The 72089-nt window shown below is 41.3% G+C and overlaps 1 protein-coding gene and 1 pseudogene across 1 annotated transcript; both read left to right on the top strand.

The window, feature by feature from the left end:
* The first annotated feature begins 22014 nt into the window (after nt 1-22014).
* On the top strand, nt 22015-25694 carry LOC146621886 (phospholipase A and acyltransferase 3-like). Its single transcript, XM_085367619.1, has 6 exons — nt 22015-22033; nt 22936-23006; nt 23401-23417; nt 23532-23640; nt 23813-24066; nt 24633-25694. Exons 2-6 carry the CDS (start codon nt 22985-22987, stop codon nt 24714-24716), a joined length of 486 nt encoding a protein of 161 aa, XP_085223745.1. The 5' UTR covers nt 22015-22033; nt 22936-22984; the 3' UTR covers nt 24717-25694.
* Nucleotides 25695-35145: 9451 nt separating this feature from the next.
* LOC146621885 (uncharacterized) lies at nt 35146-53534 on the top strand (annotated as a pseudogene).
* The last annotated feature ends 18555 nt before the right edge of the window (nt 53535-72089 follow it).

The raw sequence follows: 72089 nt of genomic DNA, 5'->3' as shown, positions 1-72089 counted from the left end.
CAGGGTTGATGCGATCATTTTATTTAAAAATCGGGATTTCGGAATGTTGAACTAAGAGTGAGACAAAGCCAGCCAGCTAGTTTTTAACACAGTAAATGTTACAAATAGCATTCAGTCCTTTAGAAAATAAATGCTATAAGCAGCCAGTATCGCTCTTTTCAAACTAATCGTCTTTTAAATACACTCATTTTGTGATTCCGGTGTCACACCTTGCAGCGATGCAAGCATTTTATTTATTTAAAAACAGATCAAACGGGCCATTTCTTCTGTAAGGGGTTTCATGGTTTCAGAGTAGTTTTTAACACAACAGATAGTCACAAATAACATTCAGCCCTTTAGAAAATAAACGCTACAGTGATACTTCTAAAACCAGTCGCCCAGACCCGCTCCAACTTTTCAACAGCTGGCTAATTGTTTGAATTTGTTCAGGATTGTAAAAGCCCACCGCGGGTATCACATAGTTGTTGAGAGTACCATGCGAACAAGGGCCCAGCCTATTGTTTAAAGTGGCCGGTATTGGCTCTTTTTGTAATTCCTCGACAAGGTAAATGGGGCAGGTGTACCAGTCGGGTGGCGACCCCGCCTATTGTCTGAAGTATCGGTTCCTTTGTAATTCCTTGAGAAGACAAAAGCCCTGAAGGGTCTCATTTAAATTGATTGGCGACATACATCAACAGCTCTGAAAATCACTTTTAAAGTAATGTAGAACATGATCTCTCTCACTCTCTAAAAAACCCAGCAAACTGACAATCACCTCTAAACAAGGGGTCAGTTTATAGGCTTTTTGTTTGTTTGTTTGTTTTGTTTTTTATCAGCTGCAACACCATGTAATGCATGGATGTTAGACTCTTTCACCAGACCATGTTGCTAGCCCAACCACCAGGCTCAGGGTCTCTGAACTCTAACCCTGGCTCTGGCTGCCAAATGTGCCTCTGACCCTCTTGTGCCTGTTCACCACCAGACTAAGTTTGTACTCTCACCTACTAACATTATTTTATTACAGGGCAATATTCAGCTAGGTTACTACTTTGACTTTCTTACTTTGAGCACATTTCCGAGCCCATACATTATCAAACTTTTACTTGAGTATTTCTGACACCAGCTATACTTTTACTTAAGTAAAAAAAAAAAATGCCTGCACTATCGGTGTAAAGCTGTCTTTAATTCTTTAACAGTTCATGCAACAATTATAAATTAAACCTGCACCACAGCTAACTCTTTTTCATAACCAATAACAGGTGTATTTCTTAGATCTACAGAAACAGCCAAAACACTCTGCTTGTATAATGCCATATTCTCTCCCAGCGTACCCTTGTCTCACAACAGGGTGATTCCCAAAGTACGACTCAATAAACAGAGACTCTAAAACCAGAACAGAAAGATAAAATTGGAAGATCAAAGATTAAGGTTTGTGTTTTTATAGCACAAAGTAAACTGTCCCCTTGTCTTCTAGGCCTTGGCGTGCGTACCTTAGAAGTCAGATTATACGTTAGTCATACTTCCAAAAACATTTTGAATTCCATTTATAACTGTGATGTCAAGCTGATATCAGACATCTTGTGCTCACCAGGAGCATGTATCCCCAACTTCAAAACCTTAAGGTGTCAAATTCACAAACCCAACATGGGCTCATTCAACACAGGGGCCAGAAGTGCATGTCACCCTTTACTGACAAACTGTAAATAAGTTCAATACAGGGCAACGCGGCTAACAGCCTTGGAAACGCTTTACATGAAATAAAACTTTTTAGAAAACCCTTTACAAGAATAAATGTGATGATCTGTTTTACCTGAATCAAATGTATTAGTTTGTTTACTTGAAATAAAATTTATTTTTGAAACCCCGTACATGAAGTAAAAAGTATCATGTTGCAAGTTCTGGCTTTAATATTTCCAGCTGATAAGGAGACGTTTTGCATTTCAAACGCTACATATCCTACCCGCCCTTTAAGATCATCCCACTTCAGGATCACGCCCCACCTTCTGTTATTTTAAAACAAGACCGCCGTCTCATTCCTCCAAAACCTTTTTTTTTTTAATCTCAAAACAGCGAGAAGGATGGACTCTGCACCCCTGCGTCACACTGAGGAGGAGGACAGTTCCTCGGACGAGGGCTCATTAGTACCTGACACGCCCGGTTACTATAGCCTAGTGATGGCCCGCTTGAAGCTGACGCTCCGGAGCGTGTGTCGAAAAAAACAACACACTGGTTCAGAAGCTTTCTTTGTTAAGGCGCACTGTGAACCAAAACAGCTTCCACTCCGCCAAGAATGAAACAAGAAACAAAGAATTGCTTTTAAGAACACATGCATAACTGAATGTTGCGATACACCTAAGTGATAAAAATAGTTTAATTAAAAACCCTATGGTTTGATTAAATTAAAACCCCGTTAAAAACACATAAACTCATATAACCCCTCTGATCCCCTGTGGTATTTCCACACCTGAACACGCATGCGCACACACACACGAAACTGGTCAAATCGGTTTGGTTGGCCGCCATCTTGGACTAGTGCCATCGAATTACTGAACGCGCATGCGCACACGCACGAAACCGGTCAAACCGGTTTGACAACCGGTTTGGTTGGCCGCCATCTTGGACAGGTGCCATCGTATTACTACTAATCTGCCGTAAGCTCATCTCCATCTCTGCATGTCACTCCAGCTTCATCAGCTACTCTTCTTCTTATTTTGCTCTCAGTGGTTCTTGAGTGAGAAAACTTTGTTCTGTGGGAGGGGAAAACTTTCTTTCCCTGCTTTTAAACTTTAGAATGATTAACTTCCTGTTTCATTCTTGAATGCATCAGTTTTGACTTCAGGATTTCAGCTGGTGAACAAATGAAGCCCACACTGAATTATTTGTCCTTAAATCACAGTGTGATGAAGCAGACGTTTGAGATGTTTCCACTGCCAGGGAGGCTAATGAAGTGTGTGTAATGTAATGTACACGTCATTAATCCCTGTAGGGGAATTAGTCCTCTGCATTAGACCCATTCAGTCAGTGCAGCAGTGGGCAGCCACCGAGGTCGCACCCGGGGAGCAGTGAGTAGGGACGGTGCCTTGCTCAGAGGTACCTCAGAGTAGCCTTTCAGTGGATTTAAGCCCCCAACCTTCCCATCATGGTGCGACCACTCTACGTACTGAGCTATGAAATTGTGTTTTTGTGTGCGAATGTGTGTAAAAGTGTTCCAGTTAAACTCAAAATGTTCTTTGTTTCACCAGGTCCATCAAACAGTTCAGTCCATCGTTTGTTTCTAAGTTCGGAGACATCATGGGATCATCATCGTCGTCTTGTGAGTCTGTAACTGTTTCTTAGTTTTCTCAGGATGTTGTCATTTCTCATTTGCCACAATTTACTTTGGGCTGGCTGTGGCTCAGGTGGCAGAGCAGGTCAGCCACAAATCAGAAGGTCGGTGGTTCGATCCCAGGCTACCTCCTGGCTGCATGCCGAATATCCTTGGGCAAGATACTAACCCCATGTTTGCCTACTGGTGGTGGTCAGAGGGCCCGGTGGCGCTTGTGTCCGGCAGCCTCGCCTCTGTCAGTGCGCCTGTTGAGAGAGTTTCAGTTATGTTTATTTGTAGCTTCATTTAAAGGAAGGAGAGTTTGTGAATTAGACAATTGCAGGAAAAGGGAGTGAGCTGTGACAGCCAAAAAGCTAACGGTCTCTGCTTTTAAGGAGATGTTATCGAGCTCTGTACATGCCACACCTATTGCTGTGAAAGCCTGTTTGAGTATAAATAAAGGATGTACTGAGAGCCCGGCGCGATTCCTCTGTGACACACACACAGTGCACATGTTGGTGCAGTGTCGGGGCATCGCCCATGTACATGTAAAATCTTTGAGTCTGTGTTTGTTTGCCTCCTAATAGTTTCTCCTCACAGCGCCCCAGGGTGGCTGTGGCTACAATGTAGCTGCCATCACCAGTGTGTGAATGCGTGGGTGAATGACTGAATGTAGTGTAAAGCGCTTTGGGGTCCTTAGGGACTAGAAAAGCGCTATACAAATACAGGCCATTTACCATTTTACTTTCATCATTTCTGAAAAAGACAGAGGAAACTACTTATGGCCAAAATATGGTTCAATTAATCCAATAAAATAAAAAGCAAAGCTTTTCTCTCTTTCTGATGATCTGTACGAAAATGGTTTTTGTTTTTTTGTTTTTGCAGCTGCTAGAGGGGATCAGGTAAGTAGACCAGTCAGACATGAAGGCTGTGACATTTTACTGAGACTGGTTTTAAGAATAATTTAATTATTTAATTGAGGAATTTAATTTGTTTTCTTTTTTTCCAATCCCAGGTTGACAGGGAGCCAGAGCTCGGGGACTTGATTGAGATCTCCCGTGACATCTATGCGCACTGGGCTGTATACGTCGGTGCGGGCTTTGTTGTTCACTTTGTAAATCACTGTGAGTTTCAGTCTAACAGCCCACATTCATTCAGTGTAGTTTTCAGACCACAAACAATATGTTTGTAGACTTGACTGTTACAATGATCCACTTACCAGAAAGGAATAGGTTTGCATTCAGTGTAGAAACTCTTTATGAGCCGTTTTTATTTTCCTCTGTTTCGCCCTGAAAGCTGGAGTCTCCAGCGGCGCTTCTGTCCAAGCTGCAAACGGCATTGTGCGGAAGGAGAAGATGAGGGATGTGGTGGGAAAAGACAAGTGGAAAATCAACAACAGCATGGACAGGCAATACAAGCCACGCCCAGCTAATGCTATTGTGGAGGATGCTAAAGCGTTGGTGGGCAAAGAACTGCGATACGACCTTGTCTCATTTAACTGTGAGCACTTTGTCACAAAGCTGCGGTACGGTGTGGCCGAATCACGGCAGGTGGGTTAAACCGTGTTGCTGCTTTCAGGAAACAGTCTTTATGGAGCTGCTGTGAAAACAATGAAATAAAAAGGCACCGATGTTAGTCTGCTGCTCATGGAAGAAGCAGCTTTACATTATTATTTCATTATTAGGACAAGTAACAAAACCAATAACAATCGTTGCGGTGTGTGATATTCTGTCAACTAAAACCAGATCATACATGACACTGACAGCAATCAGTTATAATATTTAGACACACGAGGGTGAAGCACACAGAGAAATGGATTTACTGCAGTTAGAAGCTGATAACCAGCAGAGCTGTGAGGGGCTGCTGCTCAGATTTCAGCTGAGATTTTGAATTAAAACGTTTCTGACTGCTGACCAGAATTATTGATGCCATAATAATTTAAAGAAATAAAAATGCCCATAATCATAGTATGACCAACAGCTGACAATGCTCGTGTACGTGTTCATGTGTTTTTACTGATATCTTAGAGTTGTTGAAACTTTCAGTGGTGACTGACGACAATAATCTGCTCATAATGTTCCTGCAGAAAAACTAAACGACGTTTTTCCTCCTGCAGGTGCAAGAAGCAGCACTCGGAGTCATGGTTGGTGCAGACGCCATCGCTACGATTGCCAACTCCCTGTAAAATAAATAAGGGACACCTCGTGGCCAGGGCCGGGCGACCCAGTTGTCTTCACCCTTCCCAGTGTGGTGAATTTTCTAGCTCTTTTTTTGTGTGTGAAATTATTTTTTTAACCCTTTGACTTGAATTTGATTTAAGTAGATGTGTATTCTTTGTGATATGAACACATGTGAAACAAATGATCATTTAGCCATTTATTTTTAGCTCAAAATGACAACATTAACACAGTAAAACAGGTCTCTTTCTTAAACAGAAGCCTGTCATGCTTAACTTTTGAGAATATAAGTAAATCTTTCTTTAAAAGAACTCTGTCCTGCTTAACTTAAAATAATAGAAAACAATAGAAAGAAAAATATTCTTGTAACAGTGCACATTTAGTGCATTTAGTACAATCGGCTTCAGTTGAAATATTATTTCAGCTTTTCTAATGCTAATCAGCTGCTCCTGTTTGTAAACCCGCTTGTTCCCATGATTACGCATCATAACTCATCATCATTATTCATCTATGTATTACTTTTATGTATTAGTCATCAATTTGTTGTAATCATCTATCCTTGCAGTTGTTTATTACACAAAATAAATTATATTATCACACTTCTGGCCACATAGCGCTGATATTCACTGCACATGCCCATATTAACTTTTTCCAGCCAGGTGTTTTCCTTTTCCCATTCTTCCCTTTCTCTGAGGGGGAACAAACATTGCTGCTCTAATGCTGGGCTCACACTGTGCGGTTTTAGGCCCATTTTGAGCCGATTTTTGAGTGATCGGCCCGATTTTGGCCTTCATCGTGCGTCGTGTAGTATACGTGGGGTAACGAGAAGTGATTAACACCTCACGACCAGCTCCCGATCATCAATCGCTCGTGAGGGTGTCACCACAGCCGCTCACACTGCTCGCGCGCAAACACGTAAACGTTGGTGTAAAAGATGGAGCAGCACGGCTGTGCAGCGTGTGATCTGGACACAAGTGATGGAGGCACTTGTAGAACTTTGGAAAGCTCATCCGAGCCTTTTCGATGTGGCATCACAAAATTATCACGACCACAACAACCGTGAAAATAGTTGGATTTACATTGCTGCTCATTCACAGCTGCCTGATCAATGTTTTTCATTAGCAATTTAGCAAAGTTGATGGTGGTGGTGTGTCTGTGTGAGTGAAAGACAGAGAGCGACAGATTTTCTGTTATAACCTTCATTTTATGGAGGCACAGTGTGAGCACTCAGGTCGCATCAGAGCATCGGGCCGTATAGTGTGAGACCTGCATCGTGACCTACCAACTTCTAACCCCTGCGAGTCAATCGTGCAGTTTGAGCAGGAGCTGAATAACGCGACTGAAAAAATCGCACAGTGTCTGCCCAGCTTTAGGTGTACTGTCGTCCGAGACTTGCACCGCAGTGTCGGCGTTTGTTTCCCTGTTGGCCATGCTTCTTGTTGTGGTCATCTGTTGTCTTCCGGTATTTTCTCCGTAAGCGACCTTTCCTCGACCAATGAGATGAGCGGTAATCTGAATTGTCATACTCGAATTGTCATAAGTGTGCTGTCAGCTCATTGGTCACAAAGCAGGAGAGGGGCTGGGAATTATGTTTTCAAACAAAGTGTTAATTCCATTAAAAGTTATAGACTACTTTTGATTCTCACTGTATTACGGGACAAAGTGCGTCCCTTATTAGCTCAATACGGGACGTGTGCTTTTGTTTCGAAATACGGGACGATTCCGTATTTTAAGGGACGGTTGGCAACCCTACCGGCAAAGCACGCGCGCCTCGACCACAGAACGCAGTACAAGTTCCGGCCACTAGGCGTCAGCAGAGCTCTTCCAGTCAAGGTAACTGGCAAGCTCAGTTTTCCAGCAGCTACAGACACCCGGAGCAAAAATGAATTTGTGTATTTAATTTAACACAAAGTGTGAAATGTTTGCTGACACTGATAACAGCTATGTTTTCTCTGCTCTTTGCATCGACATGATGGAGAAGGAACATCCTCTGTGTCAGCTGGACGCCTCAGCAGAGAATGAACTCAACATCGTTTTTTCTGGTATTCCACGTCACACACTGTGCCAAAAAAAAAAAAAAACGTGTACAAATACAACAAGCCACACTTTTGTTTCTCTCACACTGTTCAACAACATGATAACTGCTCACACAAGTGAAGGTCAAACAGTGATTTTGTCACATAACTCAGACATAGGTTACGATAACTAAACCATGTCGACACATAGATCTACCTTATACCTTATATTGGCTTTATACCTAATCACGCACAGCTCATGAAAAACAACAAGCCAGTATATGTCAAGCAATGTCCCATTTCCACCGAAAAAGCCGCAGCTCTAGATGTCATCATAGGAGATTTATTGACTACAGGAGTAGTGCCTGTGCATGAAGACACACAGCCGTCATTTGCATTTACACATAGAGATAAGCAGTACACTTGGACCCGTTTGCCCCAAGGCATGATAGACAGCTCTGCTGCTTTCTCAATGGTGGTCCGTGCTACCCTGGACAGCTTCACTCCTCCAGGGCTGTACCCTGATCCACACGTGGATGACCTCCTCCTCTGTGCTCCAGTGAGGAACTATGTCAAACTGCCACACACATGCTTCTCCAGCACCTCCAACAGACTGGCCACAAAGCATCGGCAAAGAAAATGCAGTACTGTCAGACTTCTGTTCAATATTTGGGATTCACATTGTCTCACGGAAAACGTTCCATGACTGCAGACAGGGTCAAAGCTGTGACCTCCGTCCCTCGTCCCACTACACAGAAGGAAATGTTGTCCTTCTTAGGCATGGTGAACTATTGCAGACAGTGGATACCAGACTGTTCTTTTCATGACCACATTCTGCGTGACTGTTGTGAACCTGCACAGATGTACTGGCCCAAGAGCATGGCAGTGGCTACCGTCCAGTAGCCTTCTATTCAAGGTGCTGTCCGTGGTTGTTCAGGAATGCCGGCCTGCCTGAGGGCAGTAGCAGCTTGCTCTATCATGATAAGGGACTGCGAGAAGCTCACACTCTCACATGACACTATTCTACACACCAATCACCAGGTCATGACCATTCTAGCAAACATAACTACACAACATATGCAAATCTCACTATAAAAGCGAGCAGAACACACAATTCGCCAGAACATTTATTGATCCTATGCTGTGTTCCTCTGACCGACAGGATGGCTCAGACAGGCTTGACGATCATGACTGCATGACACGTATACAGGAATCCACAGCTATTCAGTGGTAACAGTGCCTGACATCATACTAGAGGCTCACTCATTACAATTTCACTCAGCACAAAAAGCAGAGCTCATGGCTTTAATACGCGCTTGTGAGTTACATGTGGATAGGCGTGTGACGATTTACACAGACAGCCGCTATGCATTTGGCGTCGTACATGACTTTGGCACATTGTGGAGACAAAGAGGATTTAGATCTGCTGATGGAAAACCGATTGCTAATTCTGATCTTGTGCAAAGATTTTTGCAGGCTATACAGCTACCATCGGCCGTTGCAGTTGTGAAAACGAAAGGACACAGTACAGCTGACACAGATGAAGCAACAGGTAATGCCTTAGCAGACGTGACAGCCAAGGCTGCAGCTGCATCACAGCTGTGGCACCTCCACAGGAAGTATTATCTGTGCCCCTACAGCTGCCACTTGTTAAACTCCCAGACTATTTAGACACAAATGTTGATTTAAAATTCATACAAGAACAGGCCTCTGCATGTGATTACACCTATTGGGAGAATAATGACTGTACCTTAGATGACAAGGATGGCCTATATAAAAATCTTGAGGGTTTCATTGCCCTCCCATCTTCCCTACTGCCAGTCCTTGTCCGACATTTTCATGTCGGACAAAGAGGGGTAATAGGGGCAATAAAATCAAGATCAAGATTTGTAAAATCAAGATTTATTTGTAAAATCAAGATTTGTAATTGAAGAAACATTGCATGCAGTAAAAAGCATATTAGCAACTTGTTTAACATGTGCACGAACTAATGTAGGAAAACTAAAAGCAGAACATCAGCATTTACCACAACCAGATTTTCCATTTCATACATTACAAATTGATTTTACACACATGCCAGTACAAGAAAGCATCAAGTACTACCAGGATCAATTTAGTAAATGAGTAAAAGCTTATCCAACCTCAAAAGAAACTGCAGAAGTAGTCTGTCAAAAGTTGAGCAATGAAATAATACCCAGATTCGGAATACCTCACCAAATTAACAGTGATAGAGGACCTTCATTCACATCAGAAGTAATTCAAAAGTGTGCTAAAACTTTAATGACCTGGATCAAATTACTTCCTCAAGTCCTCTGTGAGATTAGAATGACTCCATCTGCAGTAACCAAATTATCTCCATTTGAAATAAGATTATTTCCAACACCATGGTCAGCTTCCAGAGGGGCACCACTAGTAGAAGGTGATGTATATTGCATTGTCCGACTATGTCTACAATCTGGTAGAAACACTGAATAATAACTATCAGAAAGTTTGTCTCTCTCAGCCTCTCCCCTCCACAGTTCCACCAGTGGAGACAAGGAGATGCGTGTTGGAGAAGTCACTAAAACCAAGGACACTCTGGGAGGCCGCGCGTTTTCCAGCCCCCAGGCTGTACTGGCAGTGACGAGAACCAGCATCCTTACGGACGGACAACCTCAGTGGATTCATGCCAGCAGGGTTAAGACCAGCCCAATCGGACCATCTCAGGCGTCGGATCAAGCAGATGACATCTCAGGCGGGCCAGCGCCCGGATCCAATTCACCTACACACACGCAATCACTGATTAACACACAACACCTGAAAGAGCCAAGGCTCAGAGCTCTTTGATCCTTCACGTGAACAACAACAAGGTACTCAACATTCAGCAGGAACAGAAAGCCGAGAGTACCACATGATGTCTAACCTGATAAAGCTAGACTCATTTCATCCTGATCATGGAGGAAATGAAATGCCCATTGTCATCATACGACGCTTATTCAATGTCTCTCGAACCTGGGACCAGGCCAGGAGACGACTGAAGAACTGTTTTTTCTTATATATTTTCTTATATATTTAGGTTATTTATCATATCTATCGCATTAACCTTAGGATTTTTCTTTGCTATTTTGTATTGTAAACTGCAACCATGTTCATATTTCTGCAGGTCATATTTTGCTGACTATACCTCATGCTCTATTTTGCAAGACACCTACTTAATGCACTCCTCACGTTCCCTAAAATCAGTAAATAGCAACATAGACGCCACTAATAAACCATTTTATGCGCCCTCTAGAGCAGGAGCTAACGCCTGGTATGAGAATGCTAGAACAGCTGCTCGTGACTTAGGAAACAGTAACTGTTATGTCTGTTCAAAAGGTAATCCAGAACAGGTAATAGTAGGATACCCCATATCCGGTTTCCCCCTCACTGAGGGACTAGAGAAAATCGGCGGAGATAATGCTCTCCTTAAAGACACTTTACAGTTGACTCTGAGCCCTCTCGACTGCTTACTTAGACACACACACACACCAACTAACCCTGAGACTCCATTAGGCGAATTATTGAAGTTATCTAATGACACCGCAGGGACCTGCGCCCCAATGAAACGCCCCAAGAATAGGTTAAAGCCCTCACTACCCTTAGGACAGATCCCTCTCCATTTTAATACTAGTATGATATGTCTGCGCAGACTAAAGTTAACTGGCCCAGACACCCATATAGATTATACAAAGGATAACTATACATTTTTCTCTGACTCCCCAGGTGCACGCTGTAATGAGACATGGCTAGCTGTCTCTATGGCTGAAGTTGTATCATATCTGGAGGAACACACACACAGTTCAAGTTTGAGCAGAGAATCGATCATTGTTCCCCCAGACGGTGTATTAAATGATACTGACTGGGGGGAGTTAGTTAAATCACACATGGTCACGCGCCTAACTAGAGCAATCCCTAACGCTTATTGGATGTGCAATAATACCCTTAGATTAGCTTTACCTGTTAATTGGACCGGTACCTGTGGTCTAGTAACCGTTGATGTTTGTTGTACTTTCATTCCCAATAACACCGCCCCTAACGGTTCATTCACACAAGCTATGAATAGACTTGAAGCATTGAAGATAGAACTAATTGCCAATACAGGTCACGGTCAGTGGCTAGATAAGTGGCTACAGGACACGTTTGGAAAATGGAAGGAACTAATTGTAGCCTTTGTAACCGTTGCAGCATGTTTTCAATGATTATTGTCTGTTGTGTGATACCATGTATACGCTCTCAGAATTTTTGATATTAAGCTTGCTCGAAGGACCAGTTACATTTATGATTTGTCTTTAGATTATGTTATTACATTCTGTCTTTATACTATGTTATCATTTCATGATAAAAGGAGGGAACTGTTGTGATATTTTGATACCATGGTAGCATTTACAGGATATTGTTTTGTAGTGATTAGAGATGGACCGATCCGATATTACGTATCGGTATCGGTCCGATACTGACCTAAATTACTGGATCGGATATCGGAGAAAAATAAAAAATGTAATCCGATCCATTAAATATCACGAAGCACGTCGGAGCAGTATGCATCACGTGATAGAGCGGCTGTGGCATGCAGGACCTGTAGGTGGTCTGGATAGCATGTGGAGCTTCGCTAGCAACCCGGCATTTCATCTCCGACAAAGTTATCCCCGAGAGAAGTAAAGCAAGTGTGTAAGTCCATCTCTGAATGTTTGTAAAGCATTCCTGCGTTAAGCTTACCAAACGATATATGGAGCGACTGCCTCTTCTGGCTGCTACTTCAATCATGAAACTGCTTAATGATCAGCTGATCAGCTTTTCTGTCGTGAGTCCGTGTCTCTAGTTTGCTTTTGGCCCACTTTGCACCAGAAAGAGGAAACCAGTGGCTGAACAACAGCAGCACGTTTAACCTTGATCAGCTGTTGTTAGAATTTATTTATTATTACTTTCTACTCGAGGATCTTTTTCTACGTAGCTGACGGCTGGTAACTGTGCAGGGGCGGATCTAGCAAAGTTTAGCCAGGGGGGCCGATAGGGCATTAACAGGGAAAAGGGGGCACAAAGACATACTTTTCTTTCTTATTCTCATTTAAAATGTCTAGCTTTTAATAAATAATTATCCGAATCTTACACCCAAAGTTTTAATTTGATGTAAAATGAATAGAAGTCAATTACTGTATATAGTGACTATTAAGTCTAATATATATACCCTAGTAAGCTATAGTACTTTTTCCTTTGGGAAGGTACCATCTGTGCAGTCTGCAATTTTGTTGAAGAAAGATGTTGAATCTATTTAATATTTCTTGAAAAATAATTGATTTCTGTGCTTTTTTTTTCACACTGCATCAAATTAAGGTTGATTACGTTGATTAAGCATCATGAGGTGGCGCGTGAGGGGTGGTTCCCTATTTTTTATTTATTTATTTTTGTTGTTGCTGGGAGTTGGAACCCTATTAGTTAGGTTGCTTAATATTTACGCTAAGTACTCTTTAAAATACCAGAATAGGGAGGATGGTGTAGGTTTAAGTTTATTAGATTGATCAGTATTGCTGAACTATGAAATTTTTTTTTTTTTTTGCATATAGGTATAACAGAATAGCTTTAGTGTAGTTGTTGTTTTAAACTTGAGTATGAACTTATACAAAATGCAGCAAGATATTAAAAAAAAAAACGGTTTTGTTGATTAAAAAACACTATATCGGATTCATATCGGTATCGGCAGATATCCAAATTTATGATATCGGTATCGGTATCGGACATAAAAAAGTGGTATCGTGCCATCTCTAGTAGTGATATTATACAGAAAAGAGTTACTCAATAAGGCCCATTTACTAGTTGTTTTTCTCTTTCTCTCTGACCCAAGAATTGATGTGTAAGAATCACAGGCTGGTACCCCGAGGTCGAAAATACCACAGAGACGAGACCACTTCCTTACTCCCATCCTCCCTTCCTTATCTTTTAGAAAAGAGCTTGTTAAAAAGCCAGGTGGTTTGTTTCAGAATTCACTAATGAAAGAACTCTGTATTCTATGTCTAGGAGTGTATTTTGCTGGGATGATCATAAATCGTAGCTGAGCTGATAAACTATACAAAGGATACTTCTCTGCTCACAAGGCAGGAAGACGTTTCCTTATTTGGTCTGTACCGGTTTGAACTGAGAACCTGCTGACACACGAACCTTTTTTTCCTCTATATAAGCTGTTTTGTACTGAATAAACCTTTGAGTTGGTTTGGGAAGGCAACCTGAAGCAGTCTGTGTTTCCTTGTTCTCCCAAGCTACTCCCGGCGCTGTAACTAACCCGCTGAACGGCATACCTGAGTGTTACTTTGAATAATTAGGAGTCTTATAAGGAAAGGGAAAAACTCTGCTTATCGGTGCTCACGCCTTGGAGGGAAACCGGGACGGAGATTTTCTCTTCACAGAGAAAACCCAGTAAAGAAATGCACGAATGCATTTAAGGATAAAATACTAGAAACCACAGAAAACGCCGCATTTATTGAAGCGAGGCTGTAAATGCAGAGTAAATATTATAAACCTGATAATCAGCGCTGTTAATGTGTAACATGCATTAAAAGACAAACAAAATCTACAGTAATAATTAAAAAATGATTTTTTTGAGGTGACATAATTAAAAGTGAGCATCAGCAGTTTCAATGAAAACGAACATTTTAGATTTAATTATGTTCCATTATTTTAAAAGTGTTGTAAAGGGAAGCTTACGTGTATTGTTTTAAGTACATTTTGTTTTTCTCTATAAACCTGTTAGAGCCAAATACCGCCCCCTGGTGGACACAGCTGCACATTGCGGTGGGTTTTGTTTTGAAATTGCAGAAGCGAAAGCTGAACATGTAGAAAGATGACCCTCTGTCTCATGACCTTTCGTTTAGCAATCAGCTGATATTTTCCGTCACCTGACAGAGAGATTACATGTTTGAATTTTACTTCTGACTTTATTTTCTGCAAAATGATCCAAAAACAGGAAGTTAACTAATGACCTATAATAAACATACAAACAAAATTCATTTCACAACATTAATGACGATGCAGGAAGTTATTTTATTGATTTCAAGTCTTTTTGCTGTAAATGAGCTGAAAAATTTGAATGTTTCAGAAATCCACACAAGAACATTTACAGGTCAGTTCTTGAATCTAAGACGCAAAAATATTTTTATGACAACATGAGATGACGTTCTGTTCATGGACCCACTGACTGGTTTGTTCTTTCATGATAACAAACACAGTGTTAAGTGATTGTTGAACTTAAGGTTTCTTTGGCTGCTTTGTTTTCACCTGCAGAGGAACCGTGATGAGCATCAGGAGGAGGAAGAACCACTTCAACCAAAACAGATTCAAATATTTGTGCTGCTGTTTAAAATGACTGCTGCCTTGGTGCAGGTGTAGGACACCTGCAGGTACCTGGTCCTTTGAGGCATATTCAGCAAACAGGACATGACAGACATCTGCTTCCCACAGCTGTACAAAGAGTTCAGTTTGATGATCTGATCTGTGATCAGGTTTATGTTCAGTTGAAATGATTGACACGTCTCTCTGTGACTACACTACCCATGATTCTTAGCTGCTCTTAGCTGCATGATTCTTGTGCTGTGCATTAAGAGGGCAATGAGATATTTGAATCATAACTGAGGGGAAAGAGGAATTTTCATATTTCCTGTTTTATTGGGGGAGTCGTGATGTTTTCCAGAAAGGTGGAGCTGTGTGGAGCTGCCGACCACAAGTGGAGGATGGGGCCGTGGATTTAGTGACATGTTTGTAAGTGCTGCATTTCCACAGTGGAGCAGTCTCATAGCATCGCCTCCAGTTACCACACCTGCTGCTGCACATACACACAAATAATGGTTTGGCCCCATTAACTGCTATTCATCGAGGACTGTCTCATTAGCGCCCCCTAGATGAACTGCAGCCAATTTCGTATGAATATTATTGACTGAAGGAATTGTCCATAAATCAGATTGAACAATCTGACTGTTATAAATGTAAACATCTCAAATTTCGAACGTTATTTAAAGTTCAGCGAGGGATGTTTGTTAGGTTGTCGTTTACTCTGCCCTCAGAGGATTTAATGACTTCAAGTAAAAGAATCATCTATAAGTCTAATACTCGGAGAGAGCTCCATCAGTCATGTGACATCATCTACAACAAACACAAGGGCTCTCTGGAGACGACAGAATAAAGTTTCCTTACAGATCCTCCTCCACCTGAGACCAGGGGAGGGCAGCAGGTGCTGGGTCTGTCGCTAACACATCTGCAGAACAAGTGTGACAAAGCAGGACAGAGTTTCATTTCTTAATAATTTGTTGCAATTTAATTTCTTTACTTCAGCTTTGATACAGTAAACTGACAGTAGGGATTAATATGAATTAATGAATATTCGCCTCCGTCAGTGCGCCCCAGGGTGGCTGTGGCTGCAATGTAGCTGCCATCACCAGTGTGTGAATGGGTGGATGTGTAAAGCACTTTGGGGTCCTTAGGGACTGAGTAAAGCGCTATACAAATACAGGCCATTTACCAATATTTCTGTTAGTTATGTCACATTTGTTGGTCACATATGCTCCACAGGCATCACTTAAAGGACTGCACTGATCATCAAGTCAAGAGAATGCAGGGTTATTTATAAAATATGAAGTTCCATTTGTCACCTTAGCTCGTGGCTAAGATGGAGGTGATTTATAACGTCTTATTGTCCTGAGACTAAAACACACATTTCCAACCCTGTTATGATGTCTGGCATTACAGTTTCTTTAACTGCCCGATTCTGGGCAACCTCATCCCACTTTAGTGTTCCCATCATAATTCACCAGTTTTAGTAGCATAACAAACTTTGATCACCAAATTCAGTTCAGTGGGTCTTTCAGGGGTTGTTCAGCCCCATTAACTCATTACATCACTTCCAATAAATGATGTAAGAAGGTTGAGTAAAACACTCAAAATCCAATGAAAGAGGTGATCATCACTTTTATATGTTCAAGTGCATCGTGTGCAGGATTTCATAGAAGAGTCGTACCTTCAGCATAATAATATTTCAGAGATGCAGAGTACATTCATCCAGACTTACTGTCATTTTCTTCGTACTTTGTGCCTCTCAGCCACCTGACAAAGTCTCTCCCTCAGAGCTGTGGTGGGGGCTGTCAGGACGTGAGGGGAAGAAGGGCCAATAATCCAGTGCTGAAGTTTTACACGTTCATTTGATTCATGTTGATCATCTGAACAGGTTTAGATCTCGATCAGGCGAAGCAATGAGTTGATCTAAAATGAGTGTTTTCATACCACAGTCCCACAAATACTCAACACACTGATGTTACCCTGTGGTTGACATAATACAGCTGTTGGTGCAACATATAAAAGACAAATTTAGGTTCAACAAAACAGCAAGATTTGATTTACTGTTGTGAAACTGATGTAATTCCACGCTACACCAGAAGGTGACACTGTGTGTTTGTGTCGGCACTAACCTTCTGAGCTTTGGTAGAAGGATTGAAAAAACAAGAGGTACCAGAACACAATCTGATGCATGGCCCTGTTCTACCTGCTAGCCAAGACCAAAGCAACAAAGGCATGTAGCAGAGGCTGAACAACTCATTCTTTAGAGATAATGGAGGTAAACATACACTCAGTACTTACATTTGTTATGATGAAGACACTCGTAGACAAACACGTCTGGAAACTCCTCAAATATCAAGCAGAACATTTTTTATCTGGCACATCTGAAGGTGACCAGATTTATACTGTGAAAGCAAAATACTTGGAGTGATGCCTGCTATGCAGTTTTCCTCTCCATTAAAGCTTAGATAGATATAAATAGATAAGATAGATTAGATCGATACTTTATTGATCCAACACGTGAGAAATTCAAAAGTTAGAACAACATAAGTGTCGAAGAGAAAAACTAAAAAAGCTTAAATTTTAATTCAAAAGCCATTAAATTTCCTTTAGTCTATTTCTGTGAGTGGAAAACATTAAATGATAAAGACTCTGCATCTCAAGCTTATCTCATAATCGTTGCTGTATTTTTATTTCATTATACTCATAAACTGCTGATTCACACTGAGCCTGTCATAACTGCTGATAAATGTCTTGATTTGATGACGTTAGTCTCTGTCGTCAGGTGTCTTCCTCTCCCCCGACACACCCTTTGTCCCTGTTTGCATTCAGCTCTCCTTGGTTACTGTCAGGACTGTGCTTTTGTTCACTGGAGGCAAAAATGATGCAACATTAGTTTCTGGTGAGAACATTTAAGATAAATGTGAGCAAATACTGAATAATAACACTGTACAATAAAATGTGATGTACTTCTTAATTACATACGCTCATGTGTTGGTATAGTTTAATTCAAAGTGGTTTTAACATGTAGTTTGACCCTAATGTAACATTTATGGTGTTATCAGGGCTTTTCTTGATGATCCAGGTCTGGGAATAAAAAAATATGAACACTACGATGGATCAGCACTCATCTTTGCAGAACTGCTGTAATTCAGCCACACTGCTGGGGTTTCTAACTCGGGCAGCATCTCAGTCTGATTTAAGTCTGGATCTCAACTCGGCCACTCCAAAAGCTTCATGGTTTTTTTTTGTTTTGTTTATATATTTATTTATTTTTTATTTATTTTTTTAGCCAATCAGAGTTGGGGAATTTTGTTTTGGATCGTTCTCCTGCTGCATAACCCAATTGGTCTTGAGTTTCAGGGCATGAATTGATGGGTGGACATCCTCCCATCTGCTGTCTGGGGGGGTTCTAGATGTCAGTTATCTGTCTAAAGTCCATAGAAACCAGAACATGAACCAGCTTCCATTTAGAGGCAGAATATTTGGAAGCTGACTATGATCACAGAGTTGATCCTTGAGATGACAAACTGCCTGGAGAAGCAGCTGATTGTGACTTTATTATATATTTTCACAAAGTATTTCATCCATCTATCCATCGCCACGTCGCAGCAGCAGCCTAAGCAGAGAAGCCCAGACCTCCCTAGCAAATCAAATGAACAGCAAGAAGTACATACACAGAACAGCAACACATAAAAGCAAAGCCCTGGGGTGCACAGCCTTAAGCACAGAGAAGAGAGCCACACAGAGAGGGACAGAAAGAAGGAGGGGTGTCCTCTGGTCCCTGAATTTATAGGGACCAGTAACCCTGCCCCGTGCTGCTGGGTAACTTTCCTCTTGTCCTCCAGCCAAAGACAGCAGGTGCACGTCTGTGTCTGCGTGCGCCTGTTCGTCTGTGTCTATATGTCAGCTTGGGTCTTAGACTCCGCCTCCCTGGGAACATCTCAGGCTCTCCGAGGTATGGAGGTCTATCTCCCCTCACCACACTCCCTGCTGGTGGCTGATGCCCTCAGACGTTGGTGTGTTGGTGGTTCTTGGTGTCTGGGCGCTCACGTATGTACCGACTCACTCCTGGTGGTCGATTGGCGGGGCCTGGATCCTGTGGCCCAGCTGGGCCCCTTCTGGGGGGTGGGGTGCCCTGCGGCCTCTAGGCCCGGTCCTTTCTGGCACAGCTGGCTGCCGGCAGAGCCCGCGGGCACGCCACTGTAACCCCCCTCTGGCCTCTGCTCCGTAGCTGCTGGGTGACCTCTCACTTGGGGCTCTCCTCAGCTCTCCCCAGGAGGGTGGCACGGTTGCCCCCCCTGGTGGTCCTCCTTTGGTCCTCATATTCTGTGGCCTGGATCTCCTCCATACCTGCTTCATGCCCTGGGGGACGGGGCTATAGCCCCCCACACTCCCTAGCAGATCATTACATGGAGAAACCTTTTGAATACAAGCGTGCTGATCCACACAGGTGTGCACAGACACAAGCTACACCTTTCTTGGCTGCTGCCTCAAAGCACATTGTGCGCTGTTGATCTTGCGTGCTGCACAATAAAATGTAATATTCAGTATCTACTGTTACCTACTGTGAGCTAGTTTATTGTGATGGTGCTGTTTTTATTATGTTGCTCTTTCTTATTTGTTTTTCTTTTTTTTCCTCCCCCCTTTCTCACCGTCTCTTCTCCCCTCCTCTATTTTTCTTTCTCTCTTTCTTTCATTCTTTCTCCCTGTCCTGTCCCCCAGTCATGTCTGTCCTGTCTTTAAAAAACGAAAATAAAATAAATACATAATTATAATAAAGGTCAATCAAATGGACCAATATGGCAGGGCCATGATGATCCACTTGGTAAAATAAATCCACTTGGCATCTTTCTTGGCCTTCAGACAACAATTCTGATGGCTATAGATCCAAACGGGACAAAAAACCCAAACAAAACAAAAAGACAGCAGGTGCAGGGTTAGATAAAGGTCCTGGCCCGGGGCCAGTCAGGACTGTGGCTACCCTTTGCTTTGCCTTATCACAATAGGTCACGACACGGTCAAACATCGCACATTACCAAATTATTAAGTCTTACAACAAGCATTCAGCCAGTGGTCTAATCTTATACTATACATGTGAATAATACTTGACCTAACTACATAGGTTACATGCTTGTCTGTGTATACATGGTTACTTAAGGTGATTTTATTGTCACGTGTTACCGGAGCTGGAGAGTAAGTTATTCAGGAAAACTCTTCCTGGCATTAACAACCCTGTTACTGTAAAACCTTAATAAACAGTAGTGAGGGCAAAACGTCCTGTGCTTAAGAGTTACAGCATATACAGTAAAGTATATGTGTTCAGTGCAGATAGATATATAGTTATATAGATACACTTGTCACCCAAAACTCCACCACAGGATTGTATGGATTTTGGTGTAAAATGAACATTTTATTGTACAGGTTTTTTTTTTTAATTATTTTGATTTATTTTTAGCATTGTTTGCTTATTCCTGCATTCCTCCTCTGGCAAGAAGCTGAATCTGTTTGGACCTGTTTAGTCTGTTTGTGCTGGGTTTCTGATTCTTGCTCCCCCCCTTGTATTTAAAGAACCTCCTAGTAGGACATTTTGGTGCACCAGCTTTAGTGTGTACAAACATATGAGGATTGCCAGAGTGTTTTCAAAATTGTGGTTCATAACACATACTCCCGTATATATATGAGATAGTAAACTGTTACACAGCGTCCAAAAGTAGCAAATATAATAATATCTTCATATTAGATCATCTACTGGAATCAGGTGGTAATTATAAACACTGGCAATTAGATCCTCAATTTCTCACCAGGAAAACATTCTGCAAATACTTAGAAGAACAGATCAAGTTGTGTTTTTGAGACATGACCAAGACGATTTATCATCTCTTTTATTGTGGTAGACGTTTAAAGTGTATGTGAGAGGCTGTCTTTTCAGTCGTCTGAGAAAAAAACGTAATAATGCGGAACATATACAGTTGGAGGTTCAAATACCAAAGTTGGACTCTGCCAAACAAGCATCAGTACAGCTACACAGTAAAATATCGGCTCTGAAGTACAAACTCAATAAATTGCTCTCAGATAAAATTTCCAGGGCCTGTTAAGCAAACCTTGAATTTGGTGATAAGCTGCATAAATTACTGGCCAGGCATCTAAGAAAGAGAGAAAGTGGTCGGGGTCAGACTCAGGGTTGTTGATTAACTCTCATAAGGATATTGAGTCACTTCTAGCACTGCACTTCATTCTTCCTTCTTTTCCCTTTCAGTGGGTTCTCGTCACTCATGGAAAACTGGAAGTGAAACTATTCTTACTGTGGTTTTTTCCCCCACTTGGGTGCTGTGAACTGCTGTATGATCACCTGCTTTTACAGCGACTCTGACACCTTCCAGAAATAAACCGTGCAGAGCAGATTGTGTATCCAGTTTCATTTTTCCTTTTCAAAACCAAAAGCAAATATAGATGCTGGCCCCGCCCACCTGGTGGGTGTCTGGGAGGGGTGCGATCCTAAATGCTGCAACTGTGCATTAGAATAAAGAGGCACACAAGCTTGTTTACAGCTCTGACTGCAGGATTTATGAACAACACAAACTTATCAACCACTTCCAATGATAAGCAGCATGGCAGATGTTGATACACTGTCACAAAGGGCATGAACAACCTCAGCAACATGACAACTGAAGCACCACAGAGTGAATCTCATGGTTCACAGTCACCATTATAACAATATCTGTTCTTCGGCCACAGTAAACCACTTGTGCAAACATTTGCATCACCAAACACAATAAACTATAGACTCACAGTGAGTAACTAGTAAATAACCATTGATATAAATCCCATCACTGAAACATGGGAAGATTTCTTTAAAGATGAAAATCTCCCACAAATGTCCAGCAGTAAAAAGTAAGGAATGTTGGATTAATGTGAGCTGAAATTCACATTAGAAATAAAAAAATAGTGATTGATAAAAGATGTTTTTGTATGTTTTAACAACGTTAACAACGATGCATAACAAAAATAAAGGTTCACTGTGTGGATGATGTGCTGCACGAGTTGCTCATCAGGAAAACATGAGAAACACATTAAGTGCACAGGTATGTCTTTCAGTTTTGTTCTGCTGCACACTTTTATTTTCACTTTTACACTGACTGTGAGGATGGGCTGGGCCACATGTATATATAGCGCTTCACTCTGAGGACTCACAGCACTTCTCTCTGCAGCACTGACTTCAGCAGGTGAGTGGAAAGAAACTCAGACGTCTCTCTGCACATCACACAAACACAGCTTTATATTTGGTTTTACTTCAGATCAGCAACTTTCAAGTTTCAAGTCAAAGTTATAAGATTTCGCTGCTTAAATATAAAACATTACCAGGAACATGATAACTCATAAAGTTATTATAAAACACAGTAAAAGTGTGTTTGTTTTCAGGAGTTTCACAGTGATGATAAATGCTTTAGAAAGATTTACATTAAGTCTTAATAAGCTTTTTGATAGTGGACATTAGTGGAGTTCAGGAACAGCCACCAATGTTTCATTCTCCTATAAAATCTGCCGTCAGCTCATCTCCATCTCTGCATGTCACTCCAGCTTCATCAGCTACTCTTCTTCTTATTTTGCTCTCAGTGGTTCTTGAGTGAGAAAACTTTGTTCTGTGGGAGGGAAAACTTTCTTTCCCTGCTTTTAAACTTTAGAATGATTAACTTCCTGTTTCATTCTTGAATGCATCAGTTTTGACTTCAGGATTTCAGCTGGTGAATAAATGAAGCCCACACTGAATTATTTGTCCTTAAATCACAGTGTGATGAAGCAGACGTTTCATTAGCCAGGGATGCTAATGAAGTGTGTGTAATGTAATGTACACGTCATTAATCCCTGTAGGGGAATTAGTCCTCTGCATTAGACCCATTCACTCAGTGAAGCAGTGGGCAGCCACCGAGGTAGCACCCGGGGAGCAGTGAGTAGGGACGGTGCCTTGCTCAGAGGTACCTCAGAGTAGCCTTTCAGTGGATTCAAACCCCCAACCTTCCCATCATGGTGCGACCACTCTACGTACTGAGCTATGAAATTGTGTTTTTGTGTGCGAATGTGTGTAAAAGTGTTCCAGTTAAACTCAAAATGTTCTTTGTTTCACCAGGTCCATCAAACAGTTCAGTCCATCGTTTGTTTCTAAGTTCGGAGACATCATGGGATCATCATTGTCGTCTTGTGAGTCTGTAACTGTTTCTTAGTTTTCCAAGGATGTTGTCATTTCTCGTTTGCCACAATTTACTTTCATCATTTCTGAAAAAGACAGAGGAAACTACTTATGGCCAAAATATGGTTCAATTAATCCAATAAAATAAAAAGCAAAGCTTTTCTCTCTTTATGTTATATTTCCACTGTAGTGTCACTACGCTATTAGAGCTTATGCCGAGTCAGACTGCACACACAACAGTTTGTTTACAAGTTGACTTCTTCTTTATTGGGATAACACAGAAGTAACACACACACATAACTGGGCGTGGTTCCCCCTACTGGCGATGGCTTGCATAGCACACAATAATTCTTGGTTCGTACATAACACTGTACTAAAATGGTTTTTGTTTTTTTGTTTTTGCAGATGCCGGAGGGGATCAGGTAAGTCAGACCAGTCAGACATGAAGGCTGTGACATGTTACTGAGACTAGTTTTAAAAACAATTTAATTATTTAATTGAGGAATTTAATTTGTTTTCTTTTTTTCCAATCCCAGGATGACAGGGAGCCAGAGCTCGGGGACTTGATTGAGATCTTCCGTGAGAACTATGCGCACTGGGCTGTATACGTCGGTGCGGGCTTTGTTGTTCACTTTGTAAATCACTGTAAGTTTCAGTCTAACAGCCCACATTCATTCAGTGTAGTTTTCAGACCACAAACAATATGTTTGTAGACTTGACTGTTACAATGATCCACTTACCAGAAAGGAATAGGTTTGCATTCAGTGTAGAAACTCTTTATGAGCCGTTTTTATTTTCCTCTGTTTCGCCCTGAAAGCTGGAGCTCCCAGCGGCGCTTCTGTCAAAGCTGCAAACGGCATTGTGCGGAAGGAGAAGATGTGGAATGCGGTGGGAAAAGACAAGTGGAAAATCAACAACAGCATGGACAGGCAATACAAGCCACGCCCAGCTAATGATATTGTGGAGGATGCTAAAGCGTTGGTGGGCAAAGAACTGCGATACGACGTTGTCTCATTTAACTGTGAGCACTTTGTCACAGGGCTGCGGTACGGTGTGGCCGAATCACCGCAGGTGGGTTAAACCGTGTTGCTGCTTTCAGGAAACAGTCTTTATGGAGCTGCTGTGAAAAAAATGACATAAAAAGGCACCGATGTTAGTCTGCTGCTCATGGAAGAAGCAGCTTTACATTATTATTTCATTATTAGGACAAGTAACAAAACCAATAACAATCGTTGCGGTGTGTGATATTCTGTCAACTAAAACCAGATCATACATGACACTGACGGCAATTAGTTATAATATTTAGACACACGAGGGTGAAGCACACAGAGAAATGGATTTACTGCAGTTAGAAGCTGATAACCAGCAGAGCTGTGAGGGGCTGCTGCTCAGATTTCAGCTGAGATTTTGAATTAAAACGTTTCTGACTGCTGACCAGAATTATTGATGCCATAATAATTTAAAGAAATAAAAATGCCCATAATCATAGTATGACCAACAGCTGACAATGCTCGTGTACGTGTTCATGTGTTTTTACTGATATCTCAGAGTTGTTGAAACTTTCAGTGGTGACTGACGACAATAATCTGCTCATAATGTTCCTGCAGAAAAACTAAAAGACGTTTTTCCTCCTGCAGGTGGAAGATGCAGCACTCAAACTCGCTCGTGGTGCAGGCGCCATCGCTCTGGCTGCATGTGCCGTTATGGCACATAGAAATTGACCTAGCTCATTTTGAATTCACCTGCTGATCCTGATTCCTGCTGTTCATTCATTTTAAACAAATCATTTTGAACAGTCTGGAGCTGCTGTTTTACACAAACACACACACATAGCTGTCAGCTGTTCCTGTTAGGACTGCGCTCTTCTCATCTCCGCTGTTGTTTCCGGGATCTGCTGGAGCCACTCGCCTAGCTTGGGAGTCACCGCACCTAGTGCTCCGATCACCACGGGGACCGCCGTCACCTCCACCCTCCACATCCTCTCGAGCTCTTCTCTGAGCCCTTGTTACTTCTCCAGCTTCTCGTGTTCCTTCTTCCTGATGTTGCTGTCATTCAGAACCGCTACATCGATCACTACGGCCGTCTGCTTCTGTTTGTCTACCAAAAGAAGAAGATGACGAATTAAATAGTTGAAGCGTGTAGAGCATAGGTGTCAAACTCTGGCCCGTGGGCCAAATTTGGCCCGCAGCCTAATTACATTTGGCCCACGAAGCCAAACCAAATTACTATCAGAGCTGGCCTGCTGGCATTATACAGCTAATATATATATTGTTTAGTATTAAGCTTTGCTTGTTCCATATTCAGTTTTTCAGCAAACTTGTTTGAGTCCTGTTAGGTATTTTAGTACCATGGGAGCATTTACTGGATATTGTTTTATAGTGACATTATACTCTGTCATTCAATAAGGCCCCTTTGTTTTAGTTATTTTTCTCTTTGACCCAAGAATTGATGTGTGAGAATCACAGGCTGGTACAAGGTTGAAATACCACAGAGATCACTCCCTCAGCTACATTAGTTCCTTAATCTTTTAGGAGACGCCTGTTGAGGCCAAATGGTTTGTTTCAGATTTCACTAATGAAAGAACTCTTTGTTTTGTGCCTTGAAAATATGTCGCTGAGATAATCACAATTGTATCTGAACTAATAAACTACACAAAGGATGCTTCTTCACCCAAGGGCAGGAAGACGCTGCCTTATCTTGGTCTGTACTGGTTTAAACTGAGAATCTGCTGTCTCATGAATTTTACCCTCTATATAAACTGTTATACTTGTGAATAAAGTTGAGTCACTTTGGGAAGACAATCTAAAGCAGTCTCTGTTTTCTTGTTCTCCCAAGCTGCTCCCGAGCTCGTACTAACACGCTGAATGGCATGCTTGAATATTACTTGAGAATTTATTTGACTGTGTTACAGACTAAGGTACATTCTCTGCTGATAGACGTCCACGCCTCGAAGGAAGTCGATCCACGGATTAGGCCCTGGAAACCGTTTCCTTCAAGTCCATAAGAAAAGATTCATTCTTATATCTGGAGTAAGATTTTTTTTTTCTGTAAATATTAATGTTAGCCCGCGACTTTGTTCCAGTTTTGAATTTTGGCCCACTCTGTATTTGAGTTTGACACCCCTGGTGTAGAATAAAATGCTGTATCGATGTATGATTAAAAGGTGACTTGTTAGTGTTTTGAGGTCAGTGAGACTAAGTGTCAAAAATCAAGGCTGTAAAAGATTTTTTGAACTTAAATCAAAGAGAAATGAGGCTGAGTGCAGCTGCACCACAATAACTGATGATCAGGTACATCATTCCCCAAATGCTTTATCTTAAATTTAAAAGAACTTGTCATCAAAATGTAATATTGACATGTGTCAGAATAGGATACACCTGTGTATAAAAGCTTTCAGTGATTTATGAATAAATACTGTCTGATAATAATTCACTGTTTTTTGTGTGACTATTGAAATACAGAGAAACCGACAAATGATTAACACAGATTTGTTTTCTTCAGATTTTCTATTTGCATAGAAGACAAAGAAGAGAGAAAACACACAGCCAGAGCTGAAGGTCTGTGAGCATCAATATTTCTGCACAGAACTGAGCCATGAGTCCATTTTCCAACAAAGAAATCCAGCGAGAGAGCGATGGCCAGCTAGCAGATGATCTCTGAGACTGAGGAAAAGACAACAAAGTCACACTGAGTGTGATATTCTGGATTAGGCTCTTTGAAAAGATCAGGACAGAAGGACGTGGATAGGTGCCTTTATTGAACAGCAGGACATCACACACTAACTTGTTGTTTTCTTAGCGTGCAGAAACTACCCTTTTTCGTTGTTATATATTGGTCAACCAAGAACTAGCCCTGTAACAGGCACTTCTGTATTTTACCACTGGGGGGCAACAATCCACTCTATTACATTCCTCCCCTTTTAGATTTGTAATTGAAATAAGCAACCCTTTAAAGAATGTATTTCACTGCCCCCACCAAAAGAAATATTCTGTGGCCCTTACGAACAAAGAACAAATGTAGCCATTACTTTTATTATTAAACTGTTCACTTCTAAAATAACTGGCAGTAAATAGCTAAAACATAACTCTACATTTTCAAAGATTCAGTCTCTTTGGGGGAACTCTGCGTCTCTCTGGGTATCTGCGTTCCACAGATGGGCTTTGGGTGGTTTCTGGGTTGGATACTGGTGGTTCATCGGTTGTCTGTTTAGGTGGTTCAGGAGGTAAGGGGTGTGATGTTAAAATCCCAGGTGGAGTTGGTGGTATCTCTGGAAAAACACCGTCCATAATCACTTCTGGCCGTCCCTCCGAAACCGGTGAAAATATAACTGGGGGTTTTTCCACAGTTTGTCTCCATGGTAACAGGTGGTCCACATGTATTGTGCATGTTCTCTGTCCCTCTTGTATCAGGTAAGTAACACTTCCCATTTTCTTCAGAACCGTTCCCTGAGTCCATTTTGTTTCCCCCCCCCTGAAGTTTCGGATACGCACAGCGTCTCCCTCCGAAAAAACACGAACAGGTTGGGTTTTGTAATCATGGTGTCGCTTCTGCTCAGACTGTTTCTGTTCAATGTGTCTGCTTAGTTCAGGTTTCAGCAGGCTGAAGCGAGTCCGGATCTGACGTTTCAGGAACAACTCTGCTGGTGTACGACCCGTTACAGTGTGCGGTGTACTGCGATACATGATAAGGAAGTTTGCCAAACGATGACTGAGTGGCAATGTGGCCTTACCATCTGCTTCCAGCACATTTTTCATCAGGGATCGTTTCAGGATTTGTACTGACCTCTCTGCTGCCCCGTTTGATGCAGGATGATAGGCAGGAACAGCTGTGTGTCTGATTCCATTTAACTCCAAAAACTGATTGAATTCCTTTGACACAAGTTGAGGTCCATTGTCTGAAACAAGCTCTTCTGGAAGTCCATATGAAGCAAATAACCCTCTCAAAACCTCAATGGTGTTGTGTGAGGTAATGGATGGCATAGGGAACACTTCCAACCATTTTGAATGACTGTCAATGACAACTAAAAAGTACTGCTTGCCTTTTTCAGCAAAATCAATGTGAATCCGTTGCCAAACTCTCTCAGGCCACTTCCACGGATGGAGTGGTGCAACGGGTGGTGACTTCTGTACAGCCTGACAGACTGAGCAGCTTTGAACCAGTTCTTGTATATCACCATCACAGCCTGGCCACCACAGGTAACTGCGAGCGAGTGCTTTCATACGACAGATACCTGGATGTTCATGATGCAGGTCTTCCAGCACTTTCTGTTGGTAAACCGGTGGAATGATGACCCGTTGTTCCCAAAGAACACATCCTTGTTCTGCTGACAGCTCGTGTCTGCGTGTAAAGTAAGGCTTAAGTGATTCGTCTTGCATATAACTCGGCCACCCATTCATGGTGTAGCTCCAGACCTTGCTGAGGATTGGATCCTTCATGGTTGCTCTCTCAATGTCTTTAGCTACTATTGGTAGCTCTTCCACATGTGAGAAATAGAAGATACTTCCCTCCTCTGCAATGTTGTCTGGCGTATTCCGAGGTAGACGTGACAATGCATCTGCATTAGCATGTTCAGCTGATCTTCTATATTCAATGTCATAGTTGTATGCCATTAGAATAAGAGCCCAGCGTTGCATTCTTAGTGTAGCGAGTGTTGGGACAGCTGACTTTGGCCCTAGTATAGCCAGCAGTGGCTTATGATCTGTTATGAGGGTGAATTTCCTTCCATACAGATATTTATGGAATTTCTTTACTCCAAAAATTATGGCAAGGGCCTCTTTTTCTATCTGGGCATACTTTCGCTCAGCTTCAGTTAATGTTCTTGATGCGAAAGCCACAGGCCTTTCCTCTCCATTTTCCATGACATGAGAGATGACTGTGCCCAATCCATAAGGTGATGCATCGCAGGCTAACTTCAATGGCAGATTTGTGCTGTAGTGCACCAACACTTTGTTCTGCAGCAGTAGGCTTTTTGCATCCCTGAATGCTTTTGCACATTCCATGGTCCAAATCCATTTAGCATCTTTCCTCAAAGGCTGAAGAATGGTTGATGGATTTTCCAAAAATCGACTGTAGTAATTTAGAAGACCAAGAAAGGACTTCAGTTCAGTGACGTTTGTTGGTTCTGGTGCATTTGCTATGGCTGCTACCTTTTCCTCTAAAGGATGCAGACCATCCCTGTCAATACGATGTCCCAGGTACTCCACACTGCTCTGAAGAAAGTGGCACTTGGAAAGCTTCACTCTGACACCATGCTTCTCCAGACGTGCGAGTACTTCCTCCAACCTCTTCAAATGATCCCTTTCAGATGAAGCAGTGATGAGGATGTCATCCAAAAAACAGGTCACATGCTCCATCCCCTGAAGGATTTGATCCATCACAGACTGGAAAAGAGCCGGAGCACTGGAAACACCATAGCTGAGGCGATTGTACTTATAGAGACCTTTGTGTGTGTTGATGACCAGATACTTCTCTGATTCTTCATCCAACTGTAGCTGCTGATAGGCATGAGAAAGGTCAAGTTTACTGAAGGATGTTCCTCCAGCTAAAGTGGCAAACAAATCTTCCGTATTAGCAAGTGGATATCTTTCCTCTTCAACACACTGGTTGACACTGACTTTGTAGTCACCACATATCCTAATTGTTTTGTCTGCTTTTGGCACAGTAACAATAGGGGATGCCCACTCACTTTTCTCAACCTTTGAAATAACCTTCACCTTTTCCAATCTGTCCAGCTCCTTTTCCACAGCTTCTTTTAGTGCATAAGGAACTGGGCGAGCTTTACAGAAAATTGGTGCAGTGTTTGGTTTAGTGTGGATTCTAGCTTTAAATCCCTTTATGCAGACTTGGTCATCCGAAAACACTGCCTGATGGCGCTGAATCACTTCTAGTACTCCTGGCTTTGCTTCTTTCTGCACCAGTACCTTGTGTACTGTGAAAATCTGTTTCCAGTTCAGCTGTAGTTTCTTTAACCAGTTTCGTCCAATCAGAGCTGGTCTGTCTCCCTGAACAACGATCAGTGGTAGGGTGATGTTACTGTACTGGTAACATAATATATCCACGCACAGCAATGTGTTGGCCTGAGTAGGACTTGAGCTTTAGCCCACTGGCTGGTTTTATAGGGAAATGAGTGAGATGCATCTGATAATACTTGTCTGATACCACCGACACTGCTGATCCTGTATCCAGCAGCATGGTGGTGTTCTTGCTCCCAAGCGCAACATCCACTGTGTATCCCTTCTCACTGGAGGTGATGGAGTACATTGAATATACTCCAAAAAGTTCAGCTTCATCATTCCTACTTGAACATTCATCCTCAGTTTCCAAATACTGAGTTTGCTGACTGAATTTTTTATTCCTGCAAGCACGTGCAATGTGTCCTATTTTTGCACAAACATGACACTTTTCACTCTTAAATTTGCACTCGCGTGCTGAATGCTTTCCACCACAACAATAACATGGTTGCTTCATTCCTGTGTCTTTTTTAGGTCCCTTCCAGTTCTTTGGCTTGTTATTACCCTCTTGCCTGTTCTGTCCTTTCCATCCTTTGTTGAAAAAATTTGGAGCATTTGTCAAGGCATTTACGTGGTGAGGGTCCTGGCGTCCTGAGAACTCCATCGTATTTTTCGAAGCGAGTTCCATGGATACGGCAATCTCACATGCACGTGGAAATGTAAGATCTTTTTCCGATAGTAGCTTGCGCTGCACAGCATCAGAACGCAGCCCACTAACAAAATGATCCCTCAGGGCCTCATCCAAATATTGTCCAAAATCACATGTGGCTGACAACTGCCTCAGGGCGACAACATAGTCAGAAACTGCCTCCCCTTCTTTCTGGTTACGTTTCTGAAAACGAAAACGCTCAGCTATTACCACTGGAGTCGGCTTATAATGCGCACTTAACGCTCCAGTCAGCACTGCATATCCCATGGTACTCGGTACCCTCGGAGACACAAGATTCTTTAGCAGCCTGTATGTATCTGCTCCGATCACAGAGAGAAACGTGCACACTTTCTTCTCATCGGAAACATCATTTGCCAACATCCATTGCTCCAACCGCTCCAAATATGACTCAAAATCTTCCTTCGATTCATTATACTCTTCAACACGACCCACATGCATCGCCATGATAGCTCACCAAAAGCTGTTCCGCTGCAGCCGTGAAGAAAACGTCTTGGTTTGTCTTTTTTCTTTACATGTGAACACAGCCCTTCTACTGCCTCTGTCACGCTGTGGAAATCTTTAGAATCCTCGTCACCAGTTGTGATATTCTGGATTAGGCTCTTTGAAAAGATCAGGACAGAAGGACGTGGATAGGTGCCTTTAATGAACAGCAGGACATCACACACTAACTTGTTGTTTTCTTAGCATGCAGAAACTACCCTTTTTCGTTGTTATATATTGGTCAACCAAGAACTAGCCCTGTAACAGGCACTTCTGTATTTTACCACTGGGGGGCAACAATCCACTCTATTACACTGAGGGAAGAACATGAGAAACAGAGGCAACAATCAGGCAGCGAGTTGGAGCCAGAGTTTTATTGCTGCATTACTGATTGAAAATGTGGGAAACCACCATCTCCAAAATAAAAATAAACCAGGAGGAAACCAAAACTCACAAAAGTAGACAAACACACACAGACAGGAGGCAAAATATAGAGGTGTTGTTCAGCACTGGAGGGACCACGGCAGATGACATCACACGCTCTGCACTGCATTTTGTTCTTTTGGAGATGAAATAAATATTTTATAACACAGTGGGTTCATTCTGAGGCAGGAAAAAGCTTTTATTTGTGTACAAACCTTCAGTGACCCGTGAATGAAACTGTGAGAATAATAAAGTTTGTTTTATGGATGATTTTAGTTTCAAGTTTACGGACAGTAAGAGAGCTCAAACCCAGACCACCAGCTGCCGAACGGCTGAGAGCGACCGGTCTGGGTTCGAGTCCAACCCATGGCCGCACGTCTTCCCCGTCTCTCCCCCTGCTCTTGTGTCCTTTCTTCACTTCATCTATCAAATAAAGCTTAAAAAAAGGTCAAACAAACTACTATTTAAAAAAACACTACAGAACCGGAGCAACTCGAGGTCACAACCTGATAACTAGGCATGAAGGATGCATCACTTTTCCAGAGTCCAGTGTTTATGCTCCCGATCAAACTGAAACCTTTAATGCAGATTAATTTCACTAATCAGTGCTTTTCTTAGAGTTACACAGATGTTTAGTCCCCTGAGTTTCTTTCTACAGGGAGTGCAGAATTATTAGGCAAATGAGTATTTTGTCCACATCATCCTCTTCATGCATGTTGTCGTACTCCAAGCTGTATAGGCTCGAAAGCCTACTACCAATTAAGCATATTAGGTGATGTGCATCTCTGTAATGAGAAGGGGTGTGGTCTAATGACATCAACACCCTATATCAGGTGTGCATAATTATTAGGCAACGTCCTTTCCTTTGGCAAAATGGGTCAAAAGAAGGACTTGACAGGCTCAGAAAAGTCAAAAATAGTGAGATATCTTGCAGAGGGATGCAGCAGTCTCAAAATTGCAAAGCTTCTGAAGCGTGATCATCGAACAACCAAGCGTTTCATTCAAAATAGTCAACAGGGTCGCAAGAAGCGTGTGGAAAAACCAAGGCGCAAAATAACTGCCCATGAACTGAGAAAAGTCAAGCGTGCAGCTGCCAAGATGCCACTTGCCACCAGTTTGGCCATATTTCAGAGCTGCAACATCACTGGAGTGCCCAAAAGCACAAGGTGTGCAATACTCAGAGACATGGCCAAGGTAAGAAAGGCTGAAAGACGACCACCACTGAACAAGACACACAAGCTGAAACGTCAAGACTGGGCCAAGAAACATCTCAAGACTGGTTTTTCTAAGGTTTTATGGACTGATGAAATGAGAGTGAGTCTTGATGGGCCAGATGGATGGGCCCGTGGCTGGATTGGTAAAGGGCAGAGAGCTCCAGTCCCACTCAGACGCCAGCAAGGTGGAGGTGGAGTACTGGTTTGGGCTGGTATCATCAAAGATGAGCTTGTGGGGCCTTTTCGGGTTGAGGATGGAGTCAAGCTCAACTCCCAGTCCTACTGCCAGTTTCTGGAAGACACCTTCTTCAAGCAGTGGTACAGGAAGAAGTCTGCATCCTTCAAGAAAAACATGATTTCCATGCAGGACAATGCTCCATCACACGCGTCCAAGTACTCCACAGCGTGGCTGGCAAGAAAGGGTATAAAAGAAGAAAAACTAATAACATGGCCTCCTTGTTCACCTGATCTGAACCCCATTGAGAACCTGTGGTCCATCATCAAATGTGAGATTTACAAGGAGGGAGAACAGTACACCTCTCTGAACAGTGTCTGGGAGGCTGTGGTTGCTGCTGCACGCAATGTTGATGGTGAACAGATCAAAACACTGACAGAATCCATGGATGGCAGGCTTTTGAGTGTCCTTGCAAAGAAAGGTGGCTATATTGGTCGCTGATTTGTTTTTGTTTTGTTTTTGAATGTCAGAAATGTATATTTGTGAATGTGGAGATGTTATATTGGTTTCACTGGTAAAAATAAATCATTGAAATGGGTATATATTTGTTTTTTGTTAAGTTGCCTAATAATTATGCACAGTAATAGTCACCTGCACACACAGATATCCCCCTAAAATAGCTAAAACTAAAAACAAACTAAAAACTACTTCCAAAAACATTCAGCTTTGATATTAATGAGTTTTTTGGGTTCATTGAGAACATGGTTGTTGTTCAATAATAAAATTATTCCTCAAAAATACAACTTGCCTAATAATTCTGCACTCCCTGTACTGTTTAATGGCAGTGCCGCTAGGCTTTCAGCTGAAACTTGTATTGACACAAATGACTGCTTGGAACAATGTTCAGTTGCCAGAATGTGAGCTCAGCCTGAGACACATCAGTTGTGGAGGGACTTCCTGCTGTTTCACTCTCGGCTGTTTCTGACATTAAAGGTCACGAATCAGAATCCTCAGTTAATCCCTGAGGACATTATGTAAATTCATGATGTTAAATAGGGTCAGTTATATAGAGTCAGATGAACTCCTTCTTTACCTGGTAGGTCTGTTGACCTTTGTTTTGAAAGAAATTTAATGGCTGACTGGGTGACTTCTCTCCATTCACTTCCTCTCTCTTCTTCTTCTTTTTTAATACCATGATTTTTACTTCCTTGGAGAAACACGTGACTTTCAGTTCAGCTCAGCTGTTACCCAGATAGAATAAATGAGCTGTTCTGTAAAGGCTTCTAATGCAGATATAAAATAAACCATCTGGCACAACCGGTGAGCAGTGACAGGGTCAACAGAGAGCGTTTTTGGAATCGTTTTGGAAAGTTCAGTGACTTAACCGATTTAAACAAGCAATTTATTTATTATTAGTTGGAAATATATAAATGCAAGAAGTATCCAACGTCATCAGTTTTGATTGTAAGGAGTGGCGTGAGATTATTGTTTCAGTCTCGAGTGGAAACGAATCAGCTCTTACTTTGTGTACTAAGCCTTAAGGCTCGTCTGCCCATGGCAAAGTTAGGACACACCTTTAAATCTCTTTAAATACTTTCACTTTCACTCGGGTGGATATTTTTCAGGAAAACTGTTTAGTATTAATGTGGTGGGTAATTCAACCGAAGTACTGCAGATACACTAAACAGCTGATCATTAAACCACGCCAAGCTTCAGTATTGACGTCACTGACTGATAATCGATCACTGATCGTAGTTAGGTGAGTCTGATCACATTTGTTGTTCTCTCGGTAATTTATTTGACTGAAACATTGTCCTGATCCCTGAGACTGCTCACAGACTCAGCTCAGGTAAAAACTTCACTTCAAACACATCCAGAAAATTAATCAGAATATTTGAGGCGGAAATACAGAAAACAGCCCGAAACTAAAACGTAATTTCTAATGTGGAATTCGATTCTCTGATTATCAGTTTGTTTGGAAAAATGAGACGTTTCCGGTTTCGTTGTAGATTTTTTCATTTATTTTTGAGGCTGAAATCATCAGATCGTGTGATAAATGCATGATTTTAAATCTTTAATACTACCAGGAAGAAAAACGCACATAAGTGAAAGTTACATATCATCCGTATTTGCCTTGTTATCAGTTAAGCATCAACAAACATGTCTTTGCAAGTTATACTGTTGATGCCTGATAGTTCATAAATTATTTAATCTCTGATTTCAGGTCTATTTATCAGAGTTCCTGTGTGTAGTCAGTGGACACACCCGATTCTATAGGTTTCCTACTTACGGAAGTACAATATGTTTTTTTAACATTGTAAGATGACGTAAAAAAAAAAGCTCGCTCTGCTCAGCACAAACTGATAAGTTGAGGAAGCCCCCTCAACTTATTTTTGTTATTTTTTATTTTTTATTGTGTTTGTTCGATAAAAATTACCAGTGGAATAAAAATATGTACATCGGTTGCATGCAGTGAAATTCTGTTTAGTCCGTCTTGTTCTTCTGTGGTGTTAAAGCCGCACTGAGTTTGTGTGTCTTTCTAAGCTCTGCCCGTCTTTATCCACTCAGGATCTCTGTGCAGGCATCACTGCAGCTCCCCATCTGTTTGAAAGTGTTTAAAATACGGTTAATATACTTTGTATGGTTTTGGGTATGTTCATCCACATACTGATGAGCATTTTTTTAAACACTAAAACTTTGATTTAAACAGTTACAGTCTGAATACACAGAGCCTCTGCAGTGAGACTCAGACCAACCAGATATCACACATGCAGAGGCTGTATTACCACCAGAGATTAGACATTTAAAGTCAAGAAGTCTGTATTAACCAAGAAATACATCCCAGAGTCCATCATCACCAGGAACGATTAAGCTAGGCGGCTAATATGTGTTTACATGTAAATGTGTTGATAATGTCTGTTTAACTTTCATGTTGGCTTGAAATAACAATATCTCCCCCTGCTGGTACTGCAGCTTACTGCAACTTCTGCAAGCGCGGTATGGACACCGTGGACCGGCGTGTCCAAATTTATACAGCAGCAAAGCACAACAACAGTTGTCTCAAGGCACTTTATTCTGTAAGGTAGACCCTGAAATAATACAGTAGTGAATGGTCTTGACCACTGTGGCCTCTGCCCCCCCGCCTCCCAAAAAAGGGACCAAAAGAGGCAACTGCCACCAACCCACCTAAACCCTCCTAAACCCTCCTAAACCTAAATGTCAGTAAGAGATCATCTTTGTAACAGAATAAATCAACATTTTCTCTGTATTACAATAAATCAGTTGGAACTCATTTCCACATCTAATCCCTTGTTTTAACCTCTGACCTTTGCAAAGACTTGATGTAGCTTGTTAATAGATAACAGTTGCTCCATTAGTCTTATATACTGCTATTATAGTCTTATATTATAATATAGTCTTAAATATTGAGAAAATATGTTTGTATAGAAATTTGCAGGTGTTTCCTAAACTGAAAAACATCATCAGTCACTGTTGAGCCTCTGAGCAAGCTTCTATAGAGGAGCATGTCTGTATCAGACTGTTGGGCACTGAAAGGTCTCAAAGCTTGTTTTGAAGCCGCCCTCTGCTTTCTAAGCCTCTGATCCTGAAATGATCTCTGACATTTTGTTCCATGCAAATCAGCTGCTCGTTCATGCTGCACAAAAACAGGTTTAAAAAACAATGCTACCCATCAACTACATTTTTCTTCCACTGTCACAACTGTTTGTTTAAAATATTTCAAACTCACTTGGTTTAAATCTGTATTATTGTAGGGACCTCTGATCACTCTGAGGTCAAACACAGTCATAAAAGAATCTGTTTTCTCTTTAAGCTCAACTTTCATTTCCAGTTGTTTACATTTCAATACTTACTGTAACACACACACACAGATTTTAGGTCTGACCAACTGTCTCAGCTGTGGGCAAAAGATGACAACCAGTAAAATTCTAAAGCATAGTTTATTAGTAGAATGATTTGAAAAAATGAAGGGATAAGCAGTTCAGTGTCCCACTTGCAACAGGGAAAAATATCTCATCTTAAATATGGCCATGTGACATACCTATACAGACAGGCATAATATCAGAGCAGTGTTTGTAGTGTGAGCTACAGTATAAGTAAACCAGAGTATCAGTGCAATCAAATACAGAATGCAACTCCATCACAGCCGCTGCAAAAACAGTCACAGCAAATGTGTTACACAAAACTACTCCCAAACCAGTGCTTATTTCCCACAGCATTATGGAGATGAATTAATATAGACAATATTACTCCACCACGTTACCAGCTCCAACATAATGTTTAAACTTGAGCTTATCATGTAATTGAATGGAATGGTTGTAGAGTGCATTACTTTATGAACTTCTATCTTGTTTTTTTCTAATCCTATCTTATTACTTTTGTTTCTCTAGTGACTCTTTCCTCCATCATGGCGACTGCAGCACCTGGTGAGTCCAATATGAATTTATAACTAGACTGAGACTCTGCAACATAATAAAACACAATCTTATAGGAAGAAATCAACAACTAAATAAAATATATTCAGCATTAGTGACAAGATAGAGCAAATAGAGAAGGATAACCTACACACCAGCTTTACTCTTCTCTGCACAATCAAATCAACCACACAGAGAAACCACAGAGATAACATCAACAAACTGGCCGTAACCCTAACTGCTTTAAAGTTGTTCTTGAAAATATTTTAACACGTAAACTCTCAGGATCCTGGGTCTCTCGACCCACCGTTTTGAGTTCCTTGTATCTTTGTGATTTTGTATTTTGATTGATGTTTAACCTCCTAAGATCCGGACTCTTCCACAGCAGCATTTTTAATTTCTCTTTGATATTTGGTCTGATTGGGGCCCGATGAATGTAAAAACAAAGAATTACCAGATTATATTTTTTACCTTATTTTTGTTTTTAAGAAAAATAAGAGGATATGAGGATATTTGTTTAAAACTTCAATAGAACAGTAGAATATAATGTCCTCGTAAGTGGATATCAGGCCCATGTAGAGCAAAATTGAGTATTTTGGTCTAAATAACCCAAAATGTGATGTCCACATACAGGGAGTGCAGAATTATTAGGCAAGTTGTATTTTTGAGGAATAATGTTATTATTGAACAACAACCATGTTCTCAATGAACCCAAAAAACTCATTAATATCAAAGCTGAATGTTTGTGGAAGTAGTTTTTAGTTTGTTTTTAGTTTTAGCTATTTTAGGGGGATATCTGTGTGTGCAGGTGACTATTACTGTGCATAATTATTAGGCAACTTAACAAAAAACAAATATATACCCATTTCAATTATTCATTTTTACCAGTGAAACCAATATAACATCTCCACATTCACAAATATACATTTCTGACATTCAAAAACAAAACAAAAACAAATCAGCGACCAATATAGCCACCTTTCTTTGCAAGGACACTCAAAAGCCTGCCATCCATGGATTCTGTCAGTGTTTTGATCTGTTCACCATCAACATTGCGTGCAGCAGCAACCACAGCCTCCCAGACACTGTTCAGAGAGGTGTACTGTTCTCCCTCCTTGTAAATCTCACATTTGATGATGGACCACAGGTTCTCAATGGGGTTCAGATCAGGTGAACAAGGAGGCCATGTCATTAGTTTTTCTTCTTTTATACCCTTTCTTGCCAGCCACGCTGTGGAGTACTTGGACGCGTGTGATGGAGCATTGTCCTGCATGGAAATCATGTTTTTCTTGAAGGATGCAGACTTCTTCCTGTACCACTGCTTGAAGAAGGTGTCTTCCAGAAACTGGCAGTAGGACTGGGAGTTGAGCTTGACTCCATCCTCAACCCGAAAAGGCCCCACAAGCTCATCTTTGATGATACCAGCCCAAACCAGTACTCCACCTCCACCTTGCTGGCGTCTGAGTGGGACTGGAGCTCTCTGCCCTTTACCAATCCAGCCACGGGCCCATCCATCTGGCCCATCAAGACTCACTCTCATTTCATCAGTCCATAAAACCTTAGAAAAACCAGTCTTGAGATGTTTCTTGGCCCAGTCTTGACGTTTCAGTTTGTGTGTCTTGTTCAGTGGTGGTCGTCTTTCAGCCTTTCTTACCTTGGCCATGTCTCTGAGTATTGCACACCTTGTGCTTTTGGGCACTCCAGTGATGTTGCAGCTCTGAAATATGGCCAAACTGGTGGCAAGTGGCATCTTGGCAGCTGCACGCTTGACTTTTCTCAGTTCATGGGCAGTTATTTTGCGCCTTGGTTTTTCCACACGCTTCTTGCGACCCTGTTGACTATTTTGAATGAAACGCTTGATTGTTCGATGATCACGCTTCAGAAGCTTTGCAATTTTGAGACTGCTGCATCCCTCTGCAAGATATCTCACTATTTTTGACTTTTCTGAGCCTGTCAAGTCCTTCTTTTGACCCATTTTGCCAAAGGAAAGGACGTTGCCTAATAATTATGCACACCTGATATAGGGTGTTGATGTCATTAGACCACACCCCTTCTCATTACAGAGATGCACATCACCTAATATGCTTAATTGGTAGTAGGCTTTCGAGCCTATACAGCTTGGAGTAAGACAACATGCATGAAGAGGAAGATGTGGACAAAATACTCATTTGCCTAATAATTCTGCACTCACTGTATGTGGACGGCAGGTCCTAGGAGGTTAAGGTTCTCTTTGTTAATCTTAGTTTATTCCATAGTGCTCAGGGTTCTAGTTTAGGTTTCCTGTATTCTCTGTTTAGTTCCATCCATCCATGTTAGTTCTGGTGTTATGTTCTCCTTGTGTTCTGTGTTTCCTCATCCTGTCATGTGCTCCTACATGTTCTCTTTCTCCCTCCAGGCTGTCTCTGTGTATTTCCTATTTTACTTTGAAGGTCTGTGTCTCATGTTAGTGTATACTGCTTACACAAATGAAACATAATGAATCGATGCTTGTCTCTTTTTGCTTTTCTATTCTGTTTTTCCACAGTGTCTGAGCTGAGGGTTGCTCTGCTGGGAAGCAGCTGGAGTGAGAAGAAGGAAGTGGGAAATCTGTTACTGAGAAATAATGTCTTTAATAATAATAATAAACCTAAAGGCTGTGTGAGAATTGGTGGGACACTGGATGACAAAAAATTAGTTGTCATCAACACCCCCTACCTGCCTCCTCTCAACACCTCCCAACAAGATCTGACAGAGTTTATAAAAGACTTTGCAAAACGCTCTTCTCCTGGACCTCATGTGTTCCTGCTGCTTGTACAGCCTGAAAACTTTACAGAAGAACACAAACTGAGACTCTGCAGAGTCCTTCAAGGTTACAGTGATCGATCATTTGATCATTCATTGATACTGACCTCAGCACCCAGAGAGGAGAGCTCAGGTTCTTCAGAAGATTTCATGAAAAGTCCAGAATTAAATGAAATGATCAAAAAATGTAACCGCAGATACTTGAAGAGGAGCGACATTGAACATTCAAAGCTGTTAACACATTTGGGTGAAATTATGAAGGACAACAATGGAGAGCATGTCAGCTATGAAGCTTTTGAGGAAACAACACAAACAATAGCAGGAGAGCAAAACCCAAAACAAAATGAGACAAAGACTCCTATCACCGATAATGTGGGTAAGTGGAGAAGGTTTGTATGTATAGGCTCTGACCAGCTTATACATGCAAAAATATTTATATTTTCACAATAATCAAATCAAATCCCTCCTTTAATCTCTCTCTGAATTTTTTTTCTGACAGCAAATAAAATTATCTGGGATTAATCATGTATTTGAAACTTGGTATTAAATTTCTCAGTGATTAACTCAAACATCCCACAATTCTTTACAGCTAAAACCTTCAGTAAAATAATTTTACTTTTAAACAACTAAAATGTTTTGTTTTGTGTAATGTCATTTTTTTTAACTAAACTTGGTAATAAAACTTGCATTATGAGTAAACAGTTTAAAAAGTTAACATATTTGGTAACAATTTATAATACAACCTGCAACTAATGGTGTAATTCACCTTTAATTAAACGTCATTTCAGTGGATTTTGTTTGAAATTCCATCCATCCATCCATTTTCTTCCACTTATCCGGGGAAAAGATGCAGAGGCAGCAGTCTAAGCAGAGAAGCCCAGACCTCCTTCTCCCCAGCCACCCCCTCCAGTTTGTCCAGGAGAACACCCAGGTGTTCCCAGGCCAGCCAAGAGATATAATCTCTCCAATGTGTCCTGGTTCTGCCCCGGGGCCTCTTCCCAGTGGGACATGCCTGGAACACATCACCCAGGATGAGGTGGTTGTCAGTTGCCTGAACCACCTCAGCTGGCTCCGTTCAATGTGAAGGATGGGGATCCACAGTCTTGTTCTTTCTGTCGTTATGTAATTCGGTCATTATGTAATGACCAAAGGTGAGGGGAGGAATGTAGATCAACTGGTAAATTGAGAGCGACGTTTTACGCTAATCTCTCTCTTCACCGTGACAATCGGTACAGTGTCCACATCACTGTAGCCACAGCACCAGTCCGTCTGTTGATCTCTTGGTCCTGTCTCCCCTCGCTCATGAACCCTGAGATACTTAAATTACTCCACTTGGGGCAGGAACTTGTCCCTGGTCCGGAATGGGCACTCCACTCTTTCCCTCTGAGGACCATGGCCTCAAATGTGGAGGTGCTGCTGCTTCACACTTGGCTGTGAACTGTTCCAGTGCAAGCTGGAAACCGTCAACTGATGAAACCAACAGAACTACATTATCTGTGAAAAGCAGAGATACCATTTTGAGACCGCCAGGTGGAAGCCTTCCGCCACTTGGCTATTCCTAGAAATTTTGTCCATAAAAAGATGAATAGAATCTGTGACAAAGGGGAGCCTTGGCGAAGTCCAACACCCACCGGAAATAAGTTCAACTTATTGCCGCCTATACCGACCAACATCTTGCAATAATCGTATAAGGATCAAATGGCAATGGTCCAGTAGCTGGTCCAGTGATCTGTGAATAAGACAAAAATCGCATTGTTCTTTCTGTATCCACAGTTCTACTAACAGACGAACTCTCCTTTCCAGCACCCTGGTACAGACTTTCCTGGGTAGGCTGAGTCTCATGGTCCTGGGTCTTGTGACCCAGTGTTTTGTGCTGTTATCATTTGCATTCTGCAATTTTGTGGATTTTCATGGTTTAGTTTTTGTATTTCTAGTTCTGTTAGTTATTCTTTAGTGTTTTGGTGATTTCTAGTCTTTAGTTCAGTTCAGTTCAGTTCAGTTCAGTTCAGTTCATTTTTATTTCAAACATTTCAAACATGTGCCTTCACAATCATTACAAAATATCATTCCATTATTTGTTTGAAAAGGAGTAGGCTGAAGTATTTACTTATTTGTCCCTACCCCCTCAAGTTTTACCTCTCATTCATTTAATTTTTTTTTGTCTTAAATTAAACAAACAACATATGAAACATATAAACATATGAAGTAAAACAAAATTTCTAGTCTTTAGGTTTTGTTACTGTGTCTACTTTTTGTTAACTAGTCATCCTTGTCTCTATATTTATGTATTTCCTGTTTTACTTTGACAGTCTGTGTCCTGTATTAGTGTTTTCAGTTTTGCTCTCCTCCCCGCCTCATCACATCTGATTAGTCCGACCTGTGTTCCCCTCATGTTTCCTGTTTTCCTCATTACCCTCTGTGTGTGTGTATAGTGTGTCTTTCCCTCTGTTCCTGATCAGATCGTCTGCTTGTCATTCCTCTGCATTTCCTCTGCGTTACTTACCAGGTGTTCCCAAGTCTCTGGTTGCTTGTTCCCGGTTTGAGGTTTTTGTATTGTCTCCTATTTTAACATACATGTTGATGATGACTCCGACCTCTTTGCCAGAGGTTTTATCAACATTATGGATTCTTTTCATTTTACCCAGCATGTGTCCGGCCCCACACATAACAAAGGACACACGCTGGACATTGTTTTTACTTTGGGTTTGAATATTGATTTTATTTGTTCTGAGGACATTTTTTATCTCTGATCATCACTGTATTCTTTTTAACATGTCTTTTCATGAGCCTTTATCTCCTGTTAACCGGACAATTATCTCGCGCATCATAAATTCCATAAAGAGAAGGGCAGCACGGTGGCACGGTGGTTAGCACTGTTGCCGCACAGCAAGAAGGTCCTGAGTTCAATTCCACCATCAGGCCGGGGTCTTTCTGTGTGGAGTTTGCATGTTCTCCCCGTGTTTGCGTGGGTTCTCTCCGGGTACTCCGGCTTCCTCCCACCGTCCAAAGACATGCAGCTTGTGGGGATAGGTTAATTGGATAATCCAAATTGTCACTAGCTGTGAATGTGCGAGTGAATGTGAGTGCGACTGGTTGTCTGTCCCTGGGTGTTGGCCCTGCGACAGACTGGCGACCTGTCCAGGCTGTACCCCGCCTCTCGCCCTATGACAGCTGGGATAGGCTCCAGCGACCCTGAAAAGGATAAGCGGAAGCAAATGGATGGATGGATGGATTATAAATTCCTCCACAGCGGAGAATTTCTTGGATGCTTTTAATTTAACACTATCCCCGCAAAACGGCTTTGATTTCTTAACAGATCTATTTATTAACCATTGTTTTTCGATTTTAGATTAAATCTGTCCGGTTAAAATGAGACCCATTTCTGTTTCCAAGTCCTTACCCTGGCTAAATGACAACATCTGCTCCATAAAACGTGATTGTCATAAAGCTGAGCGCTTATGGAGGAAAACTCATTTAAATGTTCATCTCCTTTACTTAAAGGATCTTTTAGCCTCTTTTAACAATGCAATTAGAGATGCGAGGGCTGCTTATTTTTCTCATCTGGTTGCAAAGAGCCGAGGTAATCCTAAGGTATTATTTGACACTACTACTGATATTATTACTCCTGCTCCACCTGCTGCCATTATTTCTTCTAATGAAGACTGTGAAACATTTCTTTCTTTCTTTCTAGAAAAAATTAGTAATGTAAGGAAAAAATTGTCCCCATCAGCATCTGCATTGTCGGTTCCTATGTCAGTTGTTGTTTTAGAAAGCTTTTTACCCGTCTTACTATCAGAGCTGGAAAAAATAGTTAATGCAACAAAAGCATCCTCCTGTTCACTCGACATTTTACCCGCATCGTTATTCAAAAATGTCTTCCACTCTATTGGTCCCTGTGTGCTCACCATAGTTAACACCTCACTGGGATCTGGTAAAGTCCCTGCTTATTTTAAAACTGCTGTTATACACCCCCTGTTAAAAAAGCCTACGCTGGACCCATCTCTCACTAGCAATTACAGACCAATCTCAAAAATACCGTTAATTGCTAAGATACTAGAGAAGGTTGTGGCTAAGCAGCTTACAGCAGTCTTAGACAAACATAATATCTTTGACAAATTTCAGTCTGGCTGTCGTAGAGCTCATTCTACTGAGACAGCCCTTCTTAGAGTTTCCAATGACATTCTGATGCAAAACGATGCAGCAAAGTGTTCTGTACTCCTAATCTTGGACCTCACGTCAGCCTTTGACACTGTTGACTATTATATTTTGCTTGAAAGGCTAAAATACTGGGTTGGTGTATCTGGGTCTGCCTTAGAGTGGTTCTCCTCGTATCTCTATGAACGATACTTTTCTGAGGCGGTCTCTAAGTACAGGTCATCTTCCACGTCCCTGTCCTATGGTGTGCCACAAGTTTCTGTGCTGGGGCCGTTATTGTTTTTAATATATCTACTTCCTCTCCAGCACATTTTGAGCCCCTTTGAGGACATTTGCTACCACTGCTACGCAGACGACATCCAGCTATATATATCTTTTAAACCTGAAGATGTTTCTAAGCTGCAGATTCTAAATGTGTGCTTAGAAACCATCAAAGATTGGATGGCTGACAGCTTCCTCCAACTTAATGAAGAAAAGACTGAAGTCCTTGTATGTGCTCCAGACAGACATGTACCTAACATAATGAATGCTCTTGGTCCTCTTTCAACATTTGTGAAATCGTCTATCAGGAACCTCGGGGTAACCTTTGAATCTGCTCTTACCCTGGATGTTCACGTCAAATCTCTGGTTCGGTCCTGCTTCTATCATTTAAGAAACATTTCTAAACTGAGCCCCATAGTATCTCATACTGAACTGGAGATTGTTATTCATGCATTCATTTCATCACGACTACTGTAATTCACTGTTTACATGTCTAAACAAAAGCTCCCTGGAGCGTCTGCAGATTGTCCAAAATGCTGCAGCAAGGCTTCTGACAAAAACATCGAAATACTCTCATGTAACACCGCTGCTTATACAGCTGCACTGGCTCCCCGTTGAATTCAGAGTCCATTTTAAGAGTCTGGTTCTGACATTTAAGGCTCTTCAAGAACAAGCACCAGCCTACATCATTGAACTCTTACAGCCCTATGCCCCTAGTAGACGTAAGACGTAAGGTCCCTGAGGTCTTGTGATCAGGGCCTACTTGTTATTCAGTATACAAGACTGAAAACCAAGGGTGACAGAGCTTTTGCCACTGTGGCCGCCAGACTGTGGAATTCTCTTCCTCAGAACTTAAGATCTGCAGACTCAGTGATTACTTTTAAAAAAACAGCTAAAAACATCTTTTTAAAATTGCATTTTGTTAACTTTTGACTGTTTTTGTTTTATACCTTATAAAGCACTTTGTGATCTTTTATCTAGAAATGTGCTATATAAATAAAATTTTACTTACTTACTTACTTACTTACTATGTCCCACATGTCCTTTGGTTCAGCTTCTCCCAGTTTAGGTTTTCCTAGTTTTTCTCTATTCCTCCTGTCTCCTTTTGTTCATGGTGTTATTGCAGCCAACAGGCCAAAGGCTCATCTTTTGTTAATCTCCACCCTCATCTCCGTGTGCCTGCTTTTGGGTCTGCATCCACCTCACTCCATTATGTCTGCTCCGGCAGACGTGACAGGGGGTGTGATCCCGCTACAGTTGGACACACTCTCTAGTCACTCTCTGTTCTTTGCATTCTTTTGGCGGTGAAGAAAGACTCAAGCTCAAAGTGGTCTAACTCAAAAAATGATCTTTAATTTTACATTTTCCGGAAAATGGAGACTGAGCACAGAGACACCTGCTCAAGTCTGGCGCAGCAGGAGCCAGCCCGGTTATATTTCTGCAGCACGTCACATACTTACATTGTACTTGAATGTAATTAATCTTCACACTCACTGCTTTGAACTTAGAAAACTGTATTCTCGCATACAGTTGTATATTGGCACAATTTGCTGATTGGGTTAATATTCAATCTTTAACTGTGAATATGACCGTGAATAGGACAGATGACCAATGGACAAATGCTGAAAAACACTAGAAACTATCCGTGCACCCAGAGGACTGAAGAAATCTCCTAACATGAGGCAAGGGTTGGGATTTCAGGTTAACTTGTGTTTGTGATATTGTTCTTCTCTCTGTTCTTTCACAGCGTCATCATACAGGATTGCACTGTTGGGGAAATGTGAGGAAAAGAAGATCAAACTTGGTAACCTGATCAATGGGTACCAAGGTTTTCACTGCCAAAAACAGTCACCAATAATGCACTGTGTGGCCTGCTGTAGAGAGTGGAGAGGAAAGCCATTAACAGTGGTGAAAACTCCAAACCTGCTCACTCTGCCTGTGGAGGACATGAGAAAAACAGTGAAGAGCTGTGTGAGTCTCTGTCCTCCTGGACCTAATGTTCTACTGCTGTTGGTGAAACCTTCTGAGTTCACTAACGAAGACACAAACACTCTGAAGTCCATACTGAGTTTGTTTGGTGAAGACTTCTATAAACACTTGATGGTCATCATCACAGATGAGGATGAAATGAGTTCCTCTTTAAATGACCTTGTTAGAAAATGTGGAGGACAACATTACAACATGTTTGAAGATAATTGTGAATCATTAATGGAGAAGATTCAGAAAATTGTAAATGAATCCAATGAACCACTCCTGTTAAAGAAAGAACTCATCAAACCATCTTTAAACCTGGTTCTGTGTGGGAGGAGAGGAGCAGGGAAGACGTCAGCAGCCAAGGCCATTTTAGGTCAGACTGAGCTTCATTCAGTCTCCAACTCATCAGAGTGTGTTAAACATCAGGGAGAGGTGTGTGGACGTTGGGTTTCCCTGGTGGAGCTGCCTGCCTTGTATGGAAAACCTCAGGAGGCAGCGATGGAGGAATCACTCAGGTGTATCTCCCTCTGTGATCCTGAGGGTGTCCATGCCTTCATCCTGGTCCTACCTGTGGATTCCCTCACTGATGAAGACAAGAGAGAGTTAGAGACCATCCAGGACGCATTCAGCTCTTGAGTCAATGACTTCACCATGATTCTGTTCACCGTGGACTCAGATCCTACAGATCCAGCTGTTGGTAACTTTGTAAAGGAAGACAAGGACATCCAGGAGCTCTGTGAGAGCTGTGGAGGAAGATCTGTTGTTCTCAACATTAAGAACAAACAGCAGATCCCACAGCTGTTAGATAACATGGAAAAAATGATAATGGGAAAGGACAAACAATGCAGTTATACAACTGTAGCCTTTGCACATGCTCAAATACAAAAGATTCTACAACAAGAGAGAAACATCACTTTGCAGAAAGCTGAACTTGAAAAATTTAAAAACAAGATGCACAGCACCTGTAAGTCTGTTAATTATTTATATTCTGTGTTGTATGTCATGAATAACAATCTTTGTTAAATGACACATCGATGCACCTCTGTAATAGATCTGAGAGGAAGTAATCAAGGTGCTGCTGAAGTGCTTAATTTGGGTTGATAATCCACAGTATTGTATGAGCTAAATCTCCATCCATTGTGTAGATACATGCAGAGTAGACTATTTCTTATTTCTCCATCAGTTAAAAAGTTGAACGTTAAGAAATCCTTGACTGTGGAATTTGGAAGCTGTTATTTTTACCCCAGAAAATCTGGAAAAATGGAACGGGCAGTATTTTTATTGCAAAAACAAAATCATCCCAAACTGAGGAACTGAAATCATGTCACCTTGTGATATTTATCTTAAAAAAATTCTCTCTAAAACATAGTGGAGGGCAATGTGATGCAAGGACATGTGTGGCTTCCAGTGGCACTGGGTCACAGGAGCTGATGTGAGAGATTCTAGAATCAGCTGAAATGTACATGGACATATTGTATGTTCAAATGCAGCAGAGTTTCAGGGACAGTGCTTTACAATACAGATGGACAATTACACAAAACACACTGCAACTGCAACCCAGACATTTTAAAGTTAAGACATATTTGCTGTATATGGTCATGGTGGATCTCACCTTGCATTTTAATAATGAACACTATAATAAATCATAGACTTGTAAAATACACCCTGAAGTGCATCAACCTTACGTTGCTTTGTAAGTGACTACAGCTTTCGACCAGGAGGAGATGTACGTCAGTTCATGTCCAAGTATCATTGAGTGTTTTGACCCTGAACCACAACACCCTCAGCTTGGTGGGTCCGCAGTGATAGCCAGTTACTGCCCATCTTCTCTTAGTCCCCAGCTACCCTGCCCCCTCCTGCTTCAGAGCCAACAAGAGGCTCTCTCAGTGGCCTACCTAAGGACGGCTGCCTTCCTATCTGGAAAGTGGACTGGTGGCACACACTCACAGGCCTTGGAGCAACAGGAAGCTGTTACTCCAAGGGCTGTGAGTGTGTGCTGGAAACCCCTGCACCACCAAGTCTGCACCACAGACTTCAGCCACTGCACAGAGACCTGCCATCTTCAGAAGTTTTCTGATGACTCTGCGGTGGTTGGATGCATCAGCAGGGATGATGAGACAGAGTACCGGGCTGTGGTCGACTCCTTTGTCACGTGGTGTGAGCAGAATCATCTGCAGCTCAACGTGGCAAAGACCAAGGAACTGATCGTGGACTTCAGGAAGACCAGGAAACACTTGACCCCTGTTTCAATCCAGGGGGTCAGTGTTGACATTGTGGAGGACTATAAATACCTTGGAGTACACATTGACAATAAACTGGACTGGGCTAAAAACACCACAGCACTTTACAGGAAGGGCCAGAGTCGTCTCTATTTTTTGAGGCGACTGAGGTCCTTCAACATCTGCCAGAAAATGCTGAGGATTTTCTATGAGTCTGTTGTGGCCAGTGCGATCCTCTATGCTGTTGCATGCTGGGGGAGCAGGCTGAGGGTCGCAGATGCCAACAGACTTAATAAACTGATCCGTAAGGCCAGCAATGTTGTGGGGATGGAGCTGGACTCCCTCAAGGTGGTGTCGGAGAGGCGGATGCTGTCCAAGATAAAGACAATGTTGGATAACACCTCCCACCCACTCCATGACATGTTGGTCAGTCACAGGAGCTCGTTCAGTGAGAGACTGAGATTACCGAAAAGCACCACTGAACGACACAGGAAATCATTCCTGCCTGTGGCCATCTCCCTGTACAACGCATCCACTTAACACACTGTTTGCTGCTACAACTACACATGTTTCTTTTCCAACTATTTATTTATTTATAAGTGACTTATGTATGTATGTATGTATATATATGTATATATTGTACTATTCTTAGTTAGCGTATTGTCTGTCTTGTCTTAATGTTGGTTTAAAATGGAGCACTGTAACAAAAAATAATTTCCCCCAGGGATCAATAAAGTATTCTGATTCTGATTCTGATTCTGATCTTACTTCAACTGGGAATAGCCAGGCCTGCCACCTTCTGTCTTTGCTGTCTTGGACTATTTCATGGTGTTTATTGGTTTTCATCACTGCATCTTCAGCCCATTCATCCTCCAATGGACAGTCTGTTCTAGCAGGATGATCTTCTTAGCCTCCTATAACCAGTTAACCCTGTCAGGTCTCAGGGAGGTTTTCACAACCTAAGAAAAATGAAGTTTCCTTCCCACATCCACCCTCATCTCCCATGATAACCACAGAAGACGCTTCCTGGTCTTCTTGGAGAATGGAGGTTTCATCCCTTCCTATAGGAAAAGCATTGGTCTCGTTTGAACTTGATGTCTTCTCTGTCTCTGCTATCAAAAATGTTGGGCAGTACTCTAAGGATCTCATCATGGCTTCATCTGTATCTTCCCTTGCTGAGAGCAGTCTTGCCAGAATATGCATCATTGTTCCTGTCTCCCCACATATAACCTGCACTGTGGGTCCTCCCTCATTCCCCACCTGTACAGGTTTGTTAGTGATGGAAAGGTGTCATAAATTGAGCGGAGTGAGACTGAGATGTGGAAAGACTCCTCCCTCCTCTACAAAAAACCAATCCCCTGATTTTGTAGGGTATATGGTAATGTTCCAAAGCAACAATGCACTGGTCAAGTCAAGCCAGATGAATATTCTTCTTGGTCTTTCGGATCAACTGGCTGAGGATACTTGTATGAAGACAACCAGAGAAGACTTGGATGGCACCCTAAATTAATTAAATTAAAATTTAAAAAAAATCTCACAAGTGTTGGCTTTATTTTGATACCAAGATTGTTTACACGGAGTTTGTAATTGCAGAGAAATACTCTATTCATTTTGGGCATGTCAGTTTTGAGCAGGACGCTCAGAAAGACCCTTGGGGCTTTGTGTTGTTTGAAGACATGCAGCGGGAGAGAGACAGAGAATTATAACAAGTCCGATCCAATGCAGAGAGCACTGGACTCCACCGACCACACATACTAGCACAGACATCACATGGGAAGACAGGTCGGAGACAGTTTGTAATCAGAAAAACAATGAAGTGTACAATACAAAGGGCAAGTGGAGGAGGGGGGAAAAGGAGACCTCTACTCACACTGGGCTCCTTGTGGGAGGTCAGTGTGAGAACAGAAAACCAAAAAATAACTCCTCAGTATAGAAAGCACATAAGTCTCCACATCACAACACCATAAAAGCACATGGCAAGCATGGGGGGTAGGTAGGGGGGTGAGAGGCGAACCGATGTAGACATGGCCATCCTGCCCTGCAGCTATTCTTCAGCACTGGACCCAGACCTGCCATTTGACCTCGGCCTTGGAGATAAGCGTTCGAAAGTGTTTGGAATACAGGATGGGGGTGTGTGGGATGGGGACGAAGAGTCTAAACACAGTCTGCTCTGATCAGCAAGAACCCCGTTATCATAGTTCAGAAAAGTTACGTCTTCAATGTCCTCGATCGACAGTCCCGCCAGGCACCCTCCAGTTCCTCCACCCGTCCATCGTGTATCCGGCAGGGAACATCCCTCCAGGACACTCGGGCTCACCCGAACCCAGGCTTCTCGTTGAGATGAGGGTGTCAATTGCATTCAGGAACCAGTTGATCAAATCCATAATTTCTAATTTCTCTTTTAGGTTTAGGAGAACAGACCGTGAGAGTCTTCCAGGGTAAAAGTAGAAAAGTAGACCAGACTAGACAAGTACATGAGCAGCAGAATCCAAGCAGAAAAGATAAGGGAGAGGGAGAGAGAGAAAAGTGCGGCCGCCTTCGCCAAGAGCCCAATGATAATAAATAATAAAATACACCCGAAAGTGCTTCCACGTTAAGTTGTGTTGTAAGCAACTGCAGCTTTTATTATTATTATTATTATTATTATTATTATTATTATTATTATTATTCAGACATATACAACAAACCAATATATACACGTACACATACTTGCATTTACATGTACGAGATTTTTATTAGTCCTTTATTTATCCAGGTAAAAAATTTCATTGAGATTAAAAATCTAATTTCCAAGAGAGACCTGGCAGAAGAAGATGTCATCAGGTGGTGTCCAGCTATCATCGGGTGTTTCGACATGCTAAGATTGGGTTCTTACCACTGAGTAGTTGAAAGGTCACTGAGCCACAGGCCACCATCAACTGTTGATGGGTTTCAGAAATTAGTTAGTCATTGCTTACAAAGGATTCCTGAAAACAATCAAATATGACATTCCAATTACTCAAGAGTAAAAGCTTTAATATGGGTTCAATGCATAGGGATGTTTTAATTTCAGATCTTTTATGATGGCATATTTGTCACTGTTCAGTTATTTTCACATGCAGATCTCTTCTTACTTTTGCATTTCTTAAAAGAAAATAAATCAAGCCTTTATGAAATGTTACAGGTCATGAGGAGAAGCAGAGCACCAAAAGTCTCAGGATTGTGCTGATAGGAAAGACCGGCAATGGAAAGAGCTCTACAGGAAACACCATCCTAGGAAGAAAGGAGTTCAAAGCAGAATTGAGCCAAACATCCGTCACCAAACAGTGTCAGAAAGCACAGGGTGAAGTGGACGGTCGTCCTGTTGCTGTGGTCGACACTCCTGGTCTGTTTGACTCAACTCTATCACATGAAGAAGTTCATGAGGAGATGATGAAATGTGTCAGTCTTCTGGCCCCTGGACCACATGTCTTCCTGTTGGTGTTAAAAACTGGCAGATTCACACCAGAGGATAAACAAACACTTGATTTAATCAAGAAAGGTTTTGGGAAAAGTTCTGGAAAGTTCACCATCATTCTTTTAACTGGAGGATGAAGAGGTGTCTGTTGAAGAGTACATCCAAAACAAAAGTGATGACTCTTTTAAGAAGCTGATTGCTGACTGTGCAGGAAGATACCATGTGTTCAATAACCGTGAGAAAAAAAGCCGCACACAAGTCAGTGAGCTGATAACAAAGATTGACACCGTGGTGAAGGACAATGGAGGAAACTGTTTCACCAATGAGATGTTGCAAGAGGCTGAAGCAGCGATAAAGAAGGAAATGCAGAGGATCCTAAAGGAGAAGGAAGAAGCGATGAAGAAACAGATAAGAGAACTTGAAAGAAAACATGAGGAAGAAAAAGAAACAATGAAAAGAAGAATGGTTGAACAGGAAGAGAAAATTGAACAAGAGAGAAAACTGAGAGAACAACAACTTAAAGAAAAGGAAGAACACATCAACAAAGAGCGCGAGCAGAGAAAGAAAGAACAGGAGGAGAGAGAAGAGGAAGACAGCATAAAGAAAAAAGAGGAAGAACTTAAAAGAAAAGAGTGGAAACAAAAACTTGAAGCTTTAGAGAAAAAAATAAAATCAGAATCTAAAGAAAAAGAAACCATAGATAAAAAGTTGATAGAGAACAGAATGGAAATGAGAAAACAAAAAGAGGACTGGGAGAAGGAAAGAAAAGACTGGTGGGAGAAACGATATCGTGAAGCTCGACAGTCTCGCATTAAGGAGCTAGAAAGAATGGAAAAGATCCAAAAAGAATTTGACCTGGAAAGAGAAACATATGAAAAAAGAAAAGAAGCTGACCGAATCAGAAGACTACGTGAAGAAAAAGAGAGAAAAGACTTAGAGGAAAGCTGCAAAAGAAAGATAGATGACATGAAAAAGAAATCTGAAGAGGATGCCAGAAAACAAGCTGAAGAGTTCAATGACTTCAGAAGAAAATACACCAAAGATGTCGAAGCTTTGGCGAAAAAACATGCTGAAGAACTAAAGAAACTGATGCAAGAGCATGAAACAGAAATGCAACAGAAAAACCAAGAACACAACGCACAGTTTGATCAGCTACAACAACGCTCAAGAGACACAGAAAAGAAACTCAAAGAAGAACTGAAGAAGAAGGAAGACAATCAACAAAAACTGGAGGAACTGAACAAAAAACAAGAACAAGAGATAAATGATCTGAATGAGAAGTACAAAAATAAGTGCACTATGTCCTGATGTTCTTTTCCAACGCTACAACTCATATTTCTCTGTCCAGAGTTTCTGCCTCCTATTTATTTTAATATGGAATAAAAATGAATAAACATGCAACAGATAGGATAGGGATAGATGGAGGTTAGTTTACAGTAGCTTAATGGTGCATTCCTGAAATGAGATGGAAGTCGGAATTTCCAAGTTCCTGGTCAGAATTTGAATCTGTAACACCCCCTCAACTCAGATTTCCCACTTGGACAGTGAAAGTAGAACTGGATCTTTTTTTTTAACTCAGCTACCCTATGTTAAGAATCCAATGTGACAGCATTAAACGCAAACTGTATTAAAACTGTAGATTTGTAATCTGTACTACCGCTGTTGTGTATTTGTTACTCGCTGAATAAATCATATGCAGAGTACTGATAAGGCTCAATCCATGATCGTGTTTTTTTAAGAGCAACAAACCAAGTATCATGCTGCTAGTGATACCTGAATAGCTCTACCTTGCTAAGAACCAAAACATCTTGTTTTTGCTCACTTTTTTGGAATCTGAGTTCCAAAGTGTCTGGAATATAACACCTCCTAAAGGTTATATTGTTTTACCGTGTCTTACTTTCCTACACTCAAAAACATAACAGCTCGCATGGTTTGGTTAAGCAACAAAAATCATGTTCACATTTGACTATTTTAATGTCAAATGTGATTAGGTTAATTAATACACTTTAGTTATGAGCAGAGCTGAATGTAGTATTGAAACATTATGAAGAAAAAAATTCAGATGAAATCTCTGAAGAACTGAAAGTTACAGTGGGAGAAACAATAGTTTTAGCTATCTGTGCAGCTGATTTATGAGGGCTTATTAAACTTATATTTGTTTTTTATGTAAAGAGATGCAAATGCAATCATATATAAAAATCAGAATGAAACATTAGTGTATGATGACGTTTTCAACACGTGTCTCAGAGCTGTCAGGTTAAAATATATGCATGATCCTGGGTTTTTGGACCATGTGTTTTGAGGTTTGTTATTTCAGTTTCTTAGTTCTTCATTAAGTTGTGTTAGTTCCCTTTCATTTCCACTCGCTCCATGTTTTGTCTCTGTGTGTAGTCAGCTTGTTTACCTTTGGTCTGTCGAGTTTAAAGGTTCATGTCAAGTTTATTGTCTGTGGTCCCTCTTAATGTATTTATATTTTATGTTGTTAACCCCTTGTCCTGTGTGCATTGTGCTTTGCTTCCCTCCGTTTCATCAGTTAGATTCTGCTCACCTGGGTCTTGTTTCATTCCCAGGTGTTTCCTCTCTTTCCTCTGTGTATTTAAAGTGTCTTCCTTTGTCTCTTTGTCAGAGCGCACCTTTATTGTGCCCTAGTGTCTCTGTTCACCAGTGAGTTGAATTACTTTGCACTGCTTAGTTTTATGTTTAGCTTCATCAGCTCAATAAAGAGCTTGTCTTTAGTTACCCTCCATCTTGGGTCCTCATGCACTGTATCCTGACCAAAAGAGAGACCAAACCTTTCTTTGGTTCATTGTAGATGGCCAAAAAGATGAATGGAAAACAGGGAATCATTTTTTTATTTGAAATTTTAAACATATGCCTATTGTTGGGTTACAATTCAATTTTACATTTGGTGTTTGATGATTCACTTGACTGAGTCATCATCGAATTTCTTTTCCCCCATTTGTTCGTTTGATTTTGAACTTTAAGAATTTAATCAAAAGCTGTTAAAACATGTTTTTTGTTTTTCATGTTACCTACATTTGTTCAATCATTGATCTTTTTAATATCTTAGACACTTATTTACTTATGTGAATATTCTTTTCTTTGTATTTAAACACTGTTTTTGTCTTTGGTTTTTGGTTCAATGTATAATATTGTCCCAAATATTTATACATTATGTATAATATGAAAGATAATAAAGGGTAGAAAAAAGACCAAATGACTGTTTGTTTTTTTTAATTAATATGTTCAAATATAGAAAATAACAGCTTTTTGTATCAGCTAGATGTTGATACACTGTCACAAAGGGCATGAACAACCTCAGTAACATGACAACTGAAGCACCACAGAGTGAATCTCATGGCCATGAATGTTCACAGTCACCATTATAACAATATCTGTTCTTTGGCCACAGTAAACCAGTATTTCATCCACCTATACAAACATTTACATCACCAAACACAATAAACTAAAGACTCACAGCAAGTGACTAGCAAATAACCATTGATATAAATCCCATTACTGAAACATGAGAAGATTTCTTTAAGTATGAAAATCACCCAAAATATCACATCTGGTGAATGAACATGAGTGTTCCCTGGATCCAAGCAAAAACCAGTCCAGCAGTTAAAAATAACGAATGTTGGATTAATGTGAGTAGAAATTCACATTAGAAATAAAAAAATAGTGATTGATAAAAGATGCAACTGTGCATTAGAATAAAGAGACACACAAGCTTGTTTACAGCTCTGACTGCAGGATTTATGAACAACACAAACTTATCAACCACTTCCAATGATAAGCAGCATGGCAGATGTTGATACACTGTCACAAAGGGCATGAACAACCTCAGGAACATGACAACTGAAGCACCACAGAGTGAACCTCATGGTTCACAGTCACCATTATAACAATATCTGTTCTTTGGCCACAGTAAACCACTTGTGCAAACATTTGCATCACCAAACACAATAAACTATAGACTCACAGTGAGTAACTAGTAAATAACCATTGATATAAATCCCATCACTGAAACATGGGAAGATTTCTTTAAAGATGAAAATCACCCACAAATGTCCAGCAGTTAAAAGTAAGGAATGTTGGATTAATGTGAGTAGAAATTCACATTAGAAATAAAAAAATAGTGATTGATAAAAGATGTTTTTGTATGTTTTACCAAAGTTAACAACGATGCATAACAAAAATAAAGGTTCACTGTGTGGATGATGTGCTGCATGAGTTGCTCATCAGGAAAACATGAGAAACACATTAAGTACACAGGTATGTCTTTCAGTTCGTTCTGCTGCACACTTTTATTTTCACTTTTACACTGACTGTGAGGATGGGCTGGGCCACGGGTATATATAGCGCTTCACTCTGAGGACTCACAGCACTTCTCTCTGCAGCAGGCACGTGCAGAGGGGGGGACTAGAGGGGCTTGAGCACCCGCCCCTTTCCTGATGGGTGCCCAAAGTGCCCTTTTGTTGAGGCAACTTTTTAAAAAAAATTTTTTTTTATTTTTTTAATGTGTGTGCGTGCGGAGTCCTGTCTGTGCCCCTCAACAATAATATTTAACTATTAATCACAGTTTTGCTAAATAAAAGGATCTGGCTTGCATCAGTCACATGATCACTATTAACCAATGATCGCCCTTGACGGCAGAACGCGCTGGTTACGAGCCGGGAACGAGCTCACAAAGAGCACGCCCATTTTTAGTGGTCCGGAGCTGTAGGAGAAACACAAGTTAACTCAGAGACACAGACTGATGCGACACAACCAGTAAGTAGGTGTACAGCGTACACTGTAGTGTGTAGCACACAGGAGTATCAGCTTATTACGTACACGTTGGTAAGCTGTCTTGTTGCAACTGACGAACTGAAACAAACGAGCGTGCTGTGTGTGCAACAGAAAGATTTACATTAAGTCTTAATAAGCTTTTTTGATAGTGGACATTAGTGGAGTTCAGGAACAGCCACCAATGTTTCATTCTCATATAAAATCTGCCGTCAGCTCATCTCCATCTCTGCATGTCGCTCCAGCTTCATCAGCTACTCTTCTTCTTATTTTGCTCTCAGTGGTTCTTGAGTGAGAAAACTTTGTTCTGTGGGAGGGAAAACTTTCTTTCCCTGCTTTTAAACTTTAGAATGATTAACTTCCTGTTTCATTCTTGAATGCATCAGTTTTGACTTCAGGATTTCAGCTGGTGAATAAATGAAGCCCACACGTGGTAGACGTTTAAAGCGTATGTGAGAGGCTGTCCTTTCAGTCGTCTGAGAAAAAAATGTAATAATGCATGAACATATACAGTTGGAGGTTCAAATACCAAAGTTGGACTCTGCCAAACAACCATCAGTACAGCTACACAGTAAAATATTGACTCTGAAGTACAAACTCAATAAATTGCTCTCAGATAAAATTTCCAGGGCCTGTTAAGCAAAGCTTGAATTTGGTGATAAGCTGCATAAATTACTGGCCAGGCATCTAAGAAAGAGAGAAAGTGGTCGGGGTCAGACTCAGGTCAGACTCAGGGTTGTTGATTAACTCTCATAAGGATATTAATAGTGCTTTTAGACAGTTTTATGAACAGTTATATACATCTCAGTGTAACGCACCTTCTGAAACTATGCAGGGTTTTCTACACACATGTGACTTGCCTACATTGGGACAAAAGGACAGGATGTCTCTAGATGCAGACTTAACATGTCCAGAGCTGAATAATACCATACGCTCCCTGAAAAACAGGAAGAGCCCAGGGCCTGATGGTCTATGTAATGAGTTTTATCAAACGTTTAAGTTTACTTACCCCATATTTGCTGAAAATGTTTAATATGGCCTTGGAAGAGGGTGCACTTCCACAGACCCTGAATGAAGTGACTGTGACTCTCAGTTAGGGCTGGGCGATTTGACCCAAAATTCATATCTCGATATTTTTTTTAAGCCATAAAGTAAGAACAAAAAGAGAGCTCTTAGTCAAAACTGTGTCTCAGATGTCACACAGGCACTTTTATTAACATACAATGTAGATGTACATGAAAAAACTACTCAAAAATAAATTATGAGCATTTTTTTAAATAACAATGCTCCATAAATAAAAGAAAAGTATGTTGTTTTTGTGCATAACAAAAAGCTCACAATTGTGCAGTCAAAATGTAAACAAAGATGCTGAGCATAATAACAAAGACAGATTTCACAGCTGCTCTGTTCCCAACTTCTACTGCGTGACTGACAGCCTGGAGTTTGAAATCCTCTTCGTAACCACGTCGCTGAACAGCTGCCATTTATGGTCCTTATACACACACAATACGGTAATATTACGTTGAAGCACAGTACGTATCACTCCGCGAGGCTCCTCGGTCGCCGTATAATCCTTCGACAGTCCATCAAGCGCTGCAGCTCCGTAGCTTAGCAAAGTCGTACTAAAACATTTTTTGTCAGATTGCTGAGGCACACGGGTGTTCACTGCTCGTAGACTTAAATTACACCTTTCTTGGCTGCTACTTCGAAGCACATCTGTCCTGCGTGCTGCACAACAACATTGAATATTTAGTATTTCCTGCTGTTTACACTTAGCTAGATTAATGCGATGGTGTTGTGTTTAGTATGTTGCTTTGTTTTGTTTTTCTTTTGCTTGTTTTCTATTCTTCTCTCAACAGGTGATCCAGGAAATTTTTTTTCTCCCCCCCTTTCTCACTGTCCCTCTCTCCTTCTGTTTTTCTTTTCCTTCCTCTTTCTCTCTCCCTTTCCTATCTCTCACTCATGTCTGGCCCGTCTGTAACATCTGAAAATAAAATAAAATACAATAAATAATAAAAACAAAGATCGATCAAATGGACCAATACGGCAATGCCACGATGATCCATTTGGCAAAGTAAATCCATTGGGTATCCTTGTTGGTCTTCAGACAACAATTCTGATGGCTAAAGAACCAAATGGGACAGGCAAAAAAAAAAAAAAAGACAGATTGCTGAAAAGACCCAGGAAAACCGAGTTAACGATAAAAACGATAACAAAATAACACTGAAAACCGATAAAAACCCTGAAAACCAGACATTTCACAGCTGAGCCTCAACTCTCGCGGCCCGGTACCAAACAACTCACGGACCGGTGCCGGTCCGAGGCCCGGGGGTTGGGGACCGCTGACCTTATTTATTTCTCTAGGGATCCAGATAAAGATAAGATAAAGATAAAGACCTAGTGATATTGAGCCTTCTGTGCATCTTGTGATGTCCTTATGATAATCTTTCATGGTATCTGTTTCTATCCACGTGTATTCTGGTATGGTGTTCTCTGTAATGTTGAACGTGAGAGAGATGTTTATGTTATTTCTTATTTGTATTAATTTCAGAACCACATCCTTACTGGTCAGCGAGAGTGTGTTTGATGTGGGTTCGTTGTAAATAAAATTCTTTCTTCAGCACTGTGACATCATTCCAAGTCTCTGACCCAACCTTATCACCAGGGAACAGCACAGAATCACGTTTCAGAGATAATGGACTAGTGTGTCCGCTATATCCGCTATAACAGCTGGGCTTGGTGGGACGGCTCCCCTTTGGTTCCTGGCAGCAGCAGTCCGCGAAGGCTGCACGTGCTAGCACCATCTTGCTGGTACAATCAGGGGAAATGGAGATGGTCATATTGTTCAGTTAATCCACTGAAACCCCCTTAAACTCCCTGAAGTCCTTGCGGAGAGCCAAAAGCAGCTCTATTTTGAGAGCGCCGACATCGTTACCAGTGATGGCCTGGCCCGCAGTCCCCAACTCAGGCGGGATTGAGTTTCCTCCTTTAGTCAGCTTTGATGGCATTTTAGTGACCAAAACCAAAAAGTATACTGTGACACAGGACCTCGGAACACACATACGCACAAACTGGCCTTATGTTTGGGCAGCAGCTCTTTTATTTATGGCAACACAAACTGCGGTTTTGTTAGCCTTTCAGCTCAGGACGCAGACACTCCTGGTTCATTGCCACCTCACTTCTGCCCAGCCGCCAATGGGACAGAAAACACAGACTCATCGTCAATCGACTTGCCCAAGCACACCTGTTCCCACCACGCCTCCATGCCTCCCCTATGAGCTCACAGCGTCACCCCTCCTCTGCAGCAGACCTGAGACCACACCTCCGCCACATATACTATTCTAAAAGGACTTAGATATCGCTTGGAATCGAATCAGAGAAAAAGTGCCCAATAATAATTGAAAAAAAACCCCCAGCCAATTCTGCAGGAGCTCACCAAAACACTACTCACACCAAATGACACTTTTAGCCAAACTGAAGATATAATAATGAAATATGTAAGCAGTAACTACAACTGTCAGCTAAATTAAGTGGAAAACAAGTGCACAGTAGGACAAAAAAGGCACCTTGGCATTTTACCTCAGTACAGTAAAGGATTAAATTAATAATAAACTCTGTGCTTCAAATGTAATCTTATTTGAATTAACTCACTCTTCAGTGTTGAGATTTATATACTTTTATATGCTAAAAAGTGCAAAACTTCAGTTCATACATATGATCTCCAGAATCTCTGCAGTGACCAAACATTTACATTGAATACAAGGGGACTCGTCTAATGTCTCTCTGACAGTCAGTTCAAAGAAAAACTAATCAGGCACTGAAATTAAAAGTATCCCATTTGATTGTGTGAAGTTTATTCATCATTTTTTATGTTGTCCATAAAGCATTACAGACAGTAACTCCAACTCTTTCAGAGGTGTCGCTTCCAGTCAAACAGCAGGTCAAAGGTCAGATTTATTGGAGAGCTGCTGAGTGTTGCTGCCAAGTTTGGGTAAATCATCTTCAAAATAGTCGAACACAGACAACCATTTGCGCTCACTTTCACACTTACAGGTAATTTAGAATCACCAATTAACCTAACCCCAGTAACTACATGGTGTCCTGGTGGGAGAAATCTACAGACAGAACCCACTGCAAACTATCCTGATTGCTCCACTGAGCTGTCGATCCAAACTTAACAAGGCCTTGATGATCCACTTGATAAAGTAAATCCGTTGGGCATCTTTCTTGGCCTTAAGACAACAATTCTGATGGCTAAAGAACCAAACGGGACAGGCAGCAAAAAAAAGAAAAAGAAAAAAGACTCAAAATATGTAACATTTGACATCTGAGGTTTGATTCAAGATCAATACATTGATCTGAAATTCAATATGTATTTTAAAACTATGTCTCTTACAGCTTTTTTTGTGGTGACAACATATGAACAGAAGCTTTGCAGCCATGTGACCGTTTACCACGTCGTTTTAACTTGTTGGCTATTTTAGACATGTAATAATCCTGAAACAAAGTGAAACACCTACAAAATATTATGTAGATGAGATAAACTATGGCAACTTTGAGTAAAAAACAAGGATATATTCTCTCTCAGAGGAAATAAAAAAAATTCATGGCAAGCATTTTGCTCATTATGTGGAGAAACTGGGAAAGGGAGAGTTGACAGTGGATGTTATCTTGTGCCCTCCAACAGTGTTTACTGATGTTGTGAAGTGTAACCCTGGATTTCTCACTGACTTCAAACAACATGATTTATATCGTTATGTTAACAACAACTCCTGAATTTATACTGGAAAAGATCTGAAGACCTACAAAAGTTTGGATGCCTATAAATTTTTGTGTCAACATGGGTAACAAACCACAGTCACTGCTCAGGTACTTACCTGATTTTTGTTACATTTTGATATTGACACATCTCTGTGCATCATCCCTTACACTATCAACAAGTTAACGTAGCTCATTTGTGATTAATGACAGTGATACCTAGGTGAGTTGTTGAGGATATCTGTAATTTTCCATCAGCAAGCGCTGCTTTTTTTGCCTCTGTTAGCTGCTGTTAGCTCCTGGTCCTGCTATTCGCAGCTGTTACTGAAACTTTTTTTGCAGTGGATCTAAGGTTGGCAGACTTGAACTTAGCAAATAAACTGTTGATATGTTAGAATGTAATCAAGCTGTTGATCAGAGGAAAAGAAGTTTAAAAGTTTGGGATGCCAGCATCTAATCTTACTTGGCAAAATGTTTTCTTTTTTTGTTGTTGTTTAAAATTTTAAGTAACTTATAATTGTTATACTATTTATCTGATCCCCGTTAATCTGTTACTTGGGTTCTTTTCGTATTCTTTTGAAACAACAGGAAAGTGATTAAAAAAGATTCTTTCCATCATGGATGATTGCTGCACCCAACCACACAGCAGAATGTAGGCATTGTGAGGAAAAAAAAAGTAGTGATGATTTCTATGTAAAGTATGTATGTCTAAAGAGCTTGGAAACAAGGCGACTGGACTTCTTTAGGTTTCTTGAAGATGTTTCACTTTGAGAGTTTTCGTCAGTTCTAAAACCAAATGGTGAAGAATTCCATGCATTTAAATCCCACTGGGAATTGTCCCTTAAGAAGGTCATAGACCCACTATTGTGCCTCATCACATGAGCCAAGGTGTGAAGAAAGGTGTGGGTCATTATCAGCAGAGGTTTTGGGTGAAACCATTGTGAGACCCTCCCTCACCCCATCATATGACCTATTGAGGTCACTTGACGCAAGATGTGAGTGGGGGTTTAGGGGTCTGGTAAGGATCTCAAAACTGGATTGTAGGTGGCAGATAGTTGGTATTGTAAGCCACCCCCTCTGTTCAAGGATGGTCGTTCACAGTGCACATAGGTGGAGCATTTTTGACCAAGAAGATGGGTGGTGTTAAAGAGGAGGCCTTCTAGTATTTCCACTGTGCCATGTCCACTCTGAATGACCATTGGGTGATTCTTTGAACTAGAGATTTAAACAATTAATTAATTAGCAAAGGACTACACTTCTCAGAAGTTGGACAATATTCTTTTTTTTTCTATTTTAGGCAAAATTTTATTGAGAAGGTCTGTACATGCAGACAACTTGAAGTATGTGATTTTGTATCTCATATGTGATGATCTTGTGATGATTTAAGGGCCACAGGCTAAACTGTTCATGTTGTCATAATAAAAGAAAGGTCATCTAAGTTTTACACCTTCCACATACCTGAGGGAAGTGACTGTGTCCATGCTGTGGGGTTATTTTGTCCAATCAGGTTCTTTACTTTCTCCTGACACACCTTCTTTCTTTTACATGCATGAACTCTGTTCTCAGTGAGTCAGTGATCCCTGTGAAGTCTGAACTTTCCTTCTGAGTGTGGAGGTAAATAATAAACTGGCAAACTAATAACAGTGGATTGCATTTATATAGCGCTTTTCAAGGAACCCAAAGCGCTTTACAATTCCACTATTCATTCTCACACTGGTGGAGGCAGCTACAGTTGTAGCGACAGTCATGATCCCTGGGACAGAAGCGAGGCTGCCATATCGCACCATCGGCCCCTCTGGCCAACACCAGTAGGCGGTCTTGCCCAAGGACACAACGACCAGGACAGAGAGCCCGGGGATCAAACCGGCGACCTTCCAGTTACAGATGCGCTTCCCAACCCCCTGAGGCACGGTCGCCAAATGTCAGGTAGGCAGACTCAACCGAAAATGCATTGAAAGAAAAATGACTTTGTCAGAATGACACGACAGTCATGATCCCTTCTTTAATGTTAAGTTTTTGATGATTTTGTTTGCTTACATAATTCTGTGTTTGTGCTATCAGCGGTGTTTCAAATATTTTCATAATATATAACAGAAAATATTGCTCAGTTGTAAGGACAAAACCACAAAGTCTAACACAAAAGAAACGGATTTGTAGGTTTATAAGGGAAAGTTTTATTGTGATTATTGTGCTACATATTTAAACTATGATTATGTTATATTATTCTGAAAGCTTCAACCCTTCAATCCTCTAGTGCAGGGGTGTCAAACTCAAATACACAGTGGGCCAAAATTCAAAACTGGAACAAGGTAGCGGGCTAACATTAATATTTATTGAAAAAAAATCTTCCTCCAGATTTAAGAATGAATCTCTTCTTATGGACTCAAACAAGTTTTGCTGAAAAACTGAATATGGAACAAGCAAAGCTTACAGTTTTTCTCGATTGCTTAAACACTATAACCAGGCCTCTAAACTAAAATTTCAAAACCATAACGCTATTGGTCAAAAAGCTCACCCATTTCCCTGAACTATAAACACTATTCCCTGCTTTGACACATGACTCAAATTTGGTGAACTGTTACTGTAAAACTCTACACACAAATCCCTACATTTTACAGTGCTTACACCATGTAGTCATTTAGAAAGCACTAGCATGCAATAATGTTAACTTAAGTCAGCATAGCTTGAGCTCAATTAGCACACAATTAACCAGGTGGAAACACTAGGAGTCAAAATTTAGCACACACCAATCAGAACCTGCGATGGATAGATAAAAGGGCCAAAGTCAGCTCATTCAGGTTTGAAACAATGGATCCAAAGAGATGCAAAGGAAGAGGACGTGGTGGAGAAAGAGGACGTGGTGAAGGAGGAGGACGTGGTGGAGGAAGAGGACATGGTGAAAGAGGAGGACGTGGTGAAAGAGGAGGACGTGGTGGAAGAGGAGGAGGAGGTGGTCTAGGACAACAGGAAGGTGGTGGAGGAGGAGGGAGAGGTGGAGGAGGAGGAGGACGTGGTGAAGGAGGTGGAGGTGGAGAACGACGGCGACAAGGAAGGGGAAGAGCAAGGGCACGAAGACAGTCAGTCTCGGATGAAATTCGAGCCACTTTAGTTCACCATGTCCTTGTCCATGGGATGACTATGAGGGAGGCTGGGCAACGAGTACAACCAAATTTTAGTCGCTTCACTGTTGCCTCCATCATCAGAACCTTCAGGGAGGAAAACAGGTAGGTGTACTTGCAGTAAGACTGCTTTGTACAGTAATGTTTAAGTTACTGAACTTATGTGTCTTGAGTTTCAGTATGTTTCCATTATTTTCCTGTAAAATGAATGTGTGACAGTTACAGTAATGAGTGCTTCTATTTTTGTAGGACACAGAGACGACCACCTGGTGGAGGCAGGTTAAGGCTTTTGTCGGAGGAGCAAGAGAGGGAACTTGTAAATGCAAATAATGTAATCCGCCTGCAAGAGATTCAAAGGAGAGTGATTGAGGATGATCATCTTTTTCGAGGCATAAATGCCATCAGCCTCTCCACAATTGACCGCATCCTCCGAAAGAATCAATTCCGGATGAAACAGGCATACCGAGTCCCTTTCGAACGAAACTCTGACAGAGTGAAAAACCAACGTGTGGAATATGTTCAGGTATGAGTTTTGATACTGTATAAAGTATTGTGTACCATCACAGCATGGCAGTTTATGCTGCCATTTCAGCACTCTTGAACTGTGGTTCAGGGTACCGATTGACTCTACTGTGTTATGTGTTTTGCAGAGAATCTTTGAGATTGAAGGACGGCCTGTTCCCCATGAAATAATCTTTGTGGATGAGGCAGGTTTTAACCTGACCAAAAGAAGGAAAAGGGGGAGGAACATAATTGGCCATCGGGCTATTGTAAATGTCCCTGGTCAGCGTGGGGGGAATGTCACTATGTGCGCAGCCATCAGCCAACGAGGGGTACTCCACCGCCATGCCGTACTAGGACTGTCACAGTCTGGCGAGGGCAGACTGTAGGTGTTGGCAAAAAAGACCCAAACGCAACTCCATAAACTGAACGTGGCGTAGATTTAACAGAAAATAGGCCGTTTATTGAGGCCAGCAAAAAAGGAGTACAAAACAGCAGGACACAGGTGAACACTAAACCATAACCTAAACTGGGTGAACTAAAGCTAAACATGAAAAACCTTAAACGTGGTGAACTGACATAGAATGCTGAAGTGAGAGTATGGATGAGCAGACGACCTGACAAATGACATGCAAAAACAGAGGACTTAAATACACACATGAGGTGATCAGGGGAAGTGGAGACACATGAGGAAACAGCTGACTAACATGAACCTAATGACAGGAGCAGTGAAGCTAAATACAAAGAACCAAGAACACACGACTCCTTCCAAAATAAAACAGGAAGCATAATGAAACGCAGACATGACAACCAGAACTTGACAACGTAAGACACAGACATGAAACACATGAAGAGCAGGGGAAACTTAACATGGGTTGGAAACACGAGGGGGAATTAATAAGAACTAAAATCACCTAGACATGGTAACAAATGAACTTAGAAAACCTGAAGGGCTTAACATAAACTATAAACATCAAAATGAACTAAAACTCAAAACACTGGGTCATAAGACCCAGGACCGTGACAAGGACCCTATAACACTATGCTTCTCCTTGCTTTTCTTGATGGTTTAAGACAACATATGTTCCAGCTGGACTACAGGGAACCAGCACAGCCAGAGCAGCCTCACTACGTTGTTGTGTGGGATAACGTCAGCTTCCATCGCGCTGCTCTGGTTCGTGACTGGTTTACCAATAACCCAAGGTTTTCTAATATCTTTCTGCCTGCATACTCTCCCTTTCTAAACCCAATAGAGGAGTTATTTTCGGCATGGCGGTGGAAAGTGTATGACCGAGAACCTTATGTCCGTGTTCACCTCCTTCAGGCCATGGAAGAGGCCTGCCTAGACATATCAGTAGATGCATGCCAGGGGTGGATCAGGCATGCAAGAGGATTTTACCCCCGCTGCCTGGCTGGGGCCAATATAGCCTGTGATGTGGATGAGATTCTCTGGCCTGACCCAGACCAAAGACAAGATGCTGAGGTGGGATAATGTTTCTGGTGTGTGTTGTACTGTATAGTACATGAATGACAATGTGCCACTGTACATACATTGGTTGCGTCTTTTGTGTTTATCATGTGACAGGGGTTTTGAAGGGGAGAACCTTAAGCAACCTAATTGTTTTGGAACTATTGTTTTGAATTACAGTTTTTACCGAATGCCTAAACACTAACTGTGAATCCTGTAGCACAATTTCTAAAACTATTCAGACTTATAGCAAAACCACTCACTGAGTGTGTAAAACTAAAAGCACAAAAACTGCTTTGCACTCAGTTTGCAATTTCGTAACACACACTTTGCAAAACTGTAGGCACAATTCACTGCACAACACCCAATTTCCAAATTTCCAACACACTCCTAGCAAAAGTATACACATGTATGGCTATCATTAACACTAATTTGCCAACTGTCTGGCACACTTTCACATGTGAAAACTTTCTTAGATAATTCGTTCACTTTGCAATCAGCCTAAGCACTATAATACAGGTAAGCTGTGTGTGCGGAGTACAATGGTGGGAGCAGAAAGAGTGAGAAGTAGAGGAGGCCGAGGAAGAGGACGTGGAGGTGAAGAAGTAGGATGAAGAGGACAACAAGGACAAGGAGGAGCAAGAGGAAGACGAGGAGGGGGCAGAGGAAGCATGTTCACTGCAGACCACGTAACCCATATAGTCATTATGGCGATTGCAAATAATCCTATACTTGGAAATAAACACTTGTGTTTGTTTTGATGTGTTTGAATAAACAGCAGTACTTGAAGTTTGGATCCCTCTATGCTTATGGATCTATGACAGAAGTATGAGCTCAAACTGACATAGCCTACCTTGTGCACAGAGAAAGCAAAAGCCAGATGTGTTTTGTATTCATACCATCAGTGTGCAGTTGGCGCATTGTGTGCTTAGTAGATGATGGCTTGTGTGTACTGTTTGATACGGAAACACCATAAGCAGCGCTATAAGATTTATCATAGTACAAGACAATACAATATAACAAAAGAACAACTGAGAACAGAGAAGATAAACGAGTTGCTGGTAGGTTTGAGGAAACAACAATCACTTTTCACTCATAGCTGAGAGATCGGTGAAGCAGCAGTGAAAGCTATTTACTCGGTTTTTAGCGAAACAGCATCAGGTTCAAAGCCGTGCTTTGATGGTGAGTTTGAAGATGTGCTTGCTGTGTAGAACTGGGGTGCTCCGACAAGCCACAGGCTTTTGCAAACATCAGCCTGTGGCAGATAGGATTTCAGATCTTGCTGAAGATTTGGTCATCAAATTAAGCACAAAGTCATTTGTTGCATTTTCGGTTGCGATTGATGAGCACACAGATATTACAGATGTTGCTTAACTTGCCATATTCATTCGTGGTGTTGACGAGACACTGACTGTCACAGAGGAATTCATTGAGTTGGTGCCGATGACATTTATAACTGTCTTAACTGGACAAGGTCGGGGTGGACTGGGCCCGTGCAATCTCTTACCATACTACTCCAAAATGACAGGCTTGTTGCATTTTTGGAACTAATTCCCTTTGTGAGCAAGCCTTTTCTGTAATGAACAGCAACAAAACAAATATGTGTTCCAGGCTCACACAAAAACACCTAAATGAAGTTCTGAAACTGGCAACTGCACAGAATTTGACTCCTAATGTCACGGGCTGTTGTGGCAGACCGTGTGTGAGTGAATGAGGACCCAGGCGTGGGCACAGACGAAACTGGGTTTACAGTTTTTTCTGAATGCTTAAACCCTAACTGTGATTCCTGTAGCACAATCTCTAAAACTATTCAGACTTATAGCAAAACCACTCACTGAGTTTGCAAAACTAAAAGCACAAAAACTGCTTTGCACTCAGTTTGCAATTTTGTAACACACACTTTGCAAAACTGTAGGCACAATTCACTGCACAACACTCAATTACCAAATTTCCAACACACTCCTAGCAAAAGTATACACATGTATGGCTATCATTAACACTAATTTGCCAACTGTCTGGCACACTTTCACATGTCAAAACTTTTTTAGATAATTAGTTCACTTTGCAATCAGCCTAAGCACTATAATACAGGTAAGCTCTGTGTGCGGAGTACAATGGAGGGAGCAGAAAGAGTGAGAAGTAGAGGAGGCCGAGGAAGAGGACGTGGAGGTGAAGAAGTAGGATGAAGAGGACGACAAGGACAAGGAGGAGCAAGAGGAAGACGAGGAGGGGGGAGAGGAAGAGGAGGAGGGGGGAGAGGAAGGGTAGGAAGAGTAAGAAATAGAATTGCTGATGACATCAGAGCTACAATAGTGGACCATGTAATCAACCGTGGAATGACCCTGAGGGTAGCTGGCCAACGGGTCCAGCCTAACTCGAGCCGCTACACTGTAGCAAGTACCATAAGGACATCTTGAAATGAGAATCAGTGAGTACAGTCACTTCGCACAAAGATTTGTAGCACTGCCATATGCCAATGAGAAACACACCAATACCATTGATGTAAAAATACTGAAATTGTTACTTTACAGAATTGCTAGATGACCAGATGCTGGGGCAGAGGAAGCATGTTCACTGCAGACCAAGTAACCCATATAGTCATTATGGCGATTGCAAATAATCCTATACTTGGAAATAAACACTTGTGTTTGTTTTGATGTGTTTGAATAAACACCAGTACTTGAAGTTTGGATCCCTCTATGCTTATGGATCTATGACAGAAGTATGAGCTCAAACTGACATAGCCTACCTTGTGCACAGAGAAAGCAAAAGCCAGATGTGTTTTGTATTCATACCATCAGTGTGCAGTTGGCGCATTGTGTGCTTAGGAGATGATGGCTTGTGTGTACTGTTTGATACGGAAACACCATTTTTACGAAGGTGTGAAGAGTTAATCTAGCTGTGTTTGCTTTTGCAAGAGAACTACAATGTTTTGATTATTGGGTGACAGGTTTTCTTATTTGTGTGAAGAGTTTTGCAAAATTAGCCAATGGTTACAAAAAATGTGCTTAAGCAATCAGAAAAAACTGTAAACGCCTTTATTATGGCTGATGTCGTTGAGTTTAAACAAGGCAAAAGCACAGTGGCGAAACAAACTATAAGTAAACTGGGAAACCAATACTGAGATACAAGTATAAAAACTCAGAAAACTATGACTATGAATACAAAGACTAAGACTGTGACAACTATGGCCGTGAAGACATGGAGGGTGGTAACACAGACAACGCGACACAAAGAATGAATGAAACACAAAGACTAAATACCCACAGGGATGATTAAGGGAAGTGACCACACATGGAAGCTTACACGCATGAACCTAATGACAGGACAGGGGAAGTGAAACCAAATACAATCAGGGCTCGGGACGTCGGGCTAGCGATTTTTTCAGTCGGGCTACCAAAATCTATCCCTGCCCTGCCCGTCGGGCTGTCATAGGAAGGAAAAATATATGTCAATGCTTTTGCATTCTTTCGGAAATGTAGCTGGGTAATTATGTCATTGGCATCGGTGAGCCACTGTCAATATGTGAATTTGAATTTGCGCTTGTTTTTTGCTTTCACTTTGCAATCACGCAAACTGTGTATAGAGAGCGACAGCACTGATCTGTGAGTGATGATAATTTGTGCACCAATTCCTCTGACATCGTCTTATTAATCGTTAGCTTACTACGCAAACATGACAAGTGAAATCTCCCGCAGCTTAAACATGTGAGAGGTTGATCGCGCAGAGAATCGCTGAGCTTATGTGAGTGAGCGTGTAAAAGCATTTCAGTTCTGCTGAGCCAAATAAGACAGGTCAGGGTGAAGAAGTGACAGCCAAAGAAAAGCTTACCACAAAACGGAGAAGTTATGAGAAATCAGACTATAAGGCAAAAAGAAAGTGCAGCTTTATGGTTTCATGGACAAAAGAATTTCTGTGGCTGCAATATGACGAGCTAAATAACCAGGGCTGCACATAAGTGGTCCGCAGGTGCGCATTCGCTGTCAAAATAAAAAAGATAAGAAGTTGCAACGCGTGTTTGCATACATAAGATTTTCAGGAGGAGGACAGACATTTGTTTAGAACTCTTAAAGATGTCGAAGAAGCTCCTTTAAGCAATTACTGTGATGTTCTTCCACCTCCAAACAAATGTCAGAAGGAGTCCGAACCACAAAAGAAGCACGTATTCTCGGAAAAGTGGTTGCAGGAGGTGAGCTGGCTTCAAACAAATGATGAACGCACAGAGATGTGGTGCGGAATGTGCCGTGAAAATCCCACTCTAGGACAAAAACAGTGCCTTTTATAAGGACGCAAACGCGCATTGCAACTTCTTATCTGGTGCGCGTCTTTTATTTTGACAGCGAATGCGCACATGCGGACCACTTATGTGCACCCGTGTAAATAACATAATGTTCTGCTGGGTGTGTTGTTGGTTTTCTCTCGATTTCTGAGTCAACAAGCGCCTTTGTTACTGGGACCAGTCATTTTAAGAAAGGCCCCCATTAGAAATGCATTATTGCTCAGTCTGCAGTATCTTTCCCAGAACAAACACCAATTGCAAATAACATACTAAAAATAAACCTGAAAAATCTGTTTAGAACAGCTACTATGTTGCAAAGAGTGAACTACCACTGGCACAATGTAGCAGTCTTTGCAAACTTCAAAAACCAAATGGCCTCGATCTTGGTTCCACTCGCCTCTGACCCGTGACTTCAGTGGAAATTTCAAATTCAGGATCTGACACAGACTGATTCATGTCCTACACAGTTCTTACAAGTTCATAGAAATGTCTGTTGAATTAGAACCAAGTATTTGAGTTGATGATTGTAATTTTTATACAATGTTGTAATTTGTTTTTCATAAATTTTTTGATTAATGCTTCGTTTCCGTTACAATATTATACTTTAATGTATAATATTGTAACGGAAACAAAACATTAATCAAAACATCAATCAAAAAATTGCTCTCTTTTTTATTCGGGCTACTTAAATTTATTTTGGGCTACCAAAAACTGAAGAGTCCCTGCCCGAAGGGCTACCAGGGATTTTGAAATTTTGCGAGCCCTGACAATGAACAAAGAACACTGGACTCTTTCAAAATAAAACAGGAAACATGGAGACATAGACAAGACACAAGGGGAACCTGATAAACCATGAACTAAACTGCAAACTAGGCCTGACTGAATAAATAAGATAACTGAAAAGAAACTGGAATACAGATGGAATAAAAAAGTAACATGAAACTCAG

This window comes from Diplotaxodon limnothrissa, linkage group LG12 (genome assembly GCF_057381915.1).
Source record: "Diplotaxodon limnothrissa isolate DT_005_m linkage group LG12, D_limnothrissa_male_GT1.1, whole genome shotgun sequence".
Classification (NCBI taxonomy): Eukaryota; Metazoa; Chordata; class Actinopteri; order Cichliformes; family Cichlidae; genus Diplotaxodon; species Diplotaxodon limnothrissa.
Note: the sequence above shows the minus strand (reverse complement) of the source record. Positions and strands in the feature narration are given on the sequence as shown.

What these genes read in the sequence shown, in the direction of transcription:
- LOC146621886 (XM_085367619.1), top strand. Translation starts at nt 22,985, where the DNA reads ATGGGATCATCATTGTCGTCTT. An exon ending in TGTTCACTTTGTAAATCACT is followed by an intron (nt 23,641 to 23,812) that starts GTAAGTTTCAGT and finishes TCGCCCTGAAAG; the next exon opens with CTGGAGCTCCCAGCGGCGCT. An exon ending in GTGTGGCCGAATCACCGCAG is followed by an intron (nt 24,067 to 24,632) that starts GTGGGTTAAACC and finishes TTCCTCCTGCAG; the next exon opens with GTGGAAGATGCAGCACTCAA.